Raw genomic sequence first — 71,923 nt, 5'->3', positions numbered from 1 at the left:
TACCTCGGGTTACATATGCTTCAGGTTACATACGCTTCAGGTTACAGACTCCGCTAACCCAGAAATAGTGCTTCAGGTTAAGAACTTTGCTTCAGGATGAGAACAGAAATCGGGCTCCGACGGCGCGGCGGCAGCAGGAGGCCCCATTAGCTAAAGTGGTGCTTCAGGTTAAGAACAGTTTCAGGTTAAGAACAGACCTCGGGAACGAATTAAGTACTTAACCCGAGGTACCATTGTATAGTCAATGTATACCCACCAAAGTAATCCCACACCTGCCTTCTCAGAAGTAAGCACCGTTCAGTTCAATAGGACTTACTTGTGGGAAAGTTTAGGATCGAGCTGGAGTTCAAACAAGCTTGATTCTCAGGCAATTTTGCTCAGGGTCGCCGTCTTGGGAACTCGGAAGAGTCTCTCTAATGGAAAAAAGGAAGGAGAAGTCAGGAATTTTAACGTCACCGCAAAGGTAAAGAAAGGGGAGTAGGGACGCCTGATTGACCCACTGTTGGTTTTTAGAATGGGCCCCTGGGCTTTTGTTTCTGCATTCACAGAGCGGAATCAGAGCACCACGCGGACCCGCTACCTGCCACCCAAGGTGCCCACCGCGTTTTGCCAACACGTCAATAGGAACCAAGTGGACTCAAGGTCAGGAAAAGGCAAGTCTGCATTTAGCTTCAGGTCAATGCTGGAGGGACTTTCCCTTCTGTGGAATCTGTGAGCTTCCTCGTTTGGTCGTACAGACCAATATGGCCCATGGATACTGACCAGTGATACTGTTGCTACCCCCTTCCTACATCTCCCGCTATTCCATCTAAGACCGTATCCTTCCCTTAGGATGCAATCCTATTATAAACCGCATTGACTTGGTATAGTCAATCCCACTGAAATCAGGAGGACTTGCTTCCGAATAAACCCGCCTGGGTTCGGATTTCAGGGCTGCAATCCTGTAGCGCCCTGAAGAGGAAGCCCCATTCAAGTCAGTGGGGACTTCCAAGCAAACAGTGTGACAGCCCAAAGGAGCGCGTAAAGGCCTTTTTTCAGCATTGATTTTTCCGTGCTTGCGCGTGTGCATGGACGTAGCCGGGAGGGGGCAGCTGCCCCCCCCAATAAAGTAAATCAATTAAAAATACTTAACAAACTGAGGTTCTGCCTCCACCCAACATGAATCCTGCCACCCGCCACATAAATCCTGGCTACACCCAAGGGCGTGTGTGATGGGAGAAGCCAGAGCCTCGTTCCTACTGATGCATCTCGGCTTAAACGCTGGTGGAGTTATCACTACAGTGAAGTGGAAATAGGTTTGTTTTGTTTTCCAGATCGACTCCACTCCGGTGTGCATGGGTCGGGCATCTTTCTGATTTTATCTCAAGCAGCTTCCATCGCGAGGGAATACAAAAAATCATTCTCGTTAAAGGCCCACAGAGAGACGTGTAACAACCTTAAAAAAATAAAAATAAAAAGAAGGTAGTACAAAACAGTAATATAAACCCAACCACCGCCCCGTCGAGAAAATTCAGTCTTTTATTTGTCCAAAATCAAACGTCTAATTATATCCCCGTGTCTCCTTCCATGCATGCGTTCATATTTGTAATGCTAGCTGGTTTTGTAATGCCTCGGTGGGTAAACGGAGAAGAACGTGCTTTGCGCTCTTTTTTACATCTACAAAAAAGCCTTTGATTAGGTCCTAAGATAGTCTATTCCACGGTTTGTTTCCTACGATGTAATAATTAGTTAAATGAGGGTGGTGGAGAGGAAGCGAGAGAAGCAGAACGTTTCTGGTACGAGTGTGCATTATTAGGAAAGGTGACGGCCCCTTTGACCAATTGTGTGTAGACCAACCTGGAAGTAAGCCCTATTAAAAACCATAGCGCTTACTTCGGAGTAAGCATGCATGCATTGGATCAGGCCGCCCGTGGACTAGGTGTTTTTTTGTGTACAAAGGAAGGAGGAGGCAACCTAGTCGTAGGTGATAAAACCTCTCGATCTTTTTGCCTATGGATAACGGTGGCTACCTGCGCAGACGTATACATGTCTACTGAGAAGTAAGCCCCATGGGTTCAATGGGATTTAGCCCCAGGGACGTTGGTACAGCATGACGGTCCTTTGGAAAGCATTCCCCGTCGTCCGTCCCCCCCAAAAAATGCCTCCCCCCGCGATTATTGACAAAAATGCGCACAGCCGAATCCGGGTCGATGGCGATAAAATTGGCGAAATGATGTAAACTGGGCCAAGACAGGCCTGGCGCCGCTGGCACTTCGCCACAATCCCAGTCTGGGAACCTGCAAGTCAAAAAACCCTAGTTAATAATTGCAGTCTGCAAACCGCAGCGCCGTGGACACATGGCTTAGCAAGAGCTCCTCGGGGAGGGAGGGGGAATTGCCGTTTCTGTGGGCTTGGCTGCTGAGCTCCCCCGTGGGCTTTCGCATCTTGTGGATGGCAAGGCGCCCGAGGTTTCTTCCCAGTGCTCCCATGGAGCTTGGACTTGGCTTTTTACGCCCCCACCCTTCTGTCCTGAGTTATGCGTAGAGCATTTCCACAAGCTCGCAGGCTGGAATTGACAAGGGCTGCCAGGCGCGGCGCGCGCTCCGAACGAAAAAAGGCAACCTGTTCGGGCCGGAACGGCGCGTCCTTCTATCCCGGAAGGAGCCCCCGCTCCCCCCCCCCCCCCAGCCAGCCAGAGCCGGCTAAGCCCACCTCGACGCTGGCTGGGGGCAGATTTTCCTCTCCCCGGGAATTCTGCAGCAAGGGTGGCCTCAAAGGGAAACGTGGGGTTCAGTGTCTCCTTCGAACCGAGATACTGAAAAGCGCGTGTTAAATGTGCGCCTGAGCCTGCACCCACAAGAATTACTCTTCTCTCTCTCTCTCTCTCTCTCTCTCTCTCTCTCTCTCACACACACACACACACACACACAGCGATTTCCACGGGGAGACCCATTCAGAAGTATTTCAGTTTAGCTAACGCTTCCAAAGAGATCTACTGTTTTTTTAAGCTCTCTCTAACAAAGGCATACGGTCGATATTTCGAGCTTTTTATATGCATAAAGTGTATACACTTGAAGAGGGAAATCTACTTGTTCTCAGGGCCTAGGGAATGCAAGAGATGTTTGAGCCGCTCAGTAATAGGTCTCCAAGTCTTCAGATCTGCGCAAGAAGTTCTAGCGTCACTCTCTTGCGCCCTCACCGATCCTAAACACGGAACGAGCCTTCATTTCTCAATGGAACTTCCCAGCGAATATCTAGGCGTTGCATCGATACTAGTCGACTACGGTCCCTTTCTTCTATCTCGAATTCTGCATTTGAAAGCATTAGCCCAAGTTACTCTGTAAAACGGACTTGCCTCAGGGGGGCTTCAACAAGTGGGATGGAGAGGCCACCGAAACGGGTTTTGCTACTTTCCCCCCTGCGCCCAAGTTGGGTAATGGCGATGTAGCAGGCTGGTTTTGGGTAGGCAGGCCTGACTACATACCCCCAGGAGCAGGCATAGGCAAACTCGACCCTGCAGATGTTTTTGGCCTACAACACCCATGATCCCTAGCTATCAGGACCAGTGGTCAGGCATGATGGGAATTGTAGTCTCAAAACATCTGGAGGGCCGAGTTTGCCTGGGATGGTGAGGTTGTCCTGAGGCTGCTGTTGAATTCTCAACTTCCATCAGCCCCAGCCGGAATGGCCAATCGGAGCGCCACAAGTCCACGGGGATCACAGTCCCCTCCCCAAGCCCCATCCTTGAGGAAATGTGGAGAAAAAGCCAATAGGAGGAGCTATCTCCAGCTCCGTTTCAGGGCAAGGGGCTACTCTAGAAACAAGGACTGATCTATTGGTTTCTGACGAGTTTCTTTCAGTGGGAACAAAATAAAATACGTTTTGAGTCTATTGCACACCTACAACAGACTCCTGTGCTATGAATTCAGTGAAACCGAACCCCAGGTGCGTGTGCGCGCCGTACTATATAGCGCGCGCACTTCTTTGTCAGCCGTGCGCGCCTTTGCCGGCAGGGACCTCTTTGCCTTAGCGCGTGGCCAAGATGCAGACGCGATACCAAGCCCCCACCAGCAGAGAAGAACCCTTAGGCTAACCTGTTGAGAAGGAAATCATGATCGCTAAGCCGGCTCTCGGGCTGCCTGTTGCAGCTGCGTTGGCCCTAGACGGGGCGAACGGTTTTCTCCAAACACCTATGATAAACACAACCGGTGCCAGCTTCGGAGTCCATGATCTCGATACAGTCCTGAGCTGTTCCCTCCTTCCAATTACGGCTTTCGTGACTAATTAGCGCGCGTGGTTCTCTAGCCGTACGTGCGCCTACCGATGGCACCTGAGGCAATTTATCAATTAGACGGTAACTAAAGACATTCCTGACGGATCGGAGGTTAAGGATGGAGCGTTTGACACAAAAGAAGGCGCTGCGCTGTCGAGGCCGCTCAGATGGGCAGCTGGAAACTTCTGCGGGCCTAATCCGGTCGATATCCTTATTAACACGGGACTGCTATGTTAATATTCCCCAAGAGTTGGTCCATTTCACGGGATCACTGGCAAAAACAGAACAAAGCTTTGCGCTTAGGAAAGTGAAGCGAGATAAATAATTGCTTTTGTTTTTGGGAAAATCATGGGAGATCCTTGGACGGCAAATGGAGGGCTTCTCTTTATATCACAAGTTCCTGTCGTCTTGCAGCTGGAATTCTTCCCAGGATCCTGAAAGGTCTACAGTCCTGTTTAGAAGCAAGACACTTTAATGAAATGCGATTTTTCCCTCTAAGGAAGATCCAGCCACTGCGAAACATTTTCACGACGTCTTGGTTTGAGTGGGAAAGATTTCAGCACGTGTTTAAGGCTGCAGGCCTATGGACGATTATTCGGTACCGGATCCCTCTGAACTCAGTAGGGCTTATTTCTTAGTGAACATATATAGGATCGGCCATGCACTTTCCTATGCAAACCAGTGGGATTATAACAGTGTCTGCTTTCTTCCCCTGGTAAAGTCATGCTCGATGGAGCTAAGTAACAGTTTCCAGACAGCAGGCCGCTGGAGTGGTGCTTTTCCTATCGCAAGAAAAGCACATTAAAGACCAAGATATGTATAGTGGCATAAACTTTCGTGGGCCACAGACTATATTTGTGCCTATGAGTGTTGTCTTATAAGCGTTTAGCTCTGGTTGGATCGTGTCCAGTGAATCCCCCCTTTTTTTTAGCCAAAGCATTTTGGAATGCCCTTGATATTTGTGGCCTCCAATAGATTTCTGTGTTTTTCAAAACCTTGCAATCAACTTCTTGAAAAAAAGCAATTTATTTATGGTTGTCAGAAGCGGCCTTCTAATGTTCTGTTGTTATTTTGGCTCTTGGTCTCATCTCTCGCTCTCAGTTTCAGGTCACTCTGCAGGTGCTGCTGTTTTTTAAAGACTTAGAGTAGCAGCCAACGCCAGTCATACTCCAAGCAGACCCATGAAATCAATGCATTGGAGTTACTCAAGTTTACTGACTTCAGTTGGTCTACTTTGAGAAGGACTAACATTGGATTACAGCCTTAACTCCTAACCCTCCTTCCGTCTTGCACCCGGGACCTGTAGCAAAACCGGAAAGGACTCACAGAGACGATTGAGAAGATCCAAACTTGTCTAGAGTGGCAAAAGAAGTCGTTGTCGGTAGAAACACACACACACGTTCCTTTCTCTTCGCCAATAAATGGCACATCTGACAACTGAGAAAACGCTACTTTAAATAAAAACCAAAAACTGCTTAGGATTTCTTTTCCTAAATGACTTTTTCTTCGAAAGAGAGGCGGATTTAAATCGGTTTCCGATTCATGAGGACAAGCCAGTTAAACAGCAGCAGCAGCAACAACAACAGCAACTGATTTTCCAAAGGCAACACCCGGAGGCATCTCAAGCCACCAAGCAAACAAAACGTGCCCTTAATTTTATTGCACGGTGGGATGAAAAGGCTGCTTCCTTTCTCCTTCAGTAGAGTAATGCCCATGAGGGGAGAGATAAAAGGTGACAACCAAGCATTTATATATATGCATACACATACACGCACATACAGATCAAGTCACCTTGGAGAGCTCATATGGGAAGAAGCAGCGCCACCGCCTCCTCAGCCATATGGCCAGGGATCTTCCCCGGGGAGCAAGCGTCAAGTCACCTTTCAGTCCGTATGTGCAAATAATTGCGGGGATCGATCGACTAGGAGGAGGCCCGGATTCATTCGCCGCTCTCTCCGCCTCTCCTGGTCAAGGAGAGACAGCGACGAAGCTGCGCTGCCTCGTGCTCGGATTCAGTACTAGGGAAAGCAAAGGTTGAGATATCTCCACATCACATTACTAGGGCAAAGAGAAGGGGACTGGACGCAGAGCATGTAAACATATGTACAATCTTTTCTCCCCCGCTCTCCTCATTTTCTTCCTGTAACCTTCCTGTCGCAAAGCTACAGACTCCGGAAAGTCCTCACCATCTACAGAACTCTCGTGAGTCTTTCCTAAACATTATTACGCCTAAAGAGGCCGAGGATAACCATGGAAAATCCGACAGGGAAGATCAGCTTTGGAAAGAACAGTAAAGGCGATGGAGTTAATAGCAGGAGAGGGGATTTGCAGCGAGGAATGGATGAGATTTATTAGCGAAGGGAGAAATTAAAGGATCCTGCAAACCCTACGTAGTATGACGCTGGTTTGGAGGTGGGTTTTGTTTTTGTTCTTTGCGAGGTTGGGGAGATGAACATGGCTCATTTGTGGCATTCCTGGTGATCTGGTCCACACGCGCCCTTTAACCTCTCAGGGCGTGGGCTGGGGGGGGGGGATCCTCCCTTCTCTGCCTTGTTAATGCGTGGATATAAAATCATTTAGCTCAAACTGTTTCTTATCCAGCATCAATATGTTGTTCCCTTCACATGAAACTCACACGCGCAGTTTGTGTAAATCTGTAATAAATAATATTTTAATGTTAAAGGGAAGTGTATAGTAATCAAAATCTTTAGGGGCAGGATGGAATGGAAACTGAGAAGGCTTTGACAGTAAACAATCCAGCGCTCATTCCTCTGCCTCATACGACTAATAAGAGACTCCGGGTGCTTCACGACACTACATTTTTTAGGAAGTGGTTTGACAACAAAAGCAGCAGCAACGAAATCCCGGAGGAGAAGCAGGTCGGGTAGCGAGGCCAGGTGGTCAAAGCTGGAACAGGTAAGGTGTAGCTGCTGTTTTGGTGGAGCCCAAAGTAGGATCTGCAGACAAGCGCGGCATTTATTGTTCCCTTCCTGGTCATCTGCTGTGTGTGCCTGTGGAATCCTGACAAGGCAGCCCAATATATTTTGCTGCCTGAGGACAAATAGCAAATTGTACCCTGCCACCTTCAAGTCAAGTTACATGGTAACCAAGTCTGGTCAAGTTATTTGGATACCTGAGGCAGACAATCTCACAAGTTCCTCTATCCAACCCACATGTGACACACTCTTTCTCCTGTTGACTTCTAGAAACCTTGCACCAGGTCTGCAGGATGTCTGATTCGCTTCTGGAAAGCTACTAGTTACTTGCAGGTTGGCATCCTACATGGCTTACTCTTCTGGTGCATTGAAAGCAACCATTGACCACACTTCATTATGGCTGTGATATAACCAATGAAGCAAACCATGCATATTGCATTGTAAAAGAGAATGGAACATGTGCAAAATGTTGCAGTGTGAAATGTTCAGAACTCTGGTCTTTCAGGCATACTCTTCCCCATCACACACCTTTCCATTCCTGCTCTCTCCCAACTTTTTATCCCCATCCCAACAGTCAGCGTTCCATGGCCACTGAATATACTCGTGTCATCAGCAGGACACCTTTTGTGTGTGTGGTGGGGACACACTTGGGCTTCATCACCAAATATTTTTCTTCTTGTGCAAAGCTTGGGGATGCCAGTCTACCGATACCTCCCTCTTTGGCATCCATGGATTGGTGCCTTTTGGGCAACTTATACAACAACACTCACCTTTGTGTATGAGAAATAAGAGGAAACTGTGGTTTCCTAAGTGTCACTAAGGGCTGCACCATCCAACTACTTCACTAGATTTGGGGCTTTTAAATTTTATACTGGAAACCAGTTTGTAATTTCTGAAGGGAGGCTAAAGAAACATTGCATCTGCTTACGTTGAAGGCATGAAATCATTTACAAACTTTGAGGATAAGAGAAAGGCACATTATTATTAGGTAGGGAATAGAGGTTCCTAGGTCAAAAGAAATGGAGAAATAACAACAAGCATGCGTTATTATTAATTATAATATTTATTTATATCCTGCCTTTCCCCCAGAAACGGGAGTCAACACTAACAAAAGTCAAATGACTAGAAACTCTCAATGAAGGGTTGCAAGTCCAAATATTGCCACTCCTTGGTTAAAAGTGGGTCACTAAGTGGTTTAATGAGTAGTCTGAGCAGCAACATCTACAAGGAATTAGTAACCCATTGGGGCAAGGCTGTTGTTTCTTTGGAGACTCCTTTAGAAATACCCTATTTTTTTACTCATTCTACTTCAATAAAGTGATGTAGCCCAATTCTGCTGAAACCTAACTTGGAGCAAAAATGGACTTTTACAGTGCAACCCTATATATTCCCAAGTATCCACAGAATTTAACTTTTAAGAAGGATAAAAGCGTCACACGCACAATATATAGCTTGAACTTCTAAGCTGTTGGCTTTTTAAATTGCCCTAGGCTGAAATGCGTATGAAATAGTGCTGCTAATTATATTTGTATGTATTTTAAACTGAGATATATATTTAACCCACTTTGAAGGAGTGTCTGCTGGCTGAAAAGCAGGATGGAAGGATTGTGCACCAGCAGAAAAGCAGGACAGAAATCATTATTAATAACAATAACAATAGCCCTAAACGTGCTTGTTTGAACTTCTAAATAGGACTTCCAAATAAACACCCATCGGTTTAGACATGCAGAGCAATGCATGTAGGTCGACTCAGACACAAGTCCTCCAGGTAAGTCTGCACAGGATCTCAGCACAAGACCCAAACAAGGCCAAAGGCCATATAAAGGAGCAGGCTATCTTTAGAAGGCCTCCGCAGTTCCTATGCAGAGTTGATGGACAGCACTCCCAAGTTTCGAAACCACAGGTTCTACAATGGCCTGTGTGCATAGCAGCCAACTCCTAGGGACCGAGATCCCTTCGCCCCCCCCCCCCCCCGCTAAAATATTTGTGCCTCCACAAAGTTGATGAGCATTGTCATTCAAATAATGTGTGCGCGCCACGTCTTATGATCTATTATGTGGACTGGGGATGACCTGTCACCTGCCCCTTCTCCCATATTTTATTCAAGTTGGAACCCTTGCTTGTGGGTATGCATGTGTGCCTGTAGGTCCAAGTTCCACAATGAAAGCCCGTCGGATCAAGGCCGATCTAGTGAAGGGAACGCCTCCCCCCCCCCACACCAATGGCAAGGAGCCTTCCTTCCCTCCTTCTCCCCGCAGCAAAGAAAGAATGAACAGGGGAAACCCGGAGCGCCAGCAGGTGGAACGCTGGCCTAATTGGCCCGCGCAAGATCACAGCCACGGCCGCCCTCGCTCGGCGCCCCCTCCCGCCCGTGTAATTAGGGGGTGGGATTATTAAAGGCAGCGGGAGATTCCCCCCCCCACTGCATGGCTTTATGGAGGGGAGTCAGGATTGCGCCCCCGATTCGTGGAAACGAGCGCGCGCGCCTGTGCGCTGGGGTGTGCAAAGCGGGAGAGGGTTTGCTGGGGGGGGGGGTTGAAGGCAGCGTTTGCGACGAGCTTTTCCCTCTGTGGCGCCGGGGAAGAAGAAGGGGAAGGCGGGATCACGGCGAGCCGAGGGAGGGAAAGGCAGGCAGGCAGGCAAGCAGGAAGGAGGCCGTCCTGATTAGCATGCAGCAGCGCTCGCAAGCCCGGCTCCATTGTTTTAACACCTCCCCTCTCCTCCGCGCCAATCTGTCACCGTTCAGCAGGCGAACGCGGCTGCCTCGAACGCGGCTGCCTCAAATGAGACGGATAATTAGCTGCCCCGCACGAATGGCGCACTCTTCTCACCCCTGATTGCTATCACCTTCTTGCTCCTGGCAGTTTTGACACCTCGTAATCAGCCTGCTGCTTTTTCCTCTTTTCTTTCCCTATTTCTGATTCCGTCCCCCCCCCCCCATCCACCCCCGTTTTCCTTCAGGTTCCCCCCTCCCCTTTTCTTCTTTTTTTAAATAATAAAAAATAAATAAATAAGTAAAATAAATGCAACGCCAGTTGCCATTTGGATTGAGCCTCCTCTGCTGAGTTAACCTTGCATGAATCGTAAGGAAAGAGGAGGGGAAGAGGATGTCGGAGGGCGACAAAAGCGCTTCTCCTCCGGGGCGCGCGCGTATTTTGAGGTGGCGCGGGCAGCTGTGTCGCTCGGCTGCTTGTGCCTGGTAGCCTCGGCGACTTGGGTAGCGGAACAGGTTTTTGTGGTGTCGTGGTGGTGGTGATTGTGACGACCCCCACCCTACGCCCCCTGCTCAGCTTCCCTCTCCATGTTCTGGGGGTCGAAAGAGAAAGGCTTGGGCCTGTGCGCGCCAAAGGAGAGAGTGAGAGAGACCTTTCCGCAGCGCGCCCCCTTTAGTCGACAGAGCGGCGCTACAAGCGGGGAGAGAAAGGCGCGCGCCCGCGCCTCCGCGCGCCCCTGCACCAAACCCCTGGCAAATGTCAAATGGCTGATTTAATCTAATCTAAAGTTTATTGGCGGGCTCCGAAGGCGAAGGGGGAAAAAGAAGCCCAAGCTGAGTGTGGCAATAAACAGACTGCAGAGGGAACCTCCAGAAAAGGACAGAGCTGAGACCTCAAATTAATGTACTAAATTTCCCTTCGAAGATCGCACCCCCTCGATGAACTAGTGGAATCTGTCACAAGTGTGTTTCCCTCGCTCCTCTAACGAGCGGTGACAGTCTAATTACTGGAGCTACAAGCAGCTGGCGAGGTAGCCAGAGAGAGGGAGAGAAAAGGTGTGTGTGTGAGAGCGAGCTCACACATGCAATAAATACATATATGCTAAAGGAAAAACCTGTGCATGGAGCAGCCACGGTTGTGGGAACCTCACCTCAGCACCAGTCTCTCCTCTCCCACTGATGGGAAGCCTAAGTCAGCTCTGGGAGGCTCAAATCCACTGGCACCTGAAGTGTGCTTTGTGGGGCCAACTATGGTTAAAAAGATGCACATGTCTCTTGTGAGGTGTGGGGAGCAAAGAGAAGGAAGACCAGCACCTTTGAGAAGGTGGAAGAAAGCAGGGACAAAATGTCTTTTTTGGCTCTGCCGCTCCCACTCTGCTTTCCTCCACTACTTGAAAAAATAATTTGTATCCCTGTTGGGCTCAATCCTCTTTTTCGGAGTATTAGTGTTTCCTACTGCCTGCGCTTCCCCTGGTGAGCATAATAAAGCAGATGTCCCCGCTGGCAGCAGTAGCAGAAATAGTCATTCGCCCTCAAAAAGTTGCGTTAGACTGGAGGGTGCTCAGGGTGCAAATTTACTTGCCTCCCAGCACCTAATTGGAGCAATGTATCAAGTTTCCCCAGGCATTTGGGTAATGCCAGTGATTGAATCCCCCCCCCATCTACTTATGTTCTTAATTATGCTTACGTATTTTTATTACTGTACTTTACTTTCCGCTATAAATTTCTAAGCGACTTTTTATCATGAGAAGCGATTCATATATTTAAATATGCAGCATTCTACAAAGATGCAAAATTTGCATTGTATGGAATTTTGTATAAGCTAAAGATGAAGTAGCTGCTGTACCCTCATAGCATCTGATTTTAAGATGCCTAAGCTTACTTCTTCTTTGCTTGCTTGTTAGATCCACTACCAAGTTCACTCAACTGAAAGGGAGATGGCAGAGGATACTTTGAGGCCCAGATTCAACTAATGCAGTGTGCTGGTGGAAGCCTGCAAAAGTGCAATGGGTCTTCCCCCCTCCAAATCTGCTCTGGCGGGGAGAACCCTCCAGAACACATGTGAGTGTGTGTGTGTGTGGGGGGGGGAACCATTCTTTGCAGCATGGTGAAATATGCTGACTGAAAGATCAGAAGAGCACAATGTTGACTTCCTCTCAAATATAAATTAAGTCAACTGCTTTGCAGTCCTTCCTTGATCTTTCATACACTGGACTGCTGGTGTATCTTAAGAGCTGGAAGATGAAGAAGGAATGTGAAAGCTTCTAGAAACTGATATGCAACCAAGTGTTTCACTCCTAACAGAAAAGCTCCAGTACAGAGCTTCAGCTAGTCAGCCTTGCAGGACACTATCTAAGCCAGCCTTTCTCAACCTGTGGGTCCCCAGATGTTGTTGAACTACAACTCCCATTACCCCTAGCTAGCAAGGCCAGAGCTCAGGGATGATGGGAGTTATAGTCCAACAACATCTGGGGACCCACAGGTTGAGAACCGCTGGTAGGGAACCTGTGACCCTCCCTCCAATGGTTAAAATACAATTTCCACCAGCTAAGGGAACTAGGCAAGCAGATGGAATAGGACTCCCAACAGGAAGGCCACAGATTCCCCATCCCTACACTTAAAATGTAAAGGGGCCAAGCAAGCAAGCTCATTCCAGCCCATTTTCATTTTTTTCTACCTAACTCTCAGTGTTTGTAGTACCTTACTGGCCTGTTTCTATTTGTTTTCTTGTTTTGGAAGGGGAACCCCCCCTTTAATGCTGTGTTTTTGAAAAACATTTTTTTTTTGTACTTCTGGGGATTCTGCTACCCCACTTGTTTCTGCCAGTACTGTTCTTTCATGTAGAGAGAGTGATATGTGCCAGCTCACAGGAAATATAGGAAGGGAATGTGTGTAGAGAAAAACCTAGGCAATGCAAAATACATGACTTAAAAAAAAAATCCCAGTTAGCCCTTTATTATACTGCCATCGCATCTTACTCCTTTTAAATTCAATGCAGTTCGTTGTCTTTCCAGAGTACACCCTGAAGAGCACAATTTATAAGCAAGCCTAAAGAAAAGTCTCAGAACGTGTTATGTCATACATGGATTTTTAAAAGGCTTGGCCTGGTAGTTTTATCAGAGTAAGACCAAACACACATTCTGGGTCACAAGAGAGCCAAAACCCTGCACAATGCAGTTTATTTTAGCACAAAGGCAGTTAACAGTTTTTCAGAAACAGATGAGAGGCCGTAACCAAAGTTGTACAAAAATGTCTATATATCCAAATGCGTTTAAATTATGCAAGACATCCAGGTTTTCTCCATCCTTTCGATTTGCAAAATTGGGACTTTTATGTAAATACTAGACATTTGGGAAAAGTGAAGAAGTTTAGATATTAACAGCATATACAGACAGTTTTTAAACTCCTAACTATATAAAATTATTACATCTGGACAAAAAACAACAACAAACCAGTCCAAGATTATCATGTTGTAAACATGATCAGCTTGTTGAAAAATATTATACTTGGGGGAGGGGGGGTGAACTGTCTCAGGTAAAGCCTGATGGCTATAAAACACTCAGAATTAACAACTTATTTCACCTCTAAAATGGGAATGTTTTGTTTTTCAAAAAAACTCACCACAAACCTCCCCATGCAATACCCCAATAAAGCTAAATGTTTGTGTACTCATTATATATTATTAAAGCCTTTTACAATGTTCATCTCAGCCCCATTTAGCTGGAGAGACATGTTTTTTGGGGCAAACAGATTGTCTTCATCCAGGGCCATCTATTGTTCTGACATTAACTATTGCCAGATCATTGACAAACCTAGTCCAATATTGCCTCTTCTGTCTGGCAGAAGATGTTCTCTGCTCTATTGATGGCTTATGGCTCCTCCCTGCAACTCCTGGGCCCTTCATCTACTGACAACTCTCGAGGCCTCAGGTCCTCCCTCTGCCCACCAACACCAAGACTGGCAGCCATTTCTGCCTGCTCAGTTGGCAGGAATTAAGGCATGTTTCCAGCTTCCTAAAGCTGGGAGAGGGGGATGAGGAAGGAGGAAAGGTAATGGTGAGGAAAGTGCAAAAGAGCTGCCTGGGAAATTGTGAAGGATGGACCTAGGATCCCTATCTTCCCTCAAGATGCTTGGGAAGGTAAGTATAGGAACACAGGAAGCTGCGTTATATCAAGCCATACCACACTCAGTACTGTTTGTACTGACTAGTAGTTATTTGCCACGTTTTTCAGCCCTATCAGGAAATGCCAGGGATTGACAGTGGGGTCTTCTGCATGCCAATAATATGCTCTACTATCGCGCTACCACTTTTCTCCACAAAATTAACATTTATTGCAAGCAAATGCTATTATCCTCTACTGATACTTATCAACTATATCGGATAGGGGAACGGGGAAATCCACACAGAAACAGTTTCCCTGTGTGAAACTGCTTTCTCCACATCCAAAATTAAAGAGCTTGCTTACACATCATCGCAAAGTCAGTGACCTGGCTTATGCAGTTTACAAATCACAGGGTGAATTCGTTTCAGTTTAGGCACCATCTTCTTCCCTTTGCAACAGGGACTTTTTGTTTTTTTGAGATTGGGAGAGAAGACACACAAACACTGATTGTGTGAGTCCAATATTTATGTGGTAAACACGACACCATAGGTCAGTTTGAATATTCTATGCTAGCCTTAAACAATGGAATTTATGTTTCAGGAACAGGAATCCGCATTCCCAGAGGCGGTTTTGTTACTATAGCAGTGATATAATTTAAGTGAGATCACCTATGTGAGACCACTCACCAATCCTGAAAAAGGACAAAGCGAAACAGCGAAGCCCTGCTCTAGTTAACTTTTTATTCTGTTCCAAATAGCCTCCTAGAAAATTGCTTGATGGCCACTAGTCATGGTTAATGTCTTTACTAAAGGCACTGATCCATTTATGTGTAGCACTGGCACACTTAGGACCAGTAGCCAAGAAGGATGGGCCACTGGGCCACTACCACTAACTGCAAATGAGCCAGCCCATATGGCAAATGCATTTATATGTGATAGGATCAGCACAGAGTAAGAACACAACTAAGGGTGCAATTCTAAACCAGGTGGAAAGTGAAGCTCCATTCTGGACACCTCTGACTAATTCATCTTCCCAAAGCCCCCCTCCCCCTTACAAACCTGGTGTACAGGGTGGGGGAGCTGAATTGCTCTGAAAGCACTGCATCACATCTGTTTCTAGCTGGAGTTCAGTACTGTATCATTCATGATGGCAAAAGTAAATATTTGTTTCGATGGTCAAAAAGATTCCAGAGAATAAAAGTGAAAGCAAAGGCACAATGGTGTTATAGTTACCAAGTCAAGTCCTTCTTTCCCTCCTCGACCAGATAGTCACAATCTTCAGTTCTTCCCAACCCCTGTTCTCAGGAAGATATGCCTTTGTTGGTGGCATTGCAGTTATTTTTCTTTTATGCATTTGAAATTGGCTTAAATCGTATTAACACAGCTCCGGGTTGGTTCTGGTACAGATGTTGTACAAAGCTCTGGAATTACAATGCACAGTTGGGCTGGAATCAAAGTACAGCAACACCTGGTTTCAACAACAACAACCACAACAACGGAAGCAACAACAGAAATCTGTACTCCGGTGACACTAGGACTTCAAGTTGAAGTGTGAATTCAGATGCCTCAGAAAGTCCTCTGATGTACTACATGGCGGGAAAACTTTCTGACAGAATTCACATATTCCAGTCTGATCAAGTTCCGAGTCTGCAGAAGGAAGTGCCAATACATCATTGTCTTGAGTGTGATATGGCTCCCAGAGCGGCTGTAAGAAGCAGAGGGTAGAAAAAGAAGAGATATGAACACAAATATTTTACCAGCTAGGGATGTTGCTGCTAGGTAGATCTAAATATGCGGCCTCAAATGAATACTCCTAGAATGAAATCTTGCCAATATTTTCATCAGCTAAAACACATATTCTTGATAATTCTAGATTGATAAATGCATATACTATACTTTCCTATTTCAATGCATGTTTATATCAGGGCACCAATATTCAAATTACATGAGGATTACGACCAAAGTGGTACCCCCATTTTAGAAATAAACACCAAGAAAATATATCTTACCAATCACTTCGATCATGTAACTTATGAGGGCATACAAGCAACTTGGATTTGGAGCTGGAACAAGCAACTCGGGCTCAGAAGGCTTTTAAAAATAAAATGTATATAATGTGTGAAAGTGTGCCTATGTACATGTGAGTGTGAGCATAGCAAGCCTCTATGTCATTCATATGTACCAGTAGCTCAAAAATTCTGAAGCAAAGTGGTTTATTTTTTTTTAAAAAAAGGGGGGGGGAACACTCACAATTTCTCTGAGTAATTTTTTTGTCTAAACAATATTTAATACTGGCCACAACGCCTTAGCAGATTTCTGTTGTGGCCTTTTTTCTTTTTACTCTGGTCAGTCATCAATCCACGAAGAACACAGGCTAATTAGGTGTAATTACATCAAGTTCTAACAAACAGTCTACTTTTCTGTTGGTGTAAATTGCTTCGGAAACCTGTCTAGGCACTGACGCGTGTTTTAAATATCACTGCGGAAGTGTGCTTTTAATTACTTATTTGCAACTCCACCTTGATTTAAACTGGCAGTTTTAATAACTGTAATAGGAGTCATGACTAGATGGCCACAATATGCAGGCTGTATTTGAAATATTTGATCAAATTCACACCAGCTGGTGGGCCTTTGCTTACAAGTATTTTACTCATTGAGTTTTGAGCTTGATTCAGGCAGGCTCTACTTCAGGGTTCTTGCCTAACACACATTTATTCAGGATTTCTATTATTTTATTGTAGATGGCATTCAGCTGCTACTGTAATTTTTATTTTGGATCTCTGCGGGTAACCCCACCCAATAAAAGTATAGCTACGAATATTTGCAAGAATGTTATTGTTAGAAGTGTGAACCAATTAATTATCTGCCTTTTAACTGACTGAAGTTGTGGTAACATGAGAACTGATTGGATTAAGCAATGCTGGTGCTTATTTTTAAGATACTGAAGAAAGCATGCACTTAAAAACATGGCTTTCAGTTTGTGAGCGCTTGCAGTCCTAAAGATGAATTATAGCTCAAAATAAATTAAACTATGCAACCTCCCCCCTGCCAAATAACACTCATGCAAATGTTGAAGTGTTGTGTTGAACTGGAGCTACATGCACACATTTACATGGATGAAAGTGCTCTTAATGTTTGTTTGTCTCAAAATCAGGAGCCCTGCTTGCTAGACTAGCTCCCCAGATGAGACAGAATGAAGGGATGAATCAAAATCCTAATTCTTCACTTCAGTCTCTACTCCTGTTTTCAGTATTACAGTTTTCAATCCAGGTGTTTAAGAAACTGCTATATACTAAGGAAGCAGGCTCAAGTTTTTATATTTAGTGTCTGCAAGGAAGAGCTAAATTTATTACATCAGCTGAGAGCCACAGCTCTAATGACTTACGGTTGCCAATTACACTGCAGTTAAGTTTCCTCTCCTCGTTGTTATTTGTTAACGCATGTACTAAATGCATGACAGAAAGCTCTTGTCTACAGGAGGGGTGGGAGAGAATATCAGGCAAGTAAGATGGCACTATCAGGATGTCAGCAATGGTGAATAGTATAGAACAAGGACTTGTGTGCTTTCAATGTGTCTTCAACCTGGCCATTTTTTACCATGCAAACAGGATGGTGGGCTGACCCAAGCTGTCTTTGTGTGAAAGTGAAGCTATGTTCTCCATCAGGAATTGCTGTCACTGTCTTACAAAGTACATTTCAAATCAGACCCTGCAAAGGTTTTCAGGCCAGCTCTACAGTTCGTATGGGCAAGCATGAGGCTATCATCGCAGCTGTCTCAGTAACAGGGACAGAGCCCTTTTAACATGCCTTGTGAATTGGGACCCTTATTTTTAAGCAAGTATTTTGTGACTCCATTTTTCACATTTTCCCTACTGCTGCTATAAAAAGGGGGGGGGGGCTAAGCACACATTTTCAAATGATGGAAACTTTCTGCAACCTATTGCTAACTGGACTCGAAGTGATGAGATTTTGCATCTGTTTAAAAAAATCACCCTTAAACGGGTACGAAAACATTTAGGAAGCAACAAGAAAGGTAACAAAATGTTTAGCAAATCTATGCAGCTGTCAATTTAGAAGATTTTAAAGGAACCGTGGCTTTTTTTTTTTGCCTAGGTGATTAGAGAAAATGCACAACTTTAATCAAAGACCTTCCTGTATACAACGAACCAATATCGGAAGTATTTTCTGTCACCAGTTGTCTCTCCAAATGTAGACACATAAAATATCAAGGCTTCCTGGCTACTACTAAATTACAGCACAGGCCACTTACATTTTAAAATGTAAGCTTTTCCTTATTTTTCAAGTATATGAATTTTTATAGTCTCACGCCCTACACATTCTGACAGTTCAACACCAATTCTTATGCACTTTTAAAGCTGCATGCTTCTCTATATCAACTTGCAATCACATACCAGCTGTTTCACATGCTTTAATATACAATGCAGAGTGCCATCTACTGAGAAATGAATAGTTAAAAAAACAAGCAGGAGACATGATGGAGAAAAAGAGGAAGAAGAACGAACAGATGATTTACAAACCACAGGAATCACAGTGGTAACAGAAGAAATAGTTTCATTTGCTTTGATCCAGCCCAACTCAGAATTTGGTGCAGTAAAGACAAAAGCAAAAATTATCCAGGCATCAAATAATTCAAATGCAAAACCTAGAGCCCTAATATAGGATGAAAAAGGAAACTAGTATGAATATATAATAAATAGTGCATTACCAAAGTACAGGTCATCATTATTATTTTAGGATGTAATAGACTGAAGGCACACTCAGGAATTTGGGCATATGTGCCTAAAATTAAGAGTGCTACAATGAACTTGGGGAAAAGTAAGAGGTGTAGCTCATTAAATCTTCAATAATTTGTAGCAAGGATCCATTACTCATAAAAGTGGTGACTGTAATTCATGACTACATTAACACTACGCAGTGTGATCAATATGCCTCTTAAAACCTGCGCACGCTTGCACTTTAATTCATCTGCTTTCAACAGGGTTAGTCGATTTAGATGACAGTAACGCTGCGGTAAGTATGTTAAGCAGATCACAGCAGAGTTTTTAAGAGGTATTTACAAAAAATGACGGGCATGCTTATCAGTTTTAATATGGATCATTTCAGATAAAACTGTATCCTCTCATTCTGTGACTGCCGAAAATGGCAGATCACCATCAAATAAGTTCACATGGGTTTAAACCAGATGCAGCACATGGGTTTAAATCTGCCAAGTTCCAAGGGGTTAACTCCCTATAAGTGTGTATAGGATTTCAGCCTAAAAAAACCAAAGGAGGTCCAATCTGCCACTAGCAACAGATCTTGAGAGGCCACCTCCCTTTTTCTTAAACATTAGAGAGGCAGTGCCATGAGGGAGGAGAGAGAGAAAGAAAATAAGAAAATTGGGGGTAGGGGAAGAAGCAGCCTGCAGTGGGGGGTGGAAAGAAAGGAGTAGACAAATGGATGGGAGAATAGCAAGTAGCCAAGTAACTTTTTTTGGTGAGGTTTGAGGAAGCCAAACCAGAGTCACTTCCAAATTGAAGCCATACACGTTGCCTGCTCACAAAACTGCCTAATGTGGAAGGATTACATGCACACAAAAATTCAGGAGAAAGCTAAAATAAACGAACATTGGTTTTGTACATATGAAGCATGAACATTTATCAACTTAGAACTGACCCTGGAACACGGAAATGTGTGTGCACGTGTCTTTCATCAGCTTCTCGCTCCATATTAAAAAAGCAGTTGTGTGATATGTGCAAGGGCTTTTAAAAAAAATCCTCTGTGCACATAATCCAGAGCAGACTCCCAAAGCATGGATGAGAAGAAGCAGTGTGCAATGGTTAGAGCGACAGGTTATGGCCTGAGAATACATTGAGTTCAAGCCCCCATTCAGCCTTGACTCTCGGTCACTTTCTCAGCCTAAACTACCACAATGGGTTAGGAACATAGGAATCAGGCTCCTACTAGATCAGACTATTTGTCCAAATAGCCCTGTACTGGCAGCCCTGTATAGTTTGCCAGGCAGAGATGTGTCTTTCCCATCACTTTCTTTTAATGGGAGGTGCCAGGGACTAAATCTGCGAACTCCTGCATGCACTGAGCTATGAGATGATAAAAGGGGTGGGAGAAAAACATATAGGCACAAATAGAGAAAAGGCAGAATAAAAATGTAATAAAAAACCAAACAAAAAGAGCTTCCCTGTTTTCTACAATTCCAGAGATGACTATGCACACGCACCTACAATGTGCACACAGAAATGCCTGGAACCGGTGTACAGCAAGAAAACCTGCACTGACTGGAAGAGAGGTTTGTACAACAGACTGCCTGTGTGGGCATTTGGCCTGGGGTCTACATACAAGACACGAGCTTAAATATACTCTTCAGTCATTCAAATATCCCTAGCTAGAAGGCCCAAAAAGATTAACTTGCAGCCTAGTTTCAAAGCATGCTGCATCAGCAGATGGAAGGCTTAGAATAGGGAATACCGGCTGCCGGTCTAAACACAATATCACAAATTATAACATTACAGTGGTGGCACAATGATATCAGGCCGTTGTGCTAATGCAAACGCTTTGAATCAGAGCAGTGGACAGATGGGATAATAAATATTGCACCGGGTACACAGTAGGTTGAGCAAGTTTAGCTACCTGCTCAGTTTTACTGCTTTACAGAATCAGAATCACCATATGTAAACACAAAAGGAAATGGAAAACAGCAGATACCTGCTGAGGGACTCCAACAGGGCTCTTGTTATCTTCTAAAGACGGAAGTTTTATTTCAGGGATATCTTCATCTGGAAAGACAGTGGCTCCAAAGTTGTACGCATAAGGCACTTGAAAACACAGAGCGTTGTCCAAAGGACTCTGGACGAGTGCGTTTGTGTGGGCGGCTGAAGATTTGGCTGGCAGGTTATGTGCGGCTGAAGTGCTTGAGTCGGTGCCATGGCCCTCAAACATGTTGCGCTTCACCTCGCTGTAGCTCAGGTCCTGGTCTCCAAGGTCCCTATGAAACGGCTTATCCTGGAGCATGTTTTCAGTCATCACAAGGCAGGGGATTCCTGGCGCATCTGGGGTGCTCTCCAAGAAAGCAGCATCATTGTCTATGGGCGGGAACTTGACATTAAACTGAGAAAGGGACTCCACAGAGTTTTCTTCCTCGTCCTGCCCCATCCCGCTTGGAGTGGCGGATGGGAAGTGTGGGGCACCTCTGTTTAGATCTTTTTTAACCCAAGGATTACAGAGGTCATCTGCTTGTTCATCGGTGCACTGGATAGGCGTGGAGAATGGAATTTCTGTAAAGACAGGTGAAAAGGAAATGATTAAACAGTACCTAAGTCTCTGGTTTAAAGCACATAACTTCAACTGCCTGACAAATTTAATTTCCCCAAAGACCAGTACGGTCAATTTATCAGTTTGACACACCACAGACTGATACTGTGACTCCTCCATGCCAACCCATTGGCTCTCCTATACAAGAATAAAATTTGCCAGAACTATTGTTTGGGGCCAAATTTTCAAGCCCGGCAATTGCCCTTGTGCCTTGCCATCTCCAACGCTCTCCACTAACAAGATTTATATACCGCTTAACCAACAAAACTTCTAAGCAGTTTCCCTAAAATGTTACGATTTAATTATTAGATATACTATATTTCATTTCCATAAACTATTAGATAATATTAGATGTTTAAAAACAAGTTAGGCTAAAACCTTTCAAAATAAAATCCATTTGCCAGACTTGTTTTTCAGGGGGGTGGCTGGGTCTCTCTCACTACTTAAGATAGAATATAATGATATTTATATTCCATGTTATACAGAAAGCATTTTCTAGACACTATGAATAACGCTACCTATTATTGAGATTTCATTTTGGCAAGAATTGGGTTGCGTCACAGATAATTTGTCTCTAGCTGAGGAATGACAGGTGACTGGATTGGTGTGTTTGTATGTTTCTTAACAAACTGTGGCTTATGCAACCATTTCAACACACGCCTAGGGTCTAGCCGTGCACATCCATTTGCCACAGGCTGCCTTCAGTCCACTTTTGGCAAGCTACAAAAAAAGCAACTTAAATGTAGGTTAACTGTGGCGCACCGAAAAGGCAAACCTGAACTGAACTGATCCCTCGAATGAGTGGTAGGTACATGGCTATCACCAGCTCAGCACATGCTGGCCTCTTCCTATGGATGCTGTGCAATGAGGTTAGCTGTAAATGCCAGTACTAGAAATTAGGTGCAGTTACTGTTAGATGGCAAAAGTGTGGTATGCAAGGCTTTGAGCAGCAACAAAACCAGTGGTTTAGATCAAAGATGCTCCCCAGAAGCACCTAACTAGTCGTTATTGGGAGTGCTGGTGTTGGTCTCTTATGAGAAGGATTGAAAAATGTTTATAAAATAAAGACATTAAACAGAATTAAGCTGCAATCCAATACCCAGTTACCTGGGAGCAAGCCTCACTGAACTCAGTGGGGATTCATTCTAAGCAGACATGCCTAGCACTGCATGCCTTCATCTCCAAAACAAAATGCATTAATTCAAAGTGCACACAATGAGCTCAGAGCATTGCTGCACAAGCCCTGCCGTAATCAGTTTACATTACAGACAGGTGCTCCGCTCTCCTGCTTCAACAGAAATTGAGCATCTAAGGTTGTGCGGCAAACCGCAGCGAGGCACACACAAAGCAGATATTAAAATGCACTCCGATAGGTATCTGCATCCTCGCCTTTCCACACAACAGGCCAAAAACCTGCCGTATAAATTCCGATCTATATTTTTGCTCCTAGCCAGATAACTAAAGGCAGCGTCACTGATCATGTTGTTATCAAACGGAGGTGATCTCTGTACGGCAGATAGGTGTGTGGGAGAGAGAAAACAGGGCCAGCCTTCACTGGCGAAGGGAAGAAAGAGCATTCACTGTGTTGCAAGCAGATAGGTCAAGAAAAACAAGGCAACCGGCAGCTTCTCAAGACATGCACTTGCAGCAAAATGAACAGTCACATCACACTGCACAAGTGACGTGTGTGTGCATGTGTGCTCTCTCTCTCTTTTTCTATCAAACACACACACACATTTCTTTTTATATTTCGGTCACCAGGGTTATTGCAATGTAGGACCATTTCATCAATTATAGAGCGCCACACAGAAGTCAGGGCAAGTCCCAGGCAGCGTTGGAAAGCGCATGCATCATATACATCACATTCCAAAAACGAAGCATGTTTTCCCCCCAACTGAAACAGCTGAATCACAGTAAGAGCTGCAGTAAAGCGATACCAGTTACAGGTTCTCTCCGTAGTTTAAATTTACTCAGCTGGTCCGTCTGTGCTTTAGCTAGTGCGCGTATGTGATGAAATTCTTCCTTCATGCCCCAGAAAACAGCCTCAAGTTCGTCCCTTCCAAAAATAAAATAAATAAAAATACATTATTTCAGATATAAAGCACCACGTTCTGTTCCACTCTTTTGTCTTTATCAAGCCTAACCCTGGGAAATTTTGGCACCCGCTATACCTGAAAGCCAGACTCAGGGAATGGGAAGAGACACGATGTACGAGATCTGCGACCTGATATTGCAGCGTTGTTGTTTTTTTAGAAAAAACAATAATCTGTAAAGCAGCCGTCGTGTGTGTTGTCGTCTCCCATTTTGACTGCATTTAACCATTTCCCCCTGCACAGTCTCCTCGATCTAAATGGATGCTATGACCCCCTCTGGGGAAAATAAACATATAGGCATGGCATAGGTACTGCACTCGTCTTTCTCTCTCTCTCTCTTTCTCCAATAGGCCTTAATACCAGTGACTGGGAGCCAGTTTATACTAGGGAAATGGTGCAGATGGATGTGTGCTAAAATCCCAAGCACCGTTGCTCTGATTAAAACGACAACAACAACAACAACAACACAGAGTGCTCCAAGAACGGCTCTGTGCACCTTTCATAAAGCAGTCTCTGCCATGGATGGAGACAGGCAAACCCTGAGCAGGGCTGCTGTAGTACATAGCACAAGAGGCCCTAGTAGGACAGGTAGTGGCAGACTTTGCCCGTTCCCACTCCATAGTGATAGAAGTTCTGCATTGGGGAGTTCCAGCTCAGCTCCCAAGTCCCTCCTTGAGAGAATGCCCAGGTGAAAACAGGTTCATGAACACTAAAGGGGGCAAGCGAGGGCACAGGGAGCCAGCCACTTGATCTTCCATCCTGACTTTACATTCAGGGGACAGAGAAAGGGATGATGGTGGTGCTGAGGCACAGGGTGCAGCCCCTCCTTTGACCAAACCTGCCGATGCTCAAAAGTGGCTCTAGATACCTTTTTTCAATATTTAGCGGTGGCAAGGGAGAAGAGGAGCGCTCCTGACTTTTAAAAATCAGAGAACGAGTGTAAACATGAGATGATTACTAAAAAGAAAACAGGTTCCTTAAATAAATAAATAAATAAATAAATAAATAAATAAGGGGGGGGGAAATAAGTGTGATGTACCTTTCACAGGCAGCTGTACCGAAGGCCCCCGGAGATAATTCCTGCCTAGATGAAGCATGTTTTCCATTCCTTGCCTTTTAAAAAAGATCGTAAGTATAAACAAAGGAAGAAGCTTGCATTTATAACAGCCTAACAAAATGAATCAACACATTAAAGAGGCGCGTACAGTAGCAGCTTAACAATGGCACTAGCCTTCCCCTCCCCTTTTAATATAAAAAAGTAAAATGCAATCGTTCTAAATAATGGCTTGGAAAATGTCTGAGATGGAAACTGAACATGTCCACATCCTCATTTACATGAAGGCACCAGAAGATTCCCAAAGTATTTGGGTGGATGTTGAGATGAGTGGGAGAGGCTATATACACTGATACAGAGCTTACACAGAGGACATAGTTAATCTGCAGCTCCAACAATTAATTCTCTGAGCTTCATTTCCTTTCCATTAGAAGATTTTGTCATTATTCACCCCCCTTTTTGTGGAATATTTTTGCTTCAATGTTTTCTGGTAATTGATCCAATCCTCTTCAAACAAATGATAAAACTGGGACAGAGAGCCACATAGTCTACGCATCAGATCATAGCTATATATATATATATATATATATATATATATATATATAGCCAGAAAACTATCAGCAGAGACTCTGCTACATACCTTCAATAAGCTGGGCCAGGGCTGAGACCGTGTGTTTTATCATGCATGAAGAGAAGTTATTATATTTGACTACCACCTTGTGGGTTAGCACAGTATTACATGGGCGTTTTATTCAAAAGCCTGAAACTGAAGTTGTTACGATAATCCGTCTTTTATATGGCTTTCAGAAACTTTGAAAGGTTGTCTGGCAAAATAAAGCTAACGTATTTGTCCCTGAAGCACAAACACAAAAGGCAAGGCTGAATGTGCACTGGCTTTCCAAAACCATATTCCGCAACAGGTAGAAAAGCATTTGAAAAACGACTGCTTCCAAATTATATGCAAAAAGGGGGAGGGAATAGAGCATGTGCATAATGCACATGTGCCAAAGAGCCCAAATACATGGCCTAATCCTCATTCTACAAGGATCACCTGCATGAACAATTTCCATATGCATACAGTGTTATTTATAGGCAGAGATTTGGGTCTCCCTCCCCTTGATAATCTTACCTCTTTCTCGTTTCTTGGTCCTGGCATGGAAGTTTGTGCCTCGCTTATTTCTTTCAGCTGTTTCTTCAGAAGCCGTATTTCATCTTCTTTGATGGCGATAATAGATTCAAATTTCTTTTCTTTTAAATTGCTTTCCTCTTCGGTTTCTCTTAACTTTACACTCTCACCGTCCAATTGTTCCTGAAACAGAAAGAAGCACATAAAGCACAGTTGGCTAATTTCTCAGTCTTTGAGGAATGCCGTGGCAGAATAGACTACTACAGGCTAAATTAAGTCTTGGCAATCTGTGAAAAAGGCAAATTCCACGTCAGGGATCATTAGGGAAAGGATCGAAAACAAATGCTGCCAAAATCGCTAACACCTTTGTGCAGATGTATGGCCCCACCCAGTACAGTACTTGGAATCTGGCATACAGTTCTGGCTGGTGCACTTCCAAAAGGATATTGCAGATCTGGGAAAGGTTCAGAAAGGGGCAAGCAAAATGATCAGGTGGCTAAAGCAGCTCCCTTATGGGGAAAGGTTACAATATTTGGGAATTCAAAGTATGGAGGGCAGGGGGGAAAAAGGCAAGTGAGGTGTATAAATTTATTCATTTAGTTTGACTTACATGCTGCTTGCTGGTAAAGAACCTCAAAGTGGTTTACAAAAGCATATCGTTTCTATGGGAAATTTCCAAACAGTGTGGTCTTGTAGCTATTTCGAATTCAGGCCAGTTTTAGCTTACCTTACTTCACTGTAGATGTTACACATGGGCAGTGGCGTAGCGTGGGTTGCCAGCACCCGGGGCAAGGGAAGTAATTTGCGCCCCCTAACCCATGGATTTGTGCCCCCTAACCCTAACCCCCAGATGTTGCGCCCGGTGCGGCCAGCCCCCCCTGCACCCCCACGCTATGCCACTGCACATGGGTGAAAACAGCACCCACCTCAAACATATAATTAGTTGTTGTACTCAAGATACAGCCTGATCCACACACTCGGATACCCTTGGCATTTTAGCAAATTTCCATCTTGTGTTGTGGAGGAAAATACTCTTTCCCGATAGATACCCTCCAAAAGCAAAAAATCATAAATATTCACTGGAGCAGGGGGATGGGATTTCTGAATCGAAGAAGTCTAATAGTTTGCTAAAAAATAAATACTATGGAGAAAGTAAGACAAAGAGAAGTCTTTCTGTCTCTTTCATAATACAAGAACGAGGAGGCCATCCAACAGAAGTGAACGCTGGGAGATTTAGGACAGACAAAATGTGCTTCCTCATAGAATCCTTTTGTTTAAATAACTGTTTTGTTGCAGATGCCTTTGTCACTTTGTGTGAAACACACAATTGAGCTATGGAATTTGCTATCATGATGGCCACCTATTTAAGATGCCTTTAAAACAGGATTAGACAAATTTGTGTATGATAAGGCTCTCTTTGGGGTTCAGCATGTCTCTGAATACTAGTTCCTGTAGAGCCACAATGGGAGAGGGGTGAATGCCTTTGGGGGTTTCCTATAGACACCTGGTTGGCTACCGTAGCAAATGAGATGCTGGACTAGAATGGTCTTCAGTCTGATCAAGCTGGTCCTTTCTTTATATATCCTTAAAATGAATTCAGCCCGTACGCACTACCCCATCAGGTTAGGCTGAAATAATTAATAACCATTTATGGCAGCATGAAGTTACATCTCATTGTGGACAATTATTCAAAACAATTGTGCGTTATTTTGAATACTGAAAATAGTCACCGTAGCGGCATGCATATTAGTGCCTATAAATGTGGGAAATGTTGTCTCATTCCATTTATACACTCTGCTCACTAATATTTAATTAGTTTTAGGATGTGCTGGAATCAAGATAAAGTACATTTAAAGAAGGTGACAATAGTCTTCAAGGGTTCTAATTTCTGGAACAGTTGGAATGTAGCTATTTAGCACTTAATGACTTAGGATTTTTGCAAGACTCAAGCTATAAAACTTCAAAAGGGGAGAAATTAAGGCTTTTAAAAAGTCGGCTCCTGTAATGTTAAACCATTAATTTTCTATATAGGATGACATTCTATACAAAAAGCGCGGGGGGAGACTCAGCAAGGAGTTGGGAAGAGAAAAACAATGAAGTTATAGCAGCAGCAAAATTGTCTTTTTTTAAAAGGCTGAATTTTCCAGCTCTCAAGGGTGTATGACATTTGTCAGTTTTTTGTTTTGTTTTTTACAAAAGGGAAACAGAACCATAATTCACTCAGCATGTGTGTGTAAACTCAATTTTATTTTTTTTGCAGGGTAAGTGGGAAAGAAAGGCACATGCAAGGCATAGTCAGAAACGAGGAAATAAACAGCGCCCTAGATTTTAAAAAATGACACAAAATCAGGGAGCTGATGCTGCAAAGGAAACTTGAGAGGCATTGTGCTCTCATAGGGTTTTGTCTGCTTATACAACGACAACTAAAATATCTGAAATAAATTTGCTACTGCTCAAACTCTGAAAAATAAAACGATATTAACAAAGTAAGCAACGCCCTTCACCAGACACTTATATTTGGTTTAAATAAAAAGGTTCATCTGACCGTAATGGCCCTTGATCCAGAGTGTGTTATTTGGCCAACACCGCTTACAGCTCATCCCACAATGCTGGTAAGTCCCTCCACTGAGCTGAGGCAAAGATTTCTTGCAGGAGTTTTGGCTCTCAGTCACACCGTCCTTTTGTTATTGCTGCACTCCATGCCAATGGCAAAAATAACAGAAGCCTCATGAGAGATTTGCTCTTTAAGTGTAAAGCAGGACCAAACGTAAAGGTTCTTGCAAGCAAGAGAAAAAGAGGGCTAGCAAACGTTCTTACAGCATACCCCTCTGCCTCACAAACTCCTTTTCCTTTTGTGACTTCTACTGGGCTGAGGGGCCACTTCAAACACTTCACAGGAATGAAGGCCGCCAGCGTGTCTACCCAGTCTTAGGGGAAAGCGACTCCACAGAGCCAGCTGAGCTTGGCGCATCCCACACCCCACTCCAGAAGAGCCAGAAACGGATCTTGCTGAGAAATACTGTACTTTTCCGCGTATAAGACGAGGTTTTTTCACGTTAAAATACAGTGGTGCCTCACAAGACAAAATTAATTCGTTCCACAAGTTTTTTCTTCTTGCGAGTTTTTTGTCTTGCGAAGCACGGTTTCCCATAGGAATGCATTGAAAATCAATCAATGCGTTCCTATGGAGACCGTCCGGGGACTGAGGGGAAGCGCCGCGTGCCTTCCCCTCTGTCCCCGGACCTGTTTTAAAGCAAGGGGCAGCGGGGAGAAGATTGCTTCTCCCCGTTGCCTGCCCCGCAATCTCCGTGCGCCTTCCCCTCTGTCCCCGGAGATTGCGGGGCTGGCAACGGGGAGAAGCAATCTTCTCCCCGCCGCCCCTTGCTTCAAAAGAGGTCCGGGGACAGCGGGGAAGACGCGCTGCGCTTCCCCGCTATCCCCGGAGCTTGCGGGGCAAGCTTCGTTTTGCGAAGCAAGCCCATAGGGAAATGCGTCTTGCGAAGCGGCTAAGAAAACGAAAAACTCCTTCGTCTAGCGAGTTTATCGTCTTCCGAGGCGTTCGTCTTGCGGGGCACCACTGTAATGTGAAAAAATTGGGGTCGTCGAATACATGGGTAGTGCAGAGGAGGGGGGACAAGGGATTGTTTGCTACTGCGACCAGGAGATTGTAAGCGATGATAGTGTGGGTGATTGGTGGCTGCGGCAATGGCTGCTGCTGTGGTAATTGTGTGGGTGATTGGCGGCGGCCGACGGCGAGCGGTCAGACGATTGGTGGCTTCTGTGTCGCATGCTATCGGCAGTGTTGGTCAGGCGGATCCTCCCCCCCCCAAAAAGCTCAACAACTCTGGGCAATCTCCCCTCATTTTCTTAATTCTGAGTCTCCAAAAATAGGGGGCGTCTTATACACGGGGGCATCTTATACATGGGAAAATACAGTAGCTAAGCCCTGCCCATGCACCCAGAGCCCCACTGCCCCAGGCCATTGCTTCTCAGGCCTGTTGCTCCATGCACAGCCCTGTCAGTCAGAACGGGTCTGGTGCTCAGCCAATTCTAACAGCGACAAAACAAAACAAAAGCGTACTCTCAACAGGAAGCCTCGGCAATCTCATCTCTCTCTCTCGGTGCCATCTCTCTGACAAGTGTAGCTGTTTCTAAACACCTGTTGGCTGCATTCACAATTTATATTTTAGGTGCGCTCTTTAAAAACACAATGTGTGAAGTAATCCTAAGGCAATTACCTTCAATGACTCAGTGTCAGACCGAAAGAAACTCAGTAAGGTTACTCGGGACAGACTTGGTTTGATGCAATAGATGAAAGCGGCTTTTCTCTGCAGTCACCTTTGGCTGCCCACTTCCTCCCAGAGGTTTGATCACCCAAGCAATTTTCAGCTGGAGGTCTAGAAATGTGCATCAAAGCACCACCCGTGTTTCATTAAAGTGAGCACAGTCGGACCTTGGTTGTTGAACGCCTTAGCAATCGGACGTTTTGGCTCCCAAAAGCCGCAAACCCGGAAGTAAGTGTTCCAGTTTGCGAACATTTTTCGCAAGCCGAACGTCCGTTTCACTTGTTGTCATTGTTTCCGGGACCAATCAGCCAATCGTAAGCCGCGCCTTGGTTTGCATCTGTTTAACAACCAAGGTATGACTGTACTGAGATGTTACAAGATCATCTCCAAAATGTGGTGTAGTGGTTAAGAGCGGTGGACAGATGTCACACCATGTGTGTGACCTGGGGGTGAACATGTGACCCTTCCAACATATTTATAGTATCGCTGACTTGTAACTGTGTAAAAGACTGAAGAACAGTCTCAAAGATAAGCAAACAAAAACAGAATCAGAAGTGAAAGGAAGATTTTGGCACCGGAGTGTTCAAACATTATGCCTTGCAACCCAGTCTTAGCACAACAGGTCTTAATTAAAAAAAAACAAAACACGTTGGAAAGAAGAACTTCACTTCCTGATCTGGTGTCATAAGAGAATTGGGGGGGGGGGGAAGAGGGGGGAAAATGATGAACTAGCTAGAGTAAGTCAAGTCAATAAAAATTTAGAAGGTAGCACTAAAAAGCAAAAAATGAGTACCCAGTGTGAACTAAAAAGGACAGAATGCTGGCTATAGGACACACTGCCACAGAGAGAGCATGTGAGGAACTGTAAATATCACTGGTACCTCGGTTTACGAACAGTCCTGTTTACGAACAATTCTGTTTACAAACTCTGCAAAACCGGAAGTAGTGCTCCGGTTTGCAAACTTTACCTCGGTCTACGAACAGAAGCCGAATGGAGGAAGGGTGGTGAGAGGCCTCATTAGGGAAAGCGCACCTCGATTTAAGAACAGATTTGGTTTAAGAACGGACTTCAGGAACGGATTTAGCTCATAAACCGAGGTACCACTGTATATGCATTCATGAATAGACTTTGCATTTTCACAGAGCATTCTATGCACATCCAAAACCAGTTGACAGCTTGCCATTTGAAATAGTGCAACTATGTAGGCAACTATTAAAGAACTATGTTGCTCCCCGCTGTTACTCATGTAACTACTTTGTTCTCAACTCATATTGCTGGCTATTCAAAGGTTTTTAGGAGGGCAAACTAATAACTAGACTGAGTCAAATGACGAGTGTCTTCAGCAAAACAAGGGTAAGAAAAATACACTTATAAAACGCCGCGCTATCCATATCTGTATGAGTGCTGTGCTAAGCATCTCTCCTGCTTTTTCACTCTTCATCAATTAATGAGAAGAAAAGTTGCATTTGAAAATTATCAAAGGAGATAAAAACGTTACGTTGGTGAAAATCTCATGGGTTACCTTATCTTTGGGGTGACAGAGGGGCGTTTGTGAGCATCTTCCCTTTCATTCTACATCATCTCTCTAATGGCCTGCATTCTGAAGTCTCCCCAGCTTCCCAAGTGTCAATTAAAGCCCAAGAAATGTTCCTGTGGGACCACAGCTGTCAACTTACAGATTTGAAAATAAGGGACCAGCAGCCTCAAAAATAAGGGATCAGCAGCCAAAATAAGGGATTTTCCAGGCACAGGTATGTTCAACTTCTGAGCCCCTCCGAGCCAAAGGCAGAAAGCCCAGCCAGCAGCCAAATGAAGCATGAAGCCTCAAGGAAAACCACCGTCACCTCTCCGCTGGGAAGCACTGAGCAAAGGCGAGTCCCCAGGCAACACAGCCGATTTGATCAGCACAAGGCATGCAAGCTCCACCCCCCAGTCGTTCTTAGACTTCTTATTGGGTGAGCAACGCAGCTAAGCAACACAGTTGGAGCCTCCCTCCTCCCTGGCCAGCAGGGAGGGAGGGAGAGGAGCTGCTTCCTTTGAAATCCGGGAAATTTAAGGGACATAATCAATAAGGGACAGCAGCGGGACACAGCGCTGGGATAAGGGACTGTCCCGCCAAATAAGGGACGCTTGCCAGCTACGTGTGGGACTTTTTCAAATGTGGAAGTGCGGGCAGCCAGGGAGGCTGCAGCACACTGGAGAAATGTTTATGGGAAAGAACAATGCACACACACACCACCCCTTGGCCAGCTCAAAAAGACAAGCTCAGCTGAAAACCCTGCACCACCTCAAATTCCAAAGCAATTCTCAATTCTCAGACACGTAAAAAGAACACTGGAAAGAGTCACAGAACCAGATCATCAACTCTTCCAAGTTGGCATAACTTGGGCAACTTCACTGTAAGTGCAGAAATTTACCAGGCTTAATCGATGATAAAGGAACAATAACAGGCACAAATGTGGATGTTGCAATAAGTCCTCCATCCTGACATGACTGCAAGGAGATTGGAAGTTTTCACTTCCTTTTTAATTAACCATAGTTTGTGTGCCATCCGTACCCTAAACTGTGCGATCTGTCGAAGAAAGCTTGTGGTTTGAAGTTGGCTTGTTTCTAATAAACCATAATTACTATTCATCACAGTTTGTCTAGTTCAAATGTGATGCTTATCATGCCAGTATTATTATTATTATTTTAGAATTATCTTGTGAAAAGCATCCTACCTTTAAAAGCTTCTCTCTTTGCATTGCCAACTGCAGCTTTTCATACAGCTGATCAGCATTCAAGTTCAGTAATGTACCATTTCTTCTGGCTTTGCTGTCTTCTGGTAGGTGGTCATGCACATATGAAAAAACCCAAAACATAATGGTATATCATACATGGCGTTTCACACATGGAATACAATAGGGAATCAAATAATGCAACTTCCACAATATCGGGTTGGGATTGTTTTCGGTACACACAGATAACCTCTATATAGGAAAATAAGTGCACACTAACATTTGAAGTACAGTGCAGTTTCCTCCTTAGATAGACAAGGCAACAGTTTTGAGACTTGAGCATGCTTAGCACAGTAAGGTAAAGGTAAAGGGACCCTGACTGTAAGGTCCAGTCGTGGCCGACTCTGGGGTTGCGGCGCTCATCTCGCTTTATTGGCCAGCATGACTAAGCCACTTCTGGCGAACCAGAGCAGCTCACGGAAACGCCGTTTACCTTCCCGCCGGAGCGGTACCTATTTATCTACTTGCACTTTTTGGGTGCTTTCGAACTGCTAGGTTGGCAGGAGCAGGGACCAAGCAACGGGAGCTCACCACATCGTGGGGATTTGAACCACTGACCTTCTGATCGGCAAGTCCTAGGCTCTGTGGTTTAACCCACAGCACCACCCAAGTCCCGCTTAACACAGTATAGCACTGCAATCTTCTTTAAATGATGCCTTCTAGGAACTGAAGAATGCCATGTGATATAAGTATTTATTTTCAACCTGCTCCTCTTAAAACTATTCAAACCCTTCATCCCCCATTCCTTTTTTTCCCTATGGAATGCTTTTTCTTTCTTTTTTCTCTCCCTCTTTATTATTTAGCTTTTTATACTCCCATTTTCTCTTTTCATACAACTGCCCACTCCTCTCTCCCTTATAGCTTCCTTCTCCAGAAGCAGGACTTTGCCAGGACACCCCAAGGCATGGTTCCAGAAGCAGGTGCTTGAAGGTCTGAAGTGACCTAGACATTGTTCCCCTTGACCCTTCACTACTGAGTAATCACAATCAGCAACCATTCATTGGCCCCTTAGTCCATATGCATTATAAAAAAACACAACAGTTTATGTTGGGGAAACCCAGTGGATTGTGGTGATAGATAGATAGAGATAGATTTGAAAATTACCTACCTTTGTTGCAGCTCAAAGAAGCCAACTGTGAGTTGAGTTTTGTGACAGTGTTTGTAAGAAATACAATTTGGTTTTGTTGTTCACATATCTGCTTTTCATAGCTGTCTGTCTGTAAAGATAATTTAATTCGAAGTAGTCATTTTGTGACAACAGGCTAACACAGGGAAGTACAACACCTGGCTTTGTCACAGCAGCTATGCCTATAAAAAAATTTATCACTTGTGCTATTGCTCTGGTTCTCCCTCTGTAGAAATTCCTATTTCCCTCCTTCTGCCTCTTTATTTATTTACTGCATTTTCATCCCACCCTTTCTTTAAGGACAGGCATATAGGATTTCATTCCACCAACATGTTCTCCTCACCACAACCCAGCGATGTAGGCCAACAGATATAGACTGGCCCAGGTTCACCCAGAGATGCTCGTGGGCTGAATGAAAGCCTGTCTTCATAATTATCCGGCTCTCGTTTAGAGGTTAAGCCCTGTGCCACCACAGGGGTGTATTGTGATGCCAAGTTATTGCCAAGTAAAAAGTCTGCCCTCTTGCACGATCAAAAATATTTGCTTGGGACATAGGAAGTTTGTCTTACACTGAATTAGACCATTGGTCCATATAGCTCAGTATTTAACTACACTGATTGGTAGTGGCTCTCCAGGATTCCTGACTGAGTTATCTCCCAGCTCTACTTTGAATTAAATGCCCTAGCCCCAGCCCTTCTCCAAAAGCTGGATAATGGAAACCCCATGATTTATTTAGCCACTTTCATTCTTCAGAGGGGAGGCAGAGGGGGAGAAAAATACCCTTTCAAACCCCCAATACACCCAAGAGTCTCCCTACAGCCTGATTCAAAATAAAGCACCAAACAGCTGTTGCTTCACCAACCCATTAAAAAGCCAAAGAGGTCAGCATTTTCCAGCAGCCAAAGAGACCTCAGGAAACAGAAGAAGAAGAAAAAGTCACCAAGACCCAAATTGAAAATGTACAACAGCAATGTCTTGTCAACACTTCTGTACAGAGCACAGGCATGACAGCTAAAACAGACAGAAGAGAAGATGCTTTTGACAGCCAGCGTGCACAAATAATTCTTTTAGAGTCAGATGGCAGCAACAAGTTACCGACTAGAAGATATACTTGACAACCAAACATCCCTCTACACCGAGCGCCATCTGGCTGAGATGACTCCGGCTTCTATGCATGACACAGTTCCAATCGTCAAAGAGTAGCAAAACAAGCAGCCAATCAGCTACTTGCAGAATCAGCCATTGGCCACAAGCTGGAGGGTATGCCAACACAGAATCGAGAACATGGAGCAAAGGTGTGTGTGTTGGGGGAGAGAATAAGAATCAGAGCAAAGTCAACGTGTGTGGGTCATCTGAATTCCAAGTTTTCTATGGTTTCTTCCATAGTGTTTATGGTTCCGTACCCAATTCCGGAGGCCATTTGCCAAAGAAGCAGGCTCCCTGCCTTGAGAATAAACCTGGTAAGACTGTGTTGAGTATGATTTGACAGGATTTTTTATGGTGGGGCTGTGAATCATTATAGAATAACCAGAACATTAAAAAAAAAAGTTGGCCAAATAAATTTAAGGTTATTCACTTGTTTTGGTGAAAAAAGTTGGATACTGAGGCAAACTTTTATCCCTTTTATCTCCATGAGGAGAAGAGATCAATTTTAAGGTGTGTTTTTTTTAATAAAAAGGAATGTAACCACAGAGGTGGCCCTATCCCATTTTTTGAAAAATGAAAACTGAAAATTTAGGGGGGAGTGTGAACTATCCTGGCAGGGCCTCACCTCCAAGACTCCAACACTGTGAGTAAGCAGAGTTTGTACAAAACCCAACAGGGAAGCTTGCAATTGGGAGGAAAGTGTCAGCACTCTTCTCCATTTAAGCCATCAAGTGATGAAGATAGCAAATGTGCTTTAACTACTGCAAGCACTTAGGCTTCAAGGCAAAGGAGACCTGGGTTCAAGTCCATGCTGGGTGACCTTGGGCTAGTCACTACCTCGCAGGGTTGTTTTAAGGGTCAAACAGGGAGAGAGAGACAGCACTCAGGAGTGCATTATACTATCCTCCTGCCAGTCCTTACGCCATTCACCAGCCTAGTGATGGGAAGGAGGGTGTAAATGAAAGCTGTTAAATGTGCTATAGGTTAACTTTCAAAGTTGCAAAGCAAAACGACGACAGCCACATTTCAAGGGGAAGTCTGTGGCCACACTCCATATGTTCTCGACTCCCACCAGGCCCAGTCAGCATGGCCAATGGTTAGGGAGATGAGAATTGGAGTTCAGCAACACCTGGAGGGCCAACCTTGTTTTAAGGGAACAAATATGTGCAGAGGACAGAGTGAAGATCTGATTTCCCTTAGTACAAGGGTGGGGAACCTCAGGTCCGGAGACCAATGCAGCCTCTCAATTTGGCTCTCAGAACTCTCCCCGGGGCCACAGCCCTCTCTGGCCCTGTTTCACCCCCCGCCCAAGGGACTTTGTCTGGCTGGAATGTGTCTTGGGATGATGCCTCTCGATTGCCGGGAGAGGATGGAGAGGGCCATACATAGAAGCTAGCCTATTGGACAAAGGTAAATTGTTGCATTTGCTGCTCCGCGCACTTTAGCCTCTGGCCCCACCCACCACTAGCACACATTGAGGGGAAGGTTGCCCAGAAGGGAATGCACGTCCCCGTCCCTGCCTTAGCAGGCTCAGCCAATCAGAGCTCAGCCAATCCCAGAAGCGGCAAGAGTTGCCATCTCCTCAGCCATGACACTCTCTGCTTCTGGTGCAGCAAGCAGTCACACAGTCCACTGCCGTAGCTCTCAGCCGTTTCAAGTCCTTAGGTTTTTCAATCTAAGTGCCAGGCCGATTCATCTCTGAGGATTCCTGGAAGGGACGCAGAGCATTAGTGCCGTGCATCTTGAAAATGCTTGCTGGGGTTGTTACAAAAGGCTCGCCAGCACATTCCTCCTCTTGTCGCCTTAATTATTCAGACAGGATCTAAAAGTGCAGTCAGTTCCAAGCATCCGGAAGCCACAAATGGCTTCCTAGCCCAAAGTGCCTTACATGAAGACAGTCTGGGGGGAAAATAAATCTGGCTCTTCTTAACAATAAATGCTGGTGCTTTTTAAAAGCCTTTTAAATTCTGAATTTTATCAGAAAACGCTGTTTCTGATAGTTAGGAAGAGCTGGTCTGGCTTTTGTTTTAAGTAAGAATTTTTCAAGCTGCTTGGAATTTGGGGTTGCCGGCTGGTTAACTACCCAACAGAACAATCCAGCCAGAGTAAATCTTATTACTGGAGAAATTAAGCCCATGCTTAACTGTCCCCCAGGGAAACAAATGGGGTTAGTTCACAGGGTGCATGGCATCCAAGCAATTTTTCTCTTTTGAAATAACGCACCAGCTATATTTAACACGAAAGTGGGGAAGTTCCAAACGACTGCTTCTTTTCGCACTTCCTCTTGCAAAAAGGAGGGACCCTGCTTTGCTTTGCTTCCGGACAGGCACTGCCTGCTTTGGGGAGGGCAACCAGAGAAGCAGTATCTATAATATGCATTTCAAGGCCTCCCCACAGTTAAAAGCTGGTAACAACCTGCACCCCAGACAGGTGCAAAAACCTCCATTTTATGGACAAGGGCAAACAAGCCGCATGGCACAATTTCACACCTGCAAGGAGCAGATCACCCCAGATAATTAACAGAATTTCCCTGGCATTATCCAACTGTGTTGACCATTCCTCTTTGTGTGTGAAATCGGGAGTCGACTTTTCTTTGGGAGCCATCAGAAACATAATCTTAGCCTGTAGCGCTAGACATAAAACAGCCACGTACCTTTTGCTTTAGCTCTTTCACAGCAGAGTCTCTATCCATGCACGCCTGTCTGAAGGCTTCGTACGCCTTATTGAGCTGCTCCGCAATATTCTTATCCATGCTTCCTTCCAGAAGTGTCTCATCACTGAAGAAGTTACAAATGCAGCAGACCTGGCTGCCTTACTGAAAAAGGAAAGGAAAGCATTGGTTGCCTACACAGCAGTTTGGCCCAGGGCAAGGAGGACTTTCCCTCAAACTACCCCAACCCAACACTCAGCTGTGACCCAATGTACACCCGAAACGCAGCATTAAGTCCTCCAGTGTCCACAATACTTTCTCCACAAATATAGAGAGACGCCAACACAACAGTCATCGGTAAAAGCTACTACTAGGTTGCACCAGTTATTGACCAAAACTTTGCAGTTTGCCGTAGCCACAGACTATTGCTAGCTGCGAAACCAAATCCAATTATCTTTCCTCAGATCTAATACCAAACAAACAAGAACAGCTTCCAGAACATAATTAATTAAATGTGACAAATTTCTAATTTAAACAGAGTCAACTTTGGCACTAGCAGGCTTCTGCCCCCCCCCCCACTTTTCTATTTATCATCTAAGGCAAACCATTATGATTATTTAAGGAACCTTTACCAATTTCTACAAACTACAGAAGCTCGGATCCTTCGGAGGCAGACACATTCCCTTCTGCTGAGACTGCATTTTTTTTCCAATTAAAAACGGGTTACTAAAAATAAGGATTTCTGCTAGTCAAAGAGATTTAGGCTGCGATTCCAGGCACGTTTACCTTGAAGTAAGCCCTACTGAGTTCAGTGAGACTTATTTCTGAGTAGGCCTCAGTAGTGGCTGGTGTGAGAGGGCAGAGTTGCCTTTCCAACACTGGCATCTCTGTGGAGGGGCAGAGTTGGCAGTGAGGTCAGGGGCTGTGTGGGCACACTTGCAAAGTCAGTCTGGGGCACCTACACACCCCAGTCTCACTAATGCCCCTCCCCAGCCTGGTCCTGATAAGCTGCAATGATTCCAGTGCGAGGTGGGCAAGCTGCTAGTGGGAGACATGCTTGGAACTGGATGTCTGCTCCGCCATCTTGCCATCTTTTAACTACCTTTTCTTTTCTTAAAATAAATAAATAAATCCCCAGCTGCACTATACACTGGTACCTCAGGTTACATACGATTCAGGTTACATGTGCTTCAGGTTACAGACTCCGCTAACCCACAAATAGTGCTTCAGGTGAAGAACTTTGCTTCAGGATGAGAACAGAAATTGTGTTCCGGCGGCACGGCAGCAGCAGGAGGCCCCATTAGCTAAAGTGGTGCTTCAGGTTAAGAACAGTTTCAGGTTAAGTACTTAACCCAAGGTACCACTGTACATTTAAAGCAGTGCTATACCACTTTAAACAGTCATGGCTTTCCCCCAAAGAATCCTGGGAAATGAATTTTGTCCAGGCAACTGAGAGTTGTTAGGAGACCCCTATTCCTCTCACAGAGCTACAATACCCAGAGGGGTTTAACAATCTCCCTAGGGAACTCTGAAAACCTAATAAACTACCATTCCCAGGATTCTTTGGGGGAAGCCATGACTGTTAAAAGTGGTATGATGCTGCTTAAAATGTACTGTGCAGATGGAGCCAAAGAAGGACAAGTTCAGAATGATGTCAAGGCTACACTATTAACTGGGAGTATATTCCGCTGAACTCCGTGTGACTTATTTTTGAGTAGGCATCTATAGGATTGCCCTGTAAATGCTCTGCATAGCAAGCAGATTATTTCACATGCAATTAACCTATTAGTACTTTAAAAGGTTTAGAAATGGCTTGCAATCAGGGTTCCTGGGTTATATAAGACCTGCCTCCAGGCAACAAGTGTTTTTTTTACAAAAAAATAACCAAACCCAGAAACACCCCCTGTCATTTAAACCAAAATAATTTTTCTTATGTATAAGATGGCAAATGGCTACTCAAATCTTGTGGACCTGTAAATCTTGCAGACTTCCTTGCATGGCTGGAGTTGATATATGTATCTCATAACTAAAAGCCTAGCTTAGGAAATTGGCCAGGGATAGCACCTCCCTTAAGCTGTTCTTGGCGAAGTGAGCTTCTGTTGCTGAAGGGAGACAGAGGCCAAGGCAGTTTCGCTCTTCCTGAGGAGCATGTGCCAGTTAAATGCAAGGAACCAGCCAAACAAACAAACACCCACACAGGCAGAGTGATATTTCCTCAACTCTAAAGCTGCCTGCCCTAGAAGGTGAAGATGGGGGTTAGGTTGGATTGGATATTATCTCTGTAAATTATGTTGGGTCTCCTCTTGTGTGAAGCTATACATATATTAAACAAAACATCTGCAGTGGTACCTTGGGTTAAGTACTTAATTCGTTCCGGAGGTCCTTTTTTAACCTGAAACTGTTCTTAACCTGAAGCACCACCATAGCTAATGGGGCCTCCAGCTGCCGCCGCGCCACCACAGCACGATTTCTGTTCTCATCCTAAAGCAAAGTTCTTAACCTGAGGTACTATTTCTGGGTTAGCGGAGTGTGTAACCTGAAGTGTATGTAACCTGAGGTACCACTGTACAGTAAAAAAAAAAAAAATCCATTATAATGAGACAGGTATACTGTAACTGCCAACCCGACATGATAAAATAAACCACATGCCCACACGTACATCTGAACAACAAAAGTAAAACACCCCAAAGTCAGGCCATTTTTACTGTCCAAATGCTTGGCAGAATAAAAACACATTTGCCTGGCACCAGACAGAAACAAAGTCTGTGCCAGGCAAGACTTCCTGGTGAGGCCATTCCACAGTCTGGCATGGGGGCAAAGGCTGTGGTTAGCAAACATTATTATAGCATCCTACGTTTCCTACCAAGGGGCAACTCAGCCACATTAGTAAAGCAAGAGGGGGAATGAGATAGAACCCAATGTTGGCAAGAATGTTAACCACTCCCTCCTCTGCCATGTGTTTGTGGATTTAGCATAAATGGAGATGATGGTCAGAAGCTCTTCTTCCTACCAATGCCAAATATGCAGCCTGGCATGATGCCAGGATCCTAGTTGCTGGTGGGATTGTCCAAACACCTCCCTAGTGACTTGTCAAAAGTCACCTAGCAATTTGCATGGAGACCTGCTGAATTAGGTAAAGGTAAAGGGACCCCTGACCATTAGGTCCAGTCGTGGCCAGTATGACTAAGCCGCTTCTGGCGAACCAGAGCAGCGCACGGAAACGCCATTTACCTTCCCGCCGGAGCGGCACCTATTTGACGTGCTTCCGAACTGCTAGGTTGGCAGGAGCAGGGACAGAGCAACGGGAGCTCACCCCACCGCGGGGATTCAAACCGCCGACCTTCTGATCAGCAAGCCCAACGCTCTGTGGTTTAACCCACAGCCCCACCCACGTCCCTACCTGCTGAATTACTTCACCCCAATTATACCACACTACTCTGGGTACCACACCCAGGGCAGACCATGTTAATTCTACAGCACCACTACCCCTGGATTGAGGAAGGCATGTTTCATTTTATCTTGCTACCGTTCCCTCCTGATGCGCTAGCCAGTTTCCACACTCTGGTCAGATTTCGCAGCTTAGAATCATAGAACTGTAGAGTCAGGGTCATCTAGTTCAACCCCCTGCAATGCAGGAACTTGACCAGGCAATGTTTGAGGGCAGCTATTTGTTTCACATATGTGGCCATTGTTGTCATGGTGCTTTCCCCCGCAAACTCTGCATCTGAGTAAGGCAGAATCCGAATGTGTCAGAGTTTTGCAAATGCCTCAAAATACTACAGTGGTACCTCGGGTTACACACGCTTCAGGTTACATACGCTTCAGGTTACAGACTCCGCTAACCCAGAAATAGTGCTTCAGGTTAAGAACTTTGCTTCAGGATGAGAACAGAAATCGTGCTCCGGCGGCACGGCAGCAGCAGGAGGCCCCATTAGCTAAAGTGGTGCTTCAGGTTAAGAACAGTTTCAGGTTAAGAACGGACCTCTGGAACCAATTAAGTACTTAACCTGAGGTACCACTGTATTGGCATTCTGGTGTGGCAGAAAGAAAGCGTATCTGCTTAGGCCACTGAGTCAATGTTTGTTGCCTTTAACACGGGGGTGAGAGCTCTTCCTCTCCTAACACAAATGCAGAGCAAGGCATGGCATACAGGTTACTCAGGTAAGGAAGGTTACAAAACCACCTAGGCTTGAGACAAAATTATAGTGGTACCTCGTGTTAAGAACTTAATTCATTCTGGAGGTCTGTTCTTAACCTGAAACTGTTCTTAACCTGAGGTACCACTTTAGCTAATGGGGCCTCCTGCTGCCGCCGCGCCGCCGGAGCACAATTTCTGTTCTCAACCTGAAGCAAAGTTCTTAACCCGAGGTACTATTTCTGGGTTAGCAGAGTCTGTAACCTGAAGCGTATGTAACCTGAAGCGTCTGTAACCCGAGGTACCACTGTAATGCTCTGCCTCCATCACTAAACACCAAGAGTTTTGACGTTAATGCATGCTCTGAAAGCATGCTCTTCCAAAGAAAGATTTAAAAATTTCACAAGAAAGAGAAAACACGGTTCTTTACTCATCACTCAAGTCACTACATATTGTTTCTCCCTGAAAGCTTCTGCACACAAAACAGTGGTGATGTCCCAAGACGTTTTGATGTCTGGAGTTCAAAAATACAAACAGGGCCCCCTTGGTGGTGAGAACATCACCATATCAGGTAGGACCATCCTTGCTCATTCCTAGCATTCTTTCGGTATTATTAGAAAGTTAAATTTTAGGAAATCCTTTAGGAGTGTGTGTGTGTGGCGGGGGGAGAATCCTCAATCCAGGAACAGCAACAGAGGATATGGTTTTAAAAACTACAGGTGGGCTTAGAACTTTAGCCCTATCTCAGGTGTTCTAATAAAGTTATGACTGAGCACATGGGGGGGGGGGGCATTGTGAGGACAACCCGGCTAACTCATCCTCATATACTCTAACTACGGTATATTTTCTGCATGTTTTGGAACCATGCTTTTCCACAGTTCTTGTGCACAGGGACCCTAGGGAGGAAAGTGATGAAAACAAAGACAGGAGTGGGCGGAGCTAGAGTTCTCATTCCTACACTCCCCACCCACTTTGCACATTTAGTCAACACATTAAAACGCCCAACTGGAGCTTTCCTTTACAGCGGTACCTCAGGTTACATACGCTTCAGGTTACAAACACTTCAGGTTACAGACTCGGCTAACCCAGAAATAGTACCTCAGGTTAAGAACTTTGCTTCAGGATAAGAACAGAAATCGTGCTTTGGCAGCGCGGCGGCAGCAGGAGGCCCCATTAGCTAAAGTGGTGCTTCAGGTTAAGAATAGTTTCAGGTTAAGAACGGACCTCCGGAATGAATTAAGTACTTAACCCGAGGTACCACTGTATTTACAATTTGTCTGTTAAGGACATGCGTACCCTACTGCATCACCTTAGCTCTCCTGGTGTTTTACGATCAAACAAAAGTCTTGTTAAAAAACCAGCAAAACAAACAATGCAAGGAAAAACAGTAACAGCAGCAGCATAGTTAAAGCAATTGCAGGACATGACAAAAACATTACAGGACCTGAAAAAACATAAAGGCCTCTGCCTAGAGTAGGTGCTGGTGACCCTGTGTCCCCACTACTTCCCTGGAGATAGAATTTATCGCCCGTTTCCCCTACCACCCACTACCCACTTTGACCTCAGAAGAATTGTTTTCACACTGCATGCAAATTACGGGCACAGTAAAAATAATTCTGTACGACTTAAGCCTCATACAGCCAGGAAGTTCTCCTACACAAGTCCCATAGAAATGAATGGAGATGCAATAGCTCGCTCTTGCCCATTTCACAGGGGGAAAGGGGTAGGCGAAATCCCTGTGACCTGCGCCCCCTACAGCATTCATATTTGAAAGCCAGCTCTACAAGACTATTGCATGGTTTTAGCCTATCATGCTCCATATGAAAATTTCTTAATTCGCAAACATTGATTTTTCTACTTCTCCTTAATGAACTGCAGTCTTTAATGAACAGGCAAACAAAATGCTAGCATCCAAGCCCAAGACTGTTCTTTCTTTCTTTCTTTCTTTCTTTCTTTCTTTCTTTCTTTCTTTCTTACTGGAAGCGAACATTTTGGGTCAACTCTATGCATGTAAAAAGCATAATTTCAAAATCTCAAGTATCTTGATAAGTGTGCTGTGTTGTTTGCATACTTACATAACACACCTTGAAGCTTACTTTTTCATCTTTTCTGCATTTACACTGAAGATGCCTACGCACTGTTTAGCAAACTGCTGCAAGTTATGTCTTGCAGAATTTTATTTTTTTTAAAAAACCAAGTGTCATGATTGGCTGCAGTGAAGTTTAGAACCTGCTTTTCCAACCTCACAAGGAAAAACAGAGAAACCAGTGGGTGGCCCAAATGCATGCATCTAATGTCTGGATTGAAAAACAGTATTTTTTTGTTTATTTATTCCAAGGACAGCATTCACTGGCATAGTCAACCTCCGGACGATCCTTAACATTCTTTTAAAAATGTTTTCTAAAACTCTGTTAGGATTTAGCATAAATGGAGATGTTTCTGAGATGGACTGCGTTGCAAGAAATTAGATTTCTTGCAACACAAGGAAATACAAACAAAGCTTTAGGCAGAGAAGTCTGCATTTCTTACAGCATCAAATTGATACAGACCATTTGCAAATGCTCTGGCAGGAATAGCAAAAGTGATCTTGAACCATGTCATCTTCTCTCAGTGAAGTTTTTTCATAGTTCCCCTGGAATCAAGCTTTTGGTCCTGCAAGAAAGAAGTGCCACAGGTTCAGATCCTCCATTGGAAGCTGCCTTACACAGAGTCAGGAAAGGGGTTTGGATGAGGATGGCGGTCTCTTCCAGAACAGAGGAGTACCACTGGGGCAATGGGCCTGTTTCTCTCTCCACTCTGGCTGGAGGCCCCTGTCAGGAGGAAAGCCACTGTCAGCAGGTCTCTCCGTTCAAGCACCAAGTGGGACGCCACAGAACAATACCCCCACCCCACCCCCTGAGAGGCACAATCCTCAGGCCACTTAGCTATGCCAACCTGAAGAAAGTTTAGAGAAGTGGAAGAACTGCCTCACCCACCACCCCAGCCACCTTCTGCCCTGGCCAGCAGCGATGGATCCTGCTACATCACTCCTCCTCAGTCCCATGTTAGGACTGCTCCGTAAATGTGCACAGGGTTGCAGCCCGAGAAAGCAAACCTGTGCCTGTCTCCTCTAAGTCAATCCCACTGTCTTGCTCCCTGGAATGTGCATTTAGGATTGCAAACCTGTCAGTTGAATACAAAAGTTCAAGCTTGATCTTCTATTTACAGCTTTCCATCAACATCACTGTGAATGTTTCCATAGCATGTTTTTCCTGTCCTCAGCCGGTGAAAAAACAAACCAACCCTCCAATATAGAGTATGCAGCCCCACTGATTTCAATAGGACTTACCCCCAAACTACGCTGCACAGGTTGCATCCTTAGGGAGACTCCGGACACCAGAGCTTGTGCGAAGAATGGAAATGTTAAAGAAACCCATGCTGCTGTTTTTGTACCTCATTGTGGAAAATGAGGCCTACTACATCTCACTACAGTCAGCCTCGCCACCTTCCCAAAGCAAGACCATGTAGCCATCAGCAATCCAGGTTAGTGGGATACATCAAAAAGTGGACATAGGGCAAAAAAGAGAAAGCAATGATTGAAGCACGCCAACCCACTCAATATACGGGAAGAAAAGCACTTCTAATCTGATCTTAATTATAGTGACCAGTTAGCCCCAAAACTAAATCAGGGGTAAGCAGAAGGTAGAACTGATCTACTAAATAATCTCTGGGTGATCAGCAAGGATTGATGACCTCCAGTTGTTCACAATAGTAGCAAAAAAAAAAAGTTTCCTTCTTTCACACCTTAGTGTTTCCCAACCTTGTGCCTCCAGCTGTTTTTGAACTACAACTCCCATCATCCCTGACTAGCAAGACCAGTGGCAAGGGATGATGGGAATTGTAATCCAAAAACAGCTGGAGGCACAAGGTTGGGAAACACTGCGGGGGCTTAAACTATGTACAGTGGTACCTCTGGTTAAGAACTTAATTAGTTCTGGAGGTCTGTTCTTAACCTGAAACTGTTCTTAACCTGAAGCACCACTTTAGCTAATGGGGCCTCCTGCTGCTGCTGCTGTGCCGCCGCTGCATGATTTCTGTTCTCATCCTGAAGCAAAGTTCTTAACCCGAGGTAATATTTCTGGGTTAGTGGAGTCTGTAACCTGAAGCGTATGTAACCTGAAGCGTATGTAACCCGAGGTACCACTGTATTTAATATTTTAGGTTATCTACTCCATTTATGTCACATATTTCCTCCAAGGAACTCAAGGTGGTGTACATGCTTCTCTTCTTCTGCATTTCATCCTCACAACACCCCTGCAAGGTAGGGTTCAGTTGAAAGGTAGCAACTGGCCCAATATCACCTAGAGAGCTTTGTGGCCAAGTCATGATTGGAAACCTGGCCTTCCAGGTCCCAACCGGACAGAGTTGGGGACTACAATGCAGCCAGCAGACTCCCCTGCACTTGTCAATCTGACATTACCATGACATCAGGGGAGTCAACTTCAAATGAAAGATACTCCGGACGAATTCAGAATTATTTCATTCTAAGTGTTTGTCTTTCGTCTTGTCAGTGGACCTGTCCACTTTTACAGTCTTCCACTCTGGATTCTAGTTCCAGTTGTGAGCGATAAGGTGAAGGAGAAAGGGGGATGGGAGGCACACTTGATGTCATCTGAGCTCACAAGAGATGAACGTGATTTTCTCACAGGGCTTTTGAACAAAACAGCCTCGAAAACAACCAACAGGAAGCTTTCCCTGTCCCTTGTCCTTCTGTTCCTGTGAAGGGCACACACACATTAAAACACCCAGTTCCTTTTCTCTTACTTAAGGGGCCAACCCAAAATCCACCCAGTCCTTTCTTGTTCCAGGTGCAGCTGGCTCTGGGCAAAAACAGCCACCTAAACGCCTGCCTATCCCTGTTTGCATGCGTGTGTTTTCTTCCTCCCTAGGCACTTCCGCCCTTCTAAGGAAATGCATGAGCGACAGACGCACTGAAAGTAGCCTTTCAAACTTCTTCAGGCCGAGTAAGTGAGCAGAGAGACGCCGGGAAGTTTTTTGGAGGGGTGCGCGCGGAGAAGAAAAATCAACACTAGTTAGGCGGCATTCCCATGCACACTGAGTTTGGAAGCAGATCCCTCCGACTAAATCCAGGCTTACAAAAAGAAAAGGGAAAGAGAAGTAAACAAGTTTATGATCGCGCCGTTTTCAGAAACACGCGCCAGCTTTCCTGAGATGCGGCTGAGCGCCACACTTTTTTGTCGCGGAAATGCTCGTTCAGAGGCGCAGAGGGTTAAAGGAGGGCAAGGGACAACTACAAAAAGGAGGTGAAGCGTCTGGCAATAGCTGGTAACAGAGAGGAGAAGGGCGATCGCCCTCGTTTGCTCAGCCTGGGATACAGCGGGCTACTTACAAAGGCAAGGAAACTCACAGATTTCGCAGCCACCTCCGCTCTGCTCGCCTCTCCAAGCGCCCGGGCGCAAAGCGGCGGCCCTGACGCGCAACCCAGGAACCACAATCCACTTCCTGCTGCCTTCCGCGGGCCATGTGACTGGGCGCGTAAAATTGCGCGCGGCGCCTCCGAGATCGCCTTGCCCAAGCGGGGTCAGCGGGGTGAGGCCCCAGAGCCGGTCCCCGCCCGTCTAGGGCCGCCTCCTCTCACCCCTTTCCACGGGCCAGATCCCCCGCTGCTGCTGCCTTCGCCCAAGAAAAAGAAGAGGGCGACTGCCTGGCTACTCCTGGCCGCAGTCCGCACACCGCTGGCTGCTTTCCAGTCCTTTCCCTGCGCCTCCTCCCTTCTAGCCAAGTTCGTCGGACCCGATCCAAGCCCGCCTGGAAAGCGTGGAGGCGAAAGTGCCTTGTTTGCCCCCTTGCTCTTGAGTCAGGGGTGGATGCAGCCCAGGCGCTTCGTCCTTGGCTGTTGGCCCTGCTGGCCGGGGCAAATGGGAGTCTGAGTTCAATGACATCTGGAAGGCCCAGGAGTCTGGAAGTTCCCCTGCAGTGCTGTGTAGAGGAGAACCTGCTAGCTTCAGTCCTAACTGATGCACCGTCCAATGGGGAACAGCAAAGAGGAAAAAAGAAGGGAGATGTGGGTTGGAGAACCAACATCTGGAGGCCACACATACCCACCCCTGCTATGTAGTGCAGAGATGTAATTATGCCCTGGTGGGATTTGAAATGGGGTTACTTGCTTGGTTCCTGCTCAGTTGTTGCTCCCCCCACCATCCTTGCAACTGTTTGACCAGCCAGATGAGTCTTGATTTTCCTCACTGCCACAGAGAGCTCATCAGAGCTCATACGGCCCAGTGACACTACTGCACTAGACTTCAGCAGGTGGGTTGGGACCCATTACTGGGCTACATCATAATCCAAAATGGGTTGGAACATTAGCACTACCAACAGATGGTTTTTAAAAATTAATTAATGGGTTCCCAAATGCATGCACAATCCGCCGTAATTGGCATAGTTTCTCTAGTTGTTTGAGAAAAGTTTTAAGACATTTCCTTCTTGGTGTCTTGACAGTAGCACATGGTGCGTTCTGTATAGTGGTACCTCGGGTTAAGAACTTAATTCGTTCTGGAGGTCCGTTCTTAACCTGAAACTGTTCTTAACCTGAGGTACCACTTTAGCTAATGGGGCCTCCTGTTGCAACCATGCCGCCGGAGCACGATTTCTGTTCTCATCCTGAAGTAAAGTTCTTAACCCGAGGTACTATTTCTGGGTTAGCAGCATCTGTAACCTGAAGCGTCTGTAACCCGAGGTACCACTGTATATATATGAAAAAATACATTTGGGATGGAACTCATTAATAGCCCATCCTCTATCCACATTTTCAGACACTAGATGGCCCACATCAAGTGGATAAATGTCTCCTACCCCACAAAAACTCTTCTGTCTAATAATGGTAACATTATCCATCTTACGTGAAGCAAAAATAAAATAATGTCCAACATTCTATCTAGTAAAATCCAGGTCCTAATATAAACATTCATAATTCAGATACAGAGGTTTAGGCATGTGTTGTCTCTTATCAAGATCAATGGGAGTCCAAGGTACAGTGCAGCTTTAACTAGGTGGCATCCATAGTCAACTTACAGTATTTTTCCATCTATAAGATGCCCCCATGTATAAGACTATTTTTGGGGACTCAGCTTTAAGAAAATGGGGGGAGATGGCTCCGTGTATAAGACGCCCCCTAATTTTTGACATTATTTTTTAGGAAAAAAACCAAGTCTTCTACATGGAAAAATATGGTACATGTTGACTTAGAAGTAAGTACCAATGCAGTGGGGGCTTAGTTTCTGGTGAAGTATGCATAGGAGTACAGTCTTTAGTATGATGAATGTGAGTAAAGTGATGATTTTTTGCACTCATCTGTACCTGTCCACCACGGTAGTTATATAACAAAAATGGTTGGAATGGTATAATTTAGGCCCTTATGATGCCAGATGATTGACAGGTTGGTGTTTCTGCCTAGCTGTCAAAATTAGCCCATAGGAGATAAAGATCCGGTGCTCTGGGCCAAAAAGGCTCCCCAATCCCTGCCTGAGGGAGAGTGGTAGGACAAATCTCTAACTTGCTTCTTCCCACCAACGATTGAGCATAGTCCATTGGCAAGTTCTCTTGTGCCAGCCCCCTTGTAACAATTGGGAGTAGTACAATAAATCTGACAGTGCTTCCTGATGGGTTGTGCCTAGTATAATGTTAGTAAAGGGTAAAGGGGACCCCTGACCGTTAGGTCCAGTCGTGACTGGCTCTGGGGTTGCGGCGCTCATCTCGCTTTATTGGCCAGCATGACTAAGACACTTCTGGCGAACCAGAGCAGTGCACGGAAATGCCGTTTACCTTCCCGCCAGAGCGGTACCTATTAATCTACTTGCACTTTGAGGTGCTTTCCCTGGCAGGAACAGGGACCGAGCAACGGGAGCTCACCCCGTCGCTGGGATTCGTTACATCTGCATTTAAAGCTCAGTATTATTATAGATGTTCCCCTAGTACTAAATCACTGTAAAATATCATTACTAATCCTAGTCCAGGGATGTGCTGTTATTATGGGATGTGTTGTACTTCTCCATCACTGTTAAAATGTGTGTGTTTTAAAAAAGTGTTCTTGAGCATAAGCAATTTATAGGACAGCTGTGCACACGTCAAGTGCAGTGTTAGTGAGACCTCAACCACCAACCACCTTAATTTTCCAGGGGTAACTCTATGTATAAATTATCATGTGATAGTTTTATGTACATTTGTGTCACGGGCCTGGTCCTCTAGTTTTTTAAGTACCTAGCAAGACCCCTGTGCTCTAGTACTAAACTACCATAAGGCACCACCATAAAAACAGCACACAAATCATGTCCACAGTGTTATGCATGATTGTACCAGAATTGTGATGACTGAGCAGAACACATATATAAGTCTCAGTGCTAGAGGATGAGTAAAATTTGATTCCAATGGAGACCCACAGGAAGTTCATGTTAGGAGGAGAAGGGATATATGCAGTCTTAACAAAAATCATTATAACTTGTTTAAAGCATAGAATGGATTTACCCAGGCAACCTATTGAATTTTAACATGCTATATTTGTGAGGATGCTGTCAATGCACAGCCCCAGCTGTGTTTACTGAAAAGTAAATCCACTAAATTCAATGGTACTTCCTTCCTAGTCAAATATGTTTAAGACTGCAACCTCATTTTCATAGCCTATGGGTGGGCACAAAGGTTAAGAATCAAAAGACGAGCCCAACTTTAATTACTTAAACAGAAGCACCAGATCAGTTAAAATTAATATTAGAATTATAGATCCTATGCCCTTTCTTCAAAATAGCGATTTGACACAAGGCAGCTTCACACCGTATATTTCAGCAGCACCAAGCAGTCTTTGTTTATGGGTTATATACAAAGAAATATTTTGGTTACCTTGTACGAAATCTCTTGATGAACCTTTTAATTTTGCCTCCGTTCCTAATAATAACAAAGTAGATAATGTTCACAGAATTGGAAAGCTTTTTCCCCAGGAGCTTAAGAAAAGTACAACTCAGGCAGTGTCCTGTTTGGTTTATGACTGACGTTAGATGGGAACTTCCACTGAGAAATCCCCCACTTGAGAACTTCCTTGTATGTAGCCACAGACAGCCAATCATTATGAAACATGTTCTCTCTAAATGAGAATTTAAAGTGAAAACAAGCTGTAAGTAGACGACTCTAGACCAGGAAAGAATCTCATGCACTTCAGAAAGGCCACATATAACAGCAGTGCAGTAGTACAGAGGAATTACCCCAACCCCTAAATATATGTATTATCAAAGTAATCACAATGCTCTCCAAATCAGACAACAGGGAAATAATAATTATATATTAAGGTCAGATTCACATATTACATGTTAAAACCTGCAACTACTTGTAGACGACATTTTGGAATATGTGATACTCAAAACCTCGATGCAAACTTTATTTCTGCAGTGCTACGTTTGCCAAGGGTTCGTTCACACATGCAAGTCTTCATTTGATGTTACTGCCAGCAAGTGATGAACATGAATGTGTGAATTACATTTCGTGGGAAATGGCACCTTTCCTTTAGCACATGTAAGACGGTGAAGGTGTTCTAAATTAACATAGTGAGAATAGCTCAGTTGGATATCCTGTATAGCTCAGTTGGTTAGTGTGTGGTAATGATAGCACCAAGGTTGCAAGTTTGAGCCCTGAATGGCAGAATTTCCAGGCTTTTTGAGTCCACTGCTCCCTTGACCAACGACATTCTTTCTGTGGCACCCTGTGGGGCTCAGGAGCCCAGTTATGTCACCCTTCGCCTGCAGAACTGGCAGCCTCTTGCCTTTTTTTGAACACCCTCCCTTGTGGAGTGTTCCCTTGGCCTCCTCTCCTCTTCCTTCTCCTTGGGAGTCCTCTGCGCAGCTGCTGCTGCTGCCCTTGATCTCTGAGCTCGACCCCCCGCCCCAAAGAGAGGTGCCTCCTCACACTGCCCCATAGGGAGATGGGATGTGTCTGTCCATTCCCAACAGCAAGGGCTGGTAGACTGGCTGGCTGGGCTTTTTCGCCCGCTTGCTTACTCTTAGGCTGCATCAGCTCCTGCAACCAGCACCCCCTGGCCAGCCCCAGAGGCACCACTCGCCTGGGGAGCTTGTAGCCAGGGCTGCTGCTGCAACAAACAGTCGTGCAAACCTTTGGGAGGCAGAGATGTGAGAGGGCATAAGGAAAGAAAGAGGGACATAGGCCAGGGTGCCATGACATGCTGGTTGAAAACCACTGCTATATGGGATAGCTGCATAGTCCTGCCTTGCAGGGGGTTGGACTAGATGATCCTCAGGGTCCCTTCCAACTCTATGATATCTCAGGGTGGGGGGGGGGAGAGACTGTAAATGAAAACAAAGTCCACACTTTGCATTTTTTTCTTTTTTACCAACCCTTCAATCTGAGCACCTGGACGCAACTCCCAAATTGGTCAATTCAGATATATAGTGGATTTGGATTTGTTAGACATTCTTGGTGGCATTTCAAAGTCAGACAATGCTCCTGCTCTTTATATTGTTGGGTATAGAAGGAGTCTTCCTTTGGAATTGTTTAAACATGTAAAATCTGTTTCTTTGAGATTTTTGAGTGGTTACTGCTTTTTTCTGTCTATTTGATTGCAACCGGATCATCGGGCCTACTGGCAATTGTTTAAATTGGCAGGCAGCCCAACATTGCAATTCTTTTGAAGATTTAGGGTTTGGAAAATAGCAACTGTTTGGCTCTTCAGTGGTGGGTCTCCAGGATATGGTAATTTTCACCTTGCCTCTCCTGTCTCCTCTGCCGAAGATGTTTTCGTACATTAAAAGCCTCTCTTCCATGATTTGTGCATTTAAATGTCCATGTGGAGGAAAGCCATTTAAAAATCTAATATGCATCCTGGCCAATATAGACTTCAAATTTACATTACAGTTCTGGGAAATGCAAAAGCCATTAAAACCTCCTCTGTGTTTTGTTTTGGGTTTTTTTTTTTAAAAAAAGTGGGGATGGGGAACCAGTAATAAGGTGGAGCACACTTTGAATAAGCCCTATATTGCTTCCAGAAGGTACTAATTCTTGGCCCCTTCCACGGCACAGAAGATGCCTTATATGTCGCCATGGTTCAGAATTAGTCCTGGAGGAAATCACCAAGAGGCCACTTTTAGCTGACAATGGATATTGCAGTACACACATCATTTGAATGCACACAACATTTGAATGGTTATATACTGTAGAGACATCACTTTGCCAACAAAGGTCCGTATAGTAAAAGCAATGGTTTTCCCAGTAGTGATGTATGGAAGTGAGAGCTGGACCATAAAGAAGGCAGATCGCCGAAGAATTGATGCTTTTGAATTATGGTGCTGGAGGAGACTCTTGAGAGTCCCATGGACTGCAAGAAGATCAAACCTATCCATTCTGAAGCAAATCAGCCCTGAGTGCTCACTGGAAGGACAGATCGTGAAGCTGAGGCTCCAATACTTTGGCCACCTCATGAGAAGAGAAGACTCCCTGGAAAAGACCCTGATGTTGGTAAAGATGGAGGGCACAAGGAGAAGGGGACGACAGAGGATGAGATGGTTGGATAGTGTCTTCGAAGCTACAAACATGAGTCTGACCAAACTGCGGGAGGCAGTGGAAGACAGAAGTGCCTGGCGTGCTCTGGTCCATGGGGTCACGAAGAGTCGGACACGACTAAACAACAACAACAACAATACTGTATTGTTTTGTCAGTCAAATATATATATTGGCAACCCAAGCAGATGGCTGGGTTATAAATGTTGAGATGCTGATGGTGATGATTAGTACAGTGGTACCTTGGTTTACGAACTTAATTCGTTCTGGAAGCCCGTTCTTAAATCAAAGCGTACTTAAAGCAAGGCGTGCTTTCCCATAGCAGTGGAAGCAGAACATGTTCTGCTTCCAAAACAAAGTTCACAAACCAAAACACCTACTTCTGGGTCTGCAGCGTTCTTAATCCAAGTTGTTCATAAACTACCGTAAGCTGTTCTTAAACCAAGGTACCACTGTAGTAGTATTGAATAGGATGCCCCAATTTTCATTGGAGAAATGTTGGAGGGTATGAGATTCTGGTGGTGGCTAACAACATGTCTAAAACAATAATATCATAAAATCACGGGCTAATCTAAAACAAATGAAAATATAATTGATTGGTGAAGAAGTCATGGTGCAGTGTGTTGGTGTAGAGCCTTGCTGATTTTTTAAAAGGCCTAAATGAGTGCTCACATGTATAACGCTAGGGGATTAAAAAAATAAAATGGGTATGGGTATGAACAGTGCTGGCTCCAAGATTTTAGGGGCCCTCAGGCATGGCACCCTCAGTATTGCCACTTTACCTGGAAGCTCTGTTGGGAAACTTTGTTGTTTCTGAACTACAATAGCATAGCTGGGTACGTGGCAACCCATGGTGGAAATGAATTTCCTGTTTGGAGATTTTGCAAAAAAAAGAAAGGGGGGAAAAAGAGAGCAAAAGCTCAACAACCTTTGTGTCTGGATTTTCACATATTTTTATGAAAAATGGCAACCCAACCAAAACTACTCTGTCCCCTGCCACAGATAGGATGCAAGAAAAAACGCATTTCAGGTTTATTGTGTGCTGATGAAATGCAACAGCTCTTTAACAGATGCTAAATTATTTGTCTGGAAGGCTTTAAGAGCTTTTTGCTGGGACAAGTATTGTGCAGCTGCTTATGAGCAGCATTCTTTAGTAGCTGTCTTCTACAGTATATCTAAGCAGACTATAGACAAAGTTATCTAGAACATGACTCCATCTTTGCCAGAATGAGCTTCTGAAGACTGACCTACTTACCTAGAGGGTAGATAGTGCCAATCCCCATAAGGATGTACCCGTTTCCAGTGGTAAATGTGAAACAATGGGGCTGATGAGTCACACTAGCAGAAGCCCATACAGTGGTACCTTGGGTTACATACGCTTCAGGTTGCATACGCTTCATGTTACAGACTCTGCTAACCCAGAAACAGTACCTCGGGTTAAGAACTTTGCTTCAGGATGAGAACTGAAATCGTGCTCTGGAGGCGCGGCAGCAGCAGGAGGCCCCATTAGCCAAAGTGGTGCTTCAGGTTAAGAACAGTTTCAGGTTAAGAACGGACCTCCGGAACGAATTAAGTACTTAACCCGAGGTACCACTGTACTGTACAAGGATCTCCATTAGCACAACAGCAGCCATGCAGGCCAGTTGAGATTCTGAACTGTAAAAATTGTTACAATGGCAAATGCAGTATAATAAATAGAGATTTCACTATATAAATAAAGGTGTCTCGCTGATTCAACTATGGATTATTCATAAACATGAGAACCCTGCCCAAGGTAATTTGTTTTTTTTACATACAGTATTTGCATAAAAGTCTGCAAAAGAGGAAGAATTGTGAACATGCCTCAACACATTTGTTGAGTAAATGTCTTCTTTGTTTAAGGGGTTTGAGTGTGTTTTGTTTGGTGCTAGGCAGCCAGTTGCTTAGCCATCCATAGATCTTCAAAATATATTCTAGATAAATGCTATGCAGAAATTTCACTAGGCTTAGTGACTTTCACACAGCTGCACAGTTTGGCGGTGGGGGGTGGGGGAGCTGTGGCGGAGAATAGAGAGTTTCTTCACAAGCAGCCTTCCAGTCAGATCAGTTTCATCAACATAAAAAGTTAATCACTTAATTTCTCAAGCAGTCATCATGCAATTTCCATATTTCATTCCTAGACTAAGTGAGGAGAAACAACAATCAGTGGAATTAGGGATTTCCTATAATTACTTTGATTCTGGACAGAAGGTTTTGCAAGTGACAAGCAAGTGTGTTTCATGCTCTCAGCAGCAGAGAGCTGCCACGGCTTTGAAACTGCAAACCATACCAGCTGCAGCTCTCTAGGGCAAATACTATAAAATCAGCTGTGATTTGTGTCACCGCAATTGTGGGAAGGGCAATTGTGGTGGATATGCTCTAAAGTCTTTCACCTTCCTTGACGTTTGCAAAAAAATGATAGAAGTAGTCAGGATCTAGATCCATTGCTTTCAAGTGTATGTTCACAGCTACAAGTCCTAACCTGTGTGTCTCTTGCAACCCTTGGGGTGAAGGGAGTACAGTATTTTGTGTCATGAGAATACTCCTGCCTGCCCCAACTCCTGCGATCGATGACTGTGTTTTATACATGCAGTTGTCTTTTCTTAATCATTGTATTATTGCATATTTTACTTGCTTGTAAATCACTCTGGGACTTTTTGTGGGAAGTGGTATAGGCCCTACATATTTAATAAACCTACTTTAATAAACCTAGCTTAAGCACCCAAGATATTACAAAGCTAGCAAATATCAGAGTGTCACTGTTTTGTTACATGATTGCTTATGGCATGATAATTTTGCAGCACGGTCATTTATATTTTATGAACTTTTAAGATTTCACAATGGTTTGAAAATGTGACTGTCTTAACTGGGATCTTTGGCTTTCAGTGGTGAATAATTCCATCATTGCATGGGTCTCCTGCAAGGAACTGGGACTGTGCTGACCCCCAATGATAGAACCAGGTTTGCTAGGATCCACACAGGTTGCGGAATCCAAAAGAAGGAATGAGCCACAAAACAACGAGCTGCTTGCTACCTATTTCTTGCAGTTATTTCCCCGTCCCCATTTCCGGTTTAAACCAGACATAGGGGAAGATGCCATCTGGGCAAGCCCTTCGCAAAGGAAAATCACACACACACACACACACACACACACGTTTGCCTGGCACAAGTTCAATATCTTTTCCTCGCCAGCTGTTAAAGTCATTTTCATATCTCTTGCTGCTTTCTTCCAAGTGAAAACACACCTGTTCTTCTAACGCAGTACTCATTTTCTGTTGGCTGCCTACATGCAAGAGATGCAAGAGCATCTTTATGTGAGGCACACAGACCGCATCGTCTGATTTTCTTATTTTTCTTATTCAAAAGAGCTAGGAAATGAAATGAGAAGAATGGAAAGGAAGGAGGGTGTATCTGCTGTAGCTTGTATTCTTCAGAGACTGGAGGCTCACACACCGACAGCAGATAAGAATGAATGCTCCCTTATTACTGCTGTGCCAAACATTTCCCCTGCGTTCCCTCCCGCCGCTGCCCACCTCAAGCATTCTTCACCAATTTATGAGAAAAGAAATTGCATCTGAAAATTATGAATGAGGAGATAAAATTTCAGAAAAATTCTTACAGGTGCAGGGCTTTTGTTGGGCTTACCTTTCTTTCAAGGTGGTCCAGGGTGGTAGTAGTAGTAGTAGTAATAATAATAATAATAATAATAATAATAATAATAATAATATTTATACCCCGCCCATCTGACTGGGTTTCCCCAGCCACTCTGGGCAGCTTTCAACAGAATATTAAAATACAATAATCTATTAAACATTAAAAGCTTCCCTAAACAGGGCTGCCTTCGGATGTGTTCGTGATGCCATTTATTTTGTTCCACAAATCATCTCTTTGGTGATCTGTCAGCGCCAGTGGTCTGCACTTCCTAACAACAACAACAACAACAACAATACTTTTATTATTTATACCCTGCCCATCTGACTGGGTTTCCCTTGACTGGCGTAGCGGGGAGGGCGCAGTTGCCCCCCCCAAATCAATACAAATCTGAGGTTCTGCCCCCCCTTAACAAAAACCCTGGCTCTGCCCATGTTTAAAAGCAAAACCAGTGAAAACATCAGTTTCAGGCACACAGTAGCCTGGTTTTCCTCCACCTCAAATAAAAGCTCAGGGGAATTCAACTTGAGGTAATTTCTCCCAAAGGACTTTATTCAGATCAGGAAGTGCAGGCAGCTGGGAAAGCTGCACAGTGCTGAAGAAATGTTTGACAGAAACACACGCAGAGTTCGTACACAGCCACATCACAACAATAAGTTAAAGCCCAACCCTGATCTCACCCCGCAGCCCCAAATCTACCTCTTGTGTCAGGTCCTCTGAAAAGATTTCCTCCAATAGGGGAATGTCAGTTAAGGCCAGTTTGGAAAGGTCTGGTCCGCCATCTTGATTCAAAATGGTGTCCAATAGTATCCAAACATAGATGAAAACATGTTCTTTCATATCAGGAACCATCATGCCCAATTTGGTTATGATATCTTTAGAGGTGTGCAAATGCATAGTGAACAGACGGATGAACAACGTTCCAAAATAGATAGTAGATACGAGTAGCTGTAGTATTTTTCTTTAAAAAAGCTATCAGTGCAATATTAATTCATCTTTCACCCTGTAAAATCAGAAAACTCAGAACGGAAATGCAGCAATTACTGCCAAAGCCTCACTCGCATTTCACTGTATTGCTATGAAACAACAGGGGATTTGATTACTCAGCCTTCTATCTGTGTGTAGATGTTTGGGAATATTTCTTCATTTAGACCTGTTGCCCTTTATGAGCATTTTTATAGCAATAGGCAAAATAATGGAAAGAGGTGTGGTGGTGAGTGAAGCACCAATGAGGTCACAGTACTTCTTTAGAGGGTTGAGCTTGGGTTTGAACAGGGATGGGTAACCTGTGGATTAATTTCAAAAGCCCTCTTCAAGCAGTCAAATTGGACTTTTGGTGAGAGCAATCTGTCTCTCTCCTGGCAGCCCACTGGATGGAAGGAAGAGGACCGGATTTAGGTTTGATGAGGCCCTCTGCTACTAAAGGTAATGGGGCCCTTTATATGTCCTTTGTCAACAAATTGTTGCTGATTTTTGTGTTGAATATATGCTATAGGGTAATTTATGGACCTAATAGGTATCTAAAACTATTTGCACATAACAAAATATGTATTTTATCAAAGGAATTGTTGAACTGAAATACAATTAAGAAGACGTATATTAATAGTGAAACACAGTGGTACCTCGGGTTACATACGCTTCAGGTTACATACGCTTCAGGTTACAGACTCCGCTAAGCCAGAAATAGTGCTTCAGGTTAAGAACTTTGCTTCAGGATGAGAACAGAAATTGTGCTCCGGCGGCGCGGCGGCAGCGGGAGGCCTCATTAGCTAAAGTGGTGCTTCAGGTTAAGAACAGTTTCAGGTTAAGTAAGGACCTCTGGAACAAATTAAGACTTAACCTGAGGTACCACTGTACAATTAATAATTCTTTGGGGGCTCCCAAGAGAGTGGGGCCCTAAGCTATAGCTTGTTTTAAAAGGTAAAGGACCCCTGACTGTTAAGTCCAGTCACGAACGACTCTGGGGTTGTGGCGCTTATCTCTCTTTACTGGCTGAGGGAACCGAGGTTTGTCCGCAGACAGTTTTTCCGGGTCATGTGGCCAGCATGACTAAGCCGCTTCTGTCGAAACCAGAGCAGTGCACAGAAATGCCGTTTACCTTCCCGCCAGGGCGGTACCTATTTATCTACTTGCACTTTGATGTGCTTTCAAACTGCTAGGTTGGCAGGAGCTGGGACCGAGCAACGGAAGCTCACCCCGTCGCGGGGATTTGAACAGCCAACCTTCCAATCGGTAAGCCCTAGGCTCAGTGGTTTAGACCACAGTGCCATCCGTGTCCCCCTATAGTTTGTTTAGCTTATATGTAAATCTGGCACTGGGGTGAAGGGGGGAAGAGAGAGACACAACAAGAGAAAGCAGGCATCAGAAAGAGAGAAAGGGGGTGTCAAAAGGAGAGAGAAGGGTGGACCAGATTGTTCAACCTCTGTCTTCAGTCTCACCAGCATGCCAGCATTCACAGCTTTTGAGGAATCTACCTGGTTGACACACAAAGCACTGACTAGGACAGGGCTGGGAACAGGAGAGGCCTGGATTCAGTCTTTCCCCAAACTGGAAGTTGGCTTTCCCAAAGATGACTGCACCAAACTCTTAGCTCTTCATGCAGTTCCTACATGCTGGATAGAATGCTTTAACTCATGCAGCAGTTTTTTCCACAAATAAAACTCCGTCTAACAAGGCGATCTGTGACCAGAAGTCTGCATCTTTCTGCATATCCCTCTTCCGGGCAGGTTGCAAGCTTCTGCTGCTTCTCCTTACCTAATTTTGTGTCATATCTAATTGAGCTCTTTCCATAGCTTTTGATTATTCTAGCAGTTTGATGACCTCTTTCCGATATATCACAAGTGCCTACATGATAATTGTTTGGATATTTTTATTTTGGTGGTGTGTCCCCCCCCCCCCCATTTCATTCGAGTCTTTTTTAAAAAGTTCCAATCTGTATTCCGCCCATCTGGTTAGTCCAGCACTCTTCTTAATTAGTAAAATGCCATCCTGTCAGATTCGCTCCTGCCAGGAAAGTCATTCAGTTACCAGATCACTTCTTCACCTCCATCATATATCTGAACATTTTAAAACTGAGATGCATCACATTCTTCTCTAGCACGGGGGGGGGGGGAGGGGAGGGAGAGAATAAAAATCAGGGCAGCAATGCTAATTAAGAAGAATTTTGCATTAGCCTTGACTATGAAACAGTCCTTGGATTGTATACCCAGAAGTGTAATAAAACGCATACCTGTGTTCCATTTCAATTAACCTTAATTTATTTAAGAACAACAACAAAAACATCAACAGAAATAACTTATTTCTCACTCCCCCTCCCTCTATTATCTATTCTCATCCCAGGCAGGCTGTACAATATTTAATGCATATTGCAAAGAAATGGTCTTCACAATAGCTGGGGAATATCCAAGGAAATAAAAACACCATTATAGGTCCTATTATTATTATTATTATTATTATTATTATTATTATTATTATTTTCTTTTAGCCTGTTCTTCCCTTCAGGAGCCATGTAAAGAGAACATGTTGGCTATTAAATCAGAAGCCTTATGTTGAATGTATCAGTTATATTACAAAAACATAATTATTTTGCTTCCATCTCCCAATTATACCAAATAGAATGCCAACCATTTTCAAATTACTGGATGAGAGAAGTTTATTTATTCATCAACTGAAGAAATAAAACTTCAGCCAGTCAAACAGCGCAGCATATTGGAAAAACAAAACATTATTTCTAAAAAAGTGTCTATTTTATAATAAAACGATAACACCATGGCAAACATATGGGGGCATATGGGGGACATTCGATTGGTCTGTAAACAATTCGCACGGAGAAGGAAGCCATGCATCAAATAAGAATGAATTGGGACTCCTGTTCACCAACACTCGCCTTTCCTATATAACAGTCAGTGATGGTGATTTCCAACACCATTTTTAAAGCCGTTTTAGAAGACCCATAATATTGGGACATACAAAATCAATGATCGCTTGGGGGCAGGGGTGGGGAATGCTATCTTCAGTGGCCAGTGAATAAACATCCCTAGGCTTTAGCTGAAAGACATAATAAAAACCACACATTTAAAACCCTGTCAAACTTGATACTAATACATAGCATAGTTTAGGAATGGCAATAAATCCATATTTCTGTCCGTACATTAATTTCTGGATGACAGAGTGCAGCATGAATTATCCTACTGCGGGGCCTCAGAGAAGATCTGCAATTTGCCTGCTTAGGATCGTTAGAAGAATTCTGCTGGATCAGGTCGAAGATCCATCTCATCCAGAATCTTCTTCTCATAGTGACCAGCAAGATGCCTATGGGGAGCCTGCTAACAGGACACTGTCCCCCTCTGCAGTTTCCAGCAGTTGGTTTTCAAAAGCATACTACCTCTTACATCACTACCATGTCCCCCTCTTACTTGCCTCTTTTCTAAAGTAAAAAGCCCTTCCTCATAGGGGAGTTGCTTTTTTAGCCTCTCTTTGATGTTGGTCTCCCCACCTTGCTACAGCTGCTCTCAACACACTTGTTACCAGGTCATGCCCTGCCTAGTACCACCTCTTGCAATATGGTGGCTGTTTTTTCTAGTGAGAGAAACTGCACTACATGTGGACTGACGGACAGGTGCCATCTTCTTCTAGGCTTTGACCGGGCACTAGCCCTTTGAAACTTGGCTTCCCAGTTTGCCAAGAGGATTGATTTTGTAAATCATCCCCCTTCACCTCCACAACGTTAACATCCTGCTTCTTTTAGTCATCAATGCACCCGCACAGTCTGTTGAATCAGTGCCAGATATCTCTGAGCAACCAGAAATACAGGTACTTCTGAAGGATGAGTGTGTGATTTATGAACATTTTTTGTGTATGCTGAAGTGGTGGAAATATTGTACTTCCTACCAGTGGCAAAACCGAAAAGGACCAGATAAGTGTGGCACGCCAGCAAAATATCTCATCAATGTTTATTTCTGAGCTTAGAGGATCTGCCTAACTTTGCAGGTGTTTCCAGAAGCATCCACGTCGTCCATTTTCTTCATGATGACCCCTGGGTGTGAGTGTCTCTTTCCTGAAGAGGCCAAAGAGATAAGACCTGCTGCTTCAGTTAACATGCTATGAGACACTGGGCACAATACCAAGCAATGCACAACTTGAGCCACAAGTACCGTATGGCTAGGATGTAACAGCTGAAAAATATTGCTATGAAAACATACTGGTCCAGATTTCATCATCTTTTCGGACAGCACATTTCCTGCTCAGATGCTTAGGCCTCATTAAGGTGGGCATGTCTGGAGAATAAAATCTGCATCTGGGAATATTTTAATAGAACAGCACTTGACTTTAGAAAACTGTGTTATAAAGGAGAAAAACTCATTTGTTCTAATGGTTTTGTTCATGACACAAGCAAAAGAGTGGAAACAAATCTTCCATCGCAAGTTGCAAAAGATCTTCTATTGATTACCAATGTGATACCTTATTGCAAGCCTGAATAACTGGTCAAATTGAATGCAACCCTTGTGTGTATGGCCACCTATGGCCAATTTGTGGAATAATTATATAGTCACTAGGTGGCACTGGACTTAGTTATATCTGAGTAGAGTCAGGAGTTTCCTCTTTCTGTTCTGGTCTTGCTTTAAGAGAGACAATAAAGTTATTGACTAGCTTCCAGACTGGTGTGCTCCTGTAAAAGCCTTCCATGGCAACCAGTAACCTCCTGTTTCTGCTGTATGTGACTAAAAATCAAGGATGTTATCAGGCCTCAGGACATGACTGGTGGGCAACATTCACCTGGGTGGGTCAGAAGTCATGCAGGGTTTGTCTTATTGGCTAGTGGGAAATGAACAGCAAATCCTCCAGCTCACTGACATGAAGGTGGAAATGGTGGATGCAGTTGTTTCACTGGGCTCTTATCTGCTGAGCAGTACCCTGCTCCCAGTGCTATTTTTCTAGAAAACGAGGTACCAGAACTCACCACGAATGCTTTCCTTGTTCTCTTATACAGTAATGGCAATGGCACCCACCTGAGAGGTGCTGGAATCAAGTTCCGGCGAGTTTTGCCTGCTCCCAAAATGAATTTAGTTAGTTTGTTTTGAAGATGTGTAGGCACCAGTCCAGTCTCAAGACAAAGATGAGACAGAAGATCAAAAACCCAATAAGCAGCCAGCACCAAAAGTGATCAAACCCTAGTTCTCAGGATAGGACACCCATCTCCCCCAGCACCAAAAGTCAAGAGCAGCATGACTAGGCTCTCCTTCCCTGAAGTTTTTGTTTATCTTCAAAGTCCTTCGTGGACCAGAAACAGAAACGTATTAGAGGCTGATTAGGAATCCCTTAAGAATGACTGGTGGAGAAATGAGCAGCAGAAGCTCATGCATAGGGAGCATGCTCTCAGGCAAAACTCCCAAGCTAAGTGTGAGCAGGCAGTGGAGGAAGGGAGAGTCTTTTTGTCCAAAGTAGACGCTTGCCGTGCTGTGTCGGCACAGAAGCCTCTAGCAGCCTGTACCAGCTTGTACGAATGTCACTGGCCTGCGCTGTACCTCCTCGCTCTCATTCTGTTCTCCCTTGCCCTCAGTTGTTCACTTTCCTGTCTCCGGCTGGACCCGAATGGAGAATCATCTTTTAAAAGCACCGAAACTGTCAAGATTCACCGAATCAAACTGGTCCTGTAATACAGACCTGTCTATTTTAGGAAAAGTTTAATTAGAACAAGCATGCCTTCCAGATGAATATAAAGCATTGGGGATAGCGCTACATCCATAGCTATAGCTCCTCTCCCCCATATGCCAGCTTGGTAGTGGGTGATCCTGGTATAATTATTGCAAGAACTATTTTTTCCAGCTCTCCTGGCTGTTGTTAACACGTGTAGCAGCAAAGGGGGGGGGGGGGAGAGAGAAGAGCACAGAGCTAACATTAGACAATAGAAAGTCTTTGCGAACAATGAGTCAATTACTTCTAAAGAACAGGGACACTGGAGGCGAGGGAAAGCAGGGGGCATTCTGAAATTTCAGATGGTTCAGAAAATAGCCATCAGGTTATTGACTGCGGATTGGCTCTTTTGTATATATTTCAGCCTCACCAGTTAAAGCATCTTCACTTGGTTTCCAGCTTGTGCTGGATGGTATAAATTGAAGCACTGGTTCACCTGTCCATCTTTTAAGTTCACCACCACAAACCCTTTTAGGTGCACCTTTTATTTCAGGGGATAGTTGAGTGGGGTCTTTTCTGGGGTGGTGCCTGGGTTATGAAACACCCTCTTCAGAGATACTTGCCCACATATGCTACTGAGTTTTAGGCACCAGGTCAAAAGCTTTTTGCATATTCTTGGTTTTAATGAGCAACAATTATTTCTTTTTTATTGTTGCTGCTATTGTTTTATTGATGGCATTTTATGGTTGCTTGTGTTTTGCTGTCATTGTTCTTTGTTTACATTATTGTTGGAATCTGTTTTGGGGCAGTTTAAGAAATGCTGACCCTGTCTCCCTTTCTCCTTTGTTTTCCCTCTGTGTAATTTTAGACCTTGGGACAAAGATCTGTCTTCTTCTATGCTGTAATGTGTGACCTAATTAAAAGGCTTGTTGCAGGGATTGTTGTTGTTGGCCTCCATCTGTCTCAAGAGACAATGGAGTGTGCCTTCACAGCGCCAAAGTGACCTCCCCAGGGCACAAGCCAGGCAAGTGTGTATGGAGGTCCTGGGCTGCCCAGACGAGAAGACCTCACTAATGTGGTCCAAAGGAAAGTAGAGCAATATGTTTGGCACCAGCATGGCTGCAGAAGTTGTTGGAAGGAGGGGTACAAGATGCCATCCAACCGCCTTAGGGACTCTGCTCCAGATTTCTGTAGGGTTTACTCCTGAGCTTTGTGGGGATAGGCAGTTAATAATAATTTGAAATAAGATTTCAAAATCAATAGGTCCCTCTGCCAAAGAAGCAAGAAACTAAGTTTATTCCTTTCTTTAGAAATGAAAAGATTACCAAGACTTTCTTTAACCTGAGATTTATGCATGCTTTCTGGAAATTGCTTTCATGCAATATGCTATCCATGGCATTCCAACCCCTTTCTTTTGTTTTTAGTACTGGAGGTTTTTAGAATACACACACCATTGTTCAGTGCAGAGCAACCTGTTGATATTGTTGGAGGTCTTCATACGTTGTTCGACTACAGTCCCCATCATCCATGACCATTGGCCATGTTGGCTGGGGCTGATGGGAATTGAAGTCCAGCAATGTCTGGAGGGGCTGAGGTTCCTCACCCCTGCTTCAGTGAATCAGCATCTGCTTAGTAATAGTGACATAAAGAAGTTAAAAAGAAATTGCAGCAATGGGAAGATTTGAAGCGCTGTGATACACAAAAGATATTTTGGGACATCTGTTGGATTTTCATCATCTTCTTTTCCATCCTTTTTTATCTTAGCCAGAGACTGTAAACTGTATGATTCATTAGATATATAGACATCTGGCTTTACTGTATATTTTGGTATGCTTGAAGGCAGTATAGAAAGTTTAAATTTCAATCTATTAAAAAAAACAAAAACCGGAGCACCTAGAACAGAACATTACAGATGGTGTTGCTGATAATATCAAATTGAGGTTTTTATGTTTGCATAAATATCAGAAGCAGCTCAATGGGTTTATGTGCTAATCCCCATATGGACGGACCCTGTCCATTAGCAGAACAAATTAGGAGTTATAGATAGTGCCAGGCTGGGTATCAGCTTAGGTATCACACCTAAACAGACAGATTTCTTCCTTTATCTCTCTCTCCTGCTCTCACACACATATACACAGGCTGCATCAAAATTAATCAGATCATTACTCATTCAAGTCATAATTACTTATATCCCCATCAGGGACATTGTTAGGGGGTAGCCCTGGAGACCAGAGACTCAGATCTTTCATTCCTGCTCCTGAATCTTCCGCCCCTTTTCCTCCCTTTTTCTAAACTTATAACTTTCTTACATGGCAGCCAGTTCACGGCACAGCGCCATGACAGTGAGGCCCAAGCCAACCAGGCTGGTTCATTAGGGCAAATGGGTCACTGCCCCACCAACCTCAGTCCGTCCTCACCAGCCTCCACCTGTCTTCTTACTTACAACCAGTCAGGTGGTTGCTCTGCCTGTCATTGGCTCTGGCTCCACCTCTTTTTGGATCCCTCTGCCTTCTGCCCTTCCAGCCCCAATGGGCACCAGCCTGCATGGTCAGCCACCCTCTGTGATATCCATACATATAGATTGGCACATGCAAACATTATGCAGTTGTCTGCCATGGGTCTATGCCCTGAGTTCTGTATGCCCCTGATCCTTATGGTCAGTGTAACCAGCTGCTGCTTATATTACCATATCTATTCCATACTATTATTTTAATCATTTGATTAACATGAAAATATTACTGCTTACATTAAGCACTGGTGTACAAAAGGCAAGTATCCATCACCTTAAAAATCAGGGTTGCTGCTGCTTTTCTTTCAAAAGGCCAATTTTACCAGGTCAAACCAATGGGTTAGCCAGCCAACCCAACATACTGTCTCTAAGAAGGGCCAGTGCTTGAATCTTTAGTGTATTCCTCTGGCTGGACTATGACTCCCCTGAGCCGTAACAATTGGACATGCTCTTTGGGGCTGCTGAAAGTTTTAATACAAGAACATCTGGGCTGGCAGTTGCCACCATTTTGGCTACCCTTGAAATATATGATCTACATCAGGCTGAAGTGTTGCAGTGGAAAACTGGCAAGGATCACAGAATGACTCTGTCATGCATTGTGCTTCATCGCTGTGAATTGTGGGCACACAGTGGTGAACTTCATACTTCTTCTCAGGGCATTTTTAAAGCCAGAACTTGCTGGAAATGAGTTCTGGCACCTCTCAGGTGGGCACCATTGACATTATAAGACAACAAGAGAGGCGTTCATGGTGAGTTCCGACACCTCTTTATCTAGAAAAATAGCACTGCTGCTTCTACATTTTGATTTGTTTTACACCAATACTGTATTCCTTCTTGGTACCTTTTTTTTTGTTTTGTTCTTAGACTCATGTGGTAGAGTGCCAAGCTCTGCATGATCAGCCAGTTGCAATCCAACAGGCCGTATGGGCTTCCAGCTGCACAGAGGTATTTTGAGTGGTACTTCCCTGCTACTGTTTATTTTGCTTTCCTTCCAAATATTGAATGGTGTGGTAGATTTATTTACTAAACAATGATAATTTTCAGAATTGTCTAAAGAGAAGCACGGTATATTCTGGTTTCCTAACTACAACAATGTTGAACCAGAACCTTTCAGCACTTTGCGCTGACTAAAGGAGATTAAACTCATTACTCAGTTCTGATGCTGCCGCCAAATAGAGCACTGCCTTTGCAGACCCTCCGAGTGTCCCTATTTTCCAGGGACATCCCTGATTTAGAGAAGCCATCCTGGTTTCTGATTTGATCCTGGGATGTCCCACTTTTCCTTAGGATGTCCCTATTTTCAATGGAGAAAGGCTGGAAAGTATGGAGCTATGTGATCTCCGAGCTAAAGAGATAAGTAACTATACAACCTTTAGAAGACATCTGAAGGCAGTCCTGTATAGGGGAGTTTTTTAAATGTTGGAAGGTATGGTAAGAAATCTTTGGAGCAACATTCCTCTTCAACCAGGTCTTTGTCTGATCAATATTCTACAGACTTTTAAATGTGTCTGTGGGAAGGGGGGCATTATTGTTTTGCTGTTTTGTTTTAATTACAGTGGTACCTCGGGTTACATACGCTTCAGGTTACATACGCTTCAGGTTACATACGCTTCAGGTTACAGACTCCGCTAACTCAGAAATAGTGCTTCAGGTTAAGAACTTTGCTTCTAGATGAGAACAGAAATTGTGCTCTGGCGGCGTGGCAGCAGCAGGAGGCCTCATTAGCTAAAGTGGTGCTTCAGGTTAAGAACAGTTTCAGGTTAAGGACGGACCTCCGGAATGAATTAAGTACTTAACCTGAGATACCATTGTATTTACTTGTTTTTCTCCGGTATTTTATTCTGTGAACCACACTGAGATTTACTGATGAAGGGTGGTACTGTATATAAATCTACTATAAATAAAGAAAGAAAGAAAGAAAGAAAGAAAGAAAGAAAGAAATAAAGCACTGTCATATCACTTTAACAGTCATGGAGAATCCTGGAACTGTGGTTTGCTAAGGATCCTGGGAATGGCAGAGTTGGTACCCTTAACAAGCTTAACTTTCCAAGACTCTTTGGGGAAAGATGTGACTGTTAAAACAACAGGAGTGCTTTAAATGTATGGTGCAGAAGTGACTCTGCAACCCTCTGCAGGCCACTTTGACAGGTGGCTTGGGCCACTCTCACCTGCCAGTCATGTAACTGCATGTGAGGTCAGGTGACTGAAGCTTCAGGGTGTAGCTGTAAAGAAGATTCTTTATCTAAGCTGCAGCTTTTTTTAACTTCTCCCACTTGAACTTCCATGTTACATGATGTCAGTGGGTGTGGTTTATCCAAATCCTAACTATGCACATGGGCTCAGGGTTTCATACCACTGGTGTAATGGCTGCTAATGTCCATTGGCGTAGCGTGGGGAGTGCGGGGGGGGGGGCGGCCGCACCGGGCACAACATCTGGGGGGGGGCGCTCGCACTCGCAGCTCTCTGTCCCTACCTGGCTCCACGGGTTAGGGGGCGCAAATTACTTGCCTTGCCCCGGGTGCTGTCAACCCACGCTACGCCATTGCTAATGTCATAAAGGCAATGATAACTTTCTAAAGCAGTGACATTCACTTTTGAAGCAAAAGGTAACCTATGGCCCCTTGGACATAAGTATCCCCAGGAGGAATTTCCATATGTAAAACCCACAGGTTCCAGCCTTCTTTAAAAAGAACAAGAGAGAGAAATTTCATAAGATATAATGCGAAATGTACAGACACCATTATTCTCATTTTTTCTGACTAGCCTACAGTGTTTCATTTTGGTCCCCCCCAGCCCCCCAGGAAAGGTTCCTGCAGGTACCCATGCCTTAGGATGAGTTTGTACTCCAGTTCCCATCATCCCTGACCAATGACCATGCTGGCTGGGTCTGATGGGAGCTGGAATCTCATAACATATAGAGCGTTACAGGTTCATCACACCCATGCCCTAGTAGGTGGAAGAATTTGTGGCCTTGCCACCTAAACAAAAGATTTCCCCAAATGTAGCATGTTACCCTGCCTTAAGCTCTCTCACCGCACTTTTTCTTGCCCTGCTGGCAAAGCAGTACAAATGGGGAAGGTGGACAAGTAGCCTTGTAGAAAAGACTGACCCAGAACTATCTGATCAAGAATGATGCTGGTATGCCAACTGAAACAATGCCACAAGGATATGAATGTCCCTCAGACAGCCACAATGTTTTTATTAGCTTAAAGAGGAGCCCCCTGTGCCACTTGGGAAGCAATTCTAGGATGTGTTGTGGTAAATGCTCCACTGGAAGTACATACAGAAAAAGCATACAAGTGCAGAAACCATCTTTTGATCCCACTTCTATCTTACAACAGGAAAAAAATGGTTGGATAGCACTAGGAGGCTTGGGTAATTTTGGACTTAATGGCTTTATAAGGTCCCTGTTATGAGATGGTCATGTGTATTAATTTTTAGTTTAGTTTTAGGGGTTTTTTTTAACAAAAATGGTTTAAACAGAAAGAGTGCAACATGTAACAGGCAACACGGAATCCGCAATTGAAAATAAAGCAATGGCTGTCCAGAGAAACAATGCTTGACTTCAAAATGTGGTAAGTCAGAGCTCTTGTGATTGGCAGCCATCCTGCTCCTCCTGTGCTGTGGGGTCCTTGACATCTCCCCCAGACCTCTTCCCCCACAGCACCACTGCTAAGAGCCTTTCACTTTATTTCTTATTAGAAATATGGCTGAATGCAAGTGGAAGCAAAGCAGGGTGTTTCCCCTCACTTGCCAAAGAATGTAGTTTTACTTGTTTGCAATCCAACCTATTGCTGCCTTTGTTTTTACACAATGAACATCATTCTAGTGGAAAGCAGTCTAATTTATGAGGAGGGGAAGGGATCTGGGTGCAATCTGCACTGCGCCTGCAGATTCAAACAATAGCTTTGATCATGCATCCATCATTTGTACTTCTCTAGATAACGCGATGGAAGGAAAAATCCAGACTTCAGAGAAGATGTGTGAGGAATTCAGAAATCCTTATTTTTTTTAAAAAAAAATGTAATTTAAAAACATACAACATGTGGTTTTCGCTGGTTTCACTCATCTGGCATTTGCCACAGTCTGTTTATAATCTGTCTTCAGATTCATCATGCTAGGTTTTTCTGCAGCTCTAAAACTATCAGAGGCATGATCTACCATGAAGCTGTCCTGCACAAGTCCCACTGAAGGGAATAAGAGTGATACTCTCTGCTAATAAGCTGGTTGTCAGGAATCATGATTCCTCCGAATTGCCCAAAGCCTGCCTAACTTCACCTGATTACTTTGGAAGGTTGTGACAGTCCCTGAGAAAACTAGAAATTTATCAGGCAACTTTTGAGCTCTACATTTGTACAAATTCAATGGGGAGTCCTTTCCTTGGGTTAAGGTTCTTGGTTCGGGTCCTACCTTCCGGAGCAGGAGAAAACAAGCTTGCTTCATTTCCCATGTGACAACCCTTTAGATATTTGATAGCCTCCTCTTTTCCAGGCTAAACATAACTCCCTCAACCGTTCCTCATAGGGCTTGGTTTTCAGACCTTGATCACCTTGGTTTCCCCTCCTCTGCACACATTGCTGGACTCCAACTTCAGTTAAGCCCCTCTCCCCCACAAACACACTGTGATTCTTTTCATGGATTTCAACATGTAGAAAAATATTTTTTAAATAGAAAGGTTCTCCCCAATTCAGCCTGGTACAAAGACAAGGCCATCCATTATTCCCTTGCCACAAATCATGTGAACAAATGACATGTTCAGGAGATTTAAACAACAAGCCGCTAAGGTTCGTTCTTGTAGCCTTCTGGCATCTCAGTCTCCTAATACTGAATCTGAAGTCTCCTTCTATAATAACCTCTTAAAGCTGCTTCATATTGGCTGCAGTTCATAAAAAGACAGGTGGTAACCCTCAAAAATAATAATAATAGAAGCAAATATTTGTTTACTTAAAAAAAAATGCCAATATTTCATACACAGTTTAAAGGAAGTTTCTTCTTAAGGATGAAAATGCATGTTTCTTAATTGTAGCTTTGAGATTAGTTAGCTATATCTATCTTGATCTGCCTGCCTACATACTTACTTAGCTGCCTATCCATCTATTTATCTATGAGAGAGAAGAAACAGCACCTGGTATTTCTTGGGAACAAATCAATATCTTCTACCGCTTTCAGAGTAATTCTGTACAGGAGTATCTCCCAACTCCCTGGAAGAAAGGTGTTTTGTAAACAAGGGCAATGCAGAATTATCTTCATCTCTGCCTTTTGAGGTGGTGGTAGCTCTCTCGGTGGTGGGGTATGGGTGGGGAGAGAGCCCTACTCTGGTAACATTTTGATCAGAAAAATAAGGCAGGAGGACAGGATTTAAAGCACCATAAAGGTTTATAAAACCAAAGTAACTATCTGCACGACCATGGACTTAATTTCTTGTAGGGCATTCTCTTTCTCACCCTGTTTTTACTGATGGTTGCAGAAGTAATTTGGAAACGCATCTTTCTTTATACAAAGTATTGATTCCCCAGAGGAATACTTTCATATATCCTTGTTCTTCTAAGGTCATTCGTTCTGGTTTTTTTAAATGGTTTTAGAATTTTATGGTTTTCTAGTTTTATGATTTTATAGACTGTGGCACCTCAATATTTCTTAAGAGCTGACGGTTTATAAATAGTCCCGTAAAATAAAATAAGATGTTAGAGATCTGGGTTGGAATTTTTGCTGCCCCCCACATGCACAAAGAATACTAATTTTGATATTAACTTTGAGGCATGAAGTCAAGTGTAAACAATGTGTGTGGGGTTTTTTTAAAGAAAAAGAAAAGCTGTATCAGAAGCAGAGAATTTAG

At 44.2% G+C, this 71,923-nt stretch overlaps 1 protein-coding gene and 1 long non-coding RNA gene across 11 annotated transcripts in view; one reads left to right on the top strand and one right to left on the bottom strand.

Annotated features, from left to right (window-relative positions):
• Positions 1 to 7,689, top strand: part of LOC310833244 — a 23,423-nt gene extending 15,734 nt beyond the window's left edge. The window contains exon 4 of the long non-coding RNA XR_014558603.1: positions 7,459 to 7,689. This is a non-coding gene — a long non-coding RNA (uncharacterized lncRNA). The remainder of the gene's footprint in view (positions 1 to 7,458) is intronic.
• Positions 7,690 to 12,972: 5,283 nt separating this feature from the next.
• On the bottom strand, positions 12,973 to 50,759 carry TANK (TRAF family member associated NFKB activator). 10 transcript variants are annotated; one of them, XM_083711179.1, is made up of 10 exons: positions 50,616 to 50,759; positions 44,276 to 44,378; positions 37,595 to 37,756; positions 33,778 to 33,886; positions 32,613 to 32,713; positions 25,609 to 25,788; positions 24,465 to 24,538; positions 23,270 to 23,388; positions 20,727 to 21,295; positions 12,973 to 15,708 (listed from the first exon to the last, which is right to left on the bottom strand). In XM_083711179.1, exons 3-10 carry the CDS (start codon positions 37,691 to 37,693, stop codon positions 15,535 to 15,537), a joined length of 1,425 nt encoding a protein of 474 aa, XP_083567305.1. In that variant the 5' UTR covers positions 37,694 to 37,756; positions 44,276 to 44,378; positions 50,616 to 50,759; the 3' UTR covers positions 12,973 to 15,534. The 10 variants fall into 10 exon arrangements, with proteins under 10 accessions (XP_083567305.1, XP_083567302.1, XP_083567310.1 ...); XM_083711176.1 differs by lacking the exon at positions 50,616 to 50,759 and adding an exon at positions 47,116 to 47,462; XM_083711184.1 differs by lacking the exon at positions 50,616 to 50,759 and adding an exon at positions 47,116 to 47,273 and having other exon boundaries at positions 23,303 to 23,388.
• Between the last annotated feature and the right edge of the window lie 21,164 nt (positions 50,760 to 71,923).

This window comes from Podarcis gaigeae (assembly GCF_964106915.1).
Source record: "Podarcis gaigeae genome assembly, chromosome: 1".
Taxonomy (NCBI): Eukaryota; Metazoa; Chordata; class Lepidosauria; order Squamata; family Lacertidae; genus Podarcis; species Podarcis gaigeae.
The sequence above is the reverse complement of the archived record's forward strand: the minus strand, read 5'-3'. Positions and strand labels throughout refer to the sequence as shown.

Coding starts and splice junctions, on each gene's coding strand:
- TANK (XM_083711179.1), bottom strand. CDS start 37,693: ATGGATAAGAATATTGCGGAGCAGCTCAATAAGGCGTACGAAGCCTTC. Junction 33,887..37,594: donor TGAAAGAGCTAAAGCAAAAG/GTACGTGGCTGT, acceptor TTATCTTTACAG/ACAGACAGCTATGAAAAGCA. Junction 23,389..24,464: donor GGTACAGCTGCCTGTGAAAG/GTACATCACACT, acceptor TATTTTTGGAAG/GGACGAACTTGAGGCTGTTT.